Here is a 72,089-nt window from a genome sequence, read left to right on the forward strand (position 1 = left end):
ATCGTCTTTCTAACAATTAGCACCTTTATCTCCTGCGCCCTGGAGATTGTGACATCATCCGGTGCGCAGCTCCCCGTTACCGCCCCGGATGTGAAATTCACCCCTGCCCTCTGCAGCATCGCCGGGTGTCAACAACGGCAGTCACCTCGGCCAGCTGCTTGGGGAGTGCTAATTAAAGGCAACGGTGGGTCGGATAGGCCAAAATGTATTAATCTCCCCAGTGTGGTGCATTTTGCTTCTTTTGGACCCTGCGACTGCTCAGTCCTGCACTCTCTCTGAGTGCACGGGGCTGCTCTGCACGTATCGCAGGTGCCATCACCCAACAGACACAGCCTTATCATTCAATCAACGCAGCATTGGCCCTTCCCTTTAAGTGTAGGAAGGAGCCTCCAACCAGCAGTGCGGCCTTGGACATTGCTCAGCACCCTGCCACTACTGACCCTCGCACTCCCTTTAGCGCTCTATGGGAAGTGGCAGCACATGATTTAGCATGCCACTTCCCTCTTGCAGCACTAAAGCGGAGGTTCTTGGCAGAAGAAAATCTTTAGCACCCAGTGATACTTTTCCGCTCTCACAAAAGTTATCACCCCAAAGGCTGCGCTACGCAATTTCTAGCCCTGTGATTCTATTCTCTGATTCTAGGGGGCTGAAAGTCATCACCTCACCGCTGACGTCAGCGGACAGCCGAGTGACGCAACTGAGCTCCCGCCCACCGAGCTCCCAGATTGGCGGCATACGTCGTTCATTTACCGCCCGCCGACTTTCGAGGGACCTTGGCAATAAATATTCTGCCCAAAGTACTGTCCGATACCTCGGCGGCCATCAGCAGCACTTTGGGCGGCTCTTGGGCGGGCGGAGGCTTTGATGAAAATCGGCCCCTAAGTTTCTGATCAATGTAAAATGATGGCGTTAAGAAATCTCTCTGTTTCTGTCCAGGGTTATCTCCCATCTTCCCGTTCTGCAAAAGTTTTAATATTTCCACTTGCCACACAGCCGTGAAAAATGCCGCAGTTCTGGAGAAGATACGTGCAGCACTCAAACACACATGGCCAATTACAGCATCACTTGTTTTGCATCGAGTCATGACCTGATAGAGGTCTTTAAGCATATGAAGAGGTTTGATAGGGTAGATGTAGACAAGATGTTTGCACTTGTGGGGGGAGACCGGAACTGGGGGCCATATACAAGGCTCCCTCTAATTTTTCTTCTCGTGCGCGCTCCCTTTAACTTTCTGTGCGGTATCTTCCAGCGGTAAGAGTGGGCGAGTATCCTGCGCGGGACCGCCACGCACCCACACACCTTCGGGGGGAACGTTAGCCATACATAGAAACATAGAAACATTGAAACATAGAAAATAGGTTCAGGGTAGGCCATTCAGCCCTTCGAGCCTGCACTGCCATTCAATAAGATCATGGCTGATCATTCACCTCAGTATCCCTTTACAGCTTTCTCTCCATACCTCTCAATCCCTTTAGCCATAAGGGCCATATCTAACTTCCTCTTGAATGTATCTAACGAACTGGCATCAACAACTCTCTGCATTAGAGAATGCCACAGGTTAACAACTCTCTGAGTGAAGAAGTTTCTCCTCATCTCGGTCCTGAATGGCTTACCCCTTATCCTTAGACTGTGACCCCTGGTTCTGGACTTCCCCAACATCGGGAACATTCTTCCTGCATCTAACCTGTCCAGTCCCGTCAGAATTTTATATGTTTCTATGAGATCCCCTCTCATTCTTCAAAACTCTAGTGAATATAGGCCCAGTTGATCCAGGCTTTCCTCATATGTCAGTCCTGCCATCCCGAGAATCAGTCTGGTGAACCTTCGCTGCACTCCCTCAATAGCAAGAACATCCTTCCTCAGATTAGGAGACCAAAACTTAACACAATATTTCAGGTGAGGCCTCACCAAGGCCCTGTACAACTGCAGCAAGACCCCCCTGATCCTATACTCAAATCCCCAAGCTATGAAGGCCAACATACCATTTGCCTTCTTCACCACCTGCTGTACCTGCATGTCAACTTTCAATGACTGATCTACCATGACATCCAGGTCTCGTTGCAGCTCCCCTTTTCCTAATCTGCCGCCATTCAGATAATATTCTGTCTTCATGTTTTTGCCACCAAAGTGGATAAACTCACATTTATCCACATTATACTGCATCTGCCATGCATTTGCCCACTCACCTAACCTGTCCAAGTCACCCTGCAGCCTCTTAGCATCCTCCTCACAGCTCACACCAGCACGCAGCTTAGTGTCATCTGTAAACTTGGAGATATTACACTCATTTCCTTCATTTAAATCATTGATGTATATTGTAAATAGCTGGGGTCCCAGCACAGAGCCCTGCGGCACCCCACTAGTCACTGCCTGCCGTTCTGAAAAGGACCCGTTTATCCCGACTCTCTGCTTCCTGTCTGCCTACCAATTCTCTATCCACGTGCTTTAATTTTGCACACCAATCTCTTATGTGGGACCTTGTCAAAAGCCTTTTGAAAGTCCAAATACACCACATCCACTGGTTCTCCCTTGTCCACTCTACTAGTTACATCCTCAAAAAATTCTAGAAGATTTGTCAAGCATGATTTCCCTTTCATAAATTCATGCTGACTTGGACCGATCCTGTCACTGCTTTCCAAATGCGCTGCTATTTCATCTTTAATAATTGATTCCAACATTTTCCCCACTACTGACGTCAGGCTAACCGGTCTATAATTCCCCGTTTTCTCTCTCCCACCTTTTTTAAAAAGTGGGGTTACATTATATATAATAGTCACTAATAAATCCAATGGGGAATTCAGGAGAAACTTCCTTACCCAGAGAGTGGTGAGAATGTGGAACTCGCTACCTCAAGGAGTGGTTGAAGCGAACAGCATAGGTGCAGTTAAGGGGAAGCTAGATTGGTACATGAGGGAGAAGGGAATAGAAGGATATGCTGATAGGGTGAGAGGAAGGTGGGTGGTAGGAGGCATAAACTGTGGAGTATAAACACCAGTACAGACCTGTTGGGCTGAATGGCCTGTTTCTGAGCTGTACATTCTTTGTAATTCCATGTAATGTAATTCAGTTTGTAAATCACAATAGTGATTAGCTAACCTGAGTGTTTTTCTTTTTATGATACAAGAAACAGTCATTGATTCTGTAGTGCATGCGGAATGTGAAGCCAATTTTTTCCTCCTCTTGCCTGCTCAAAAATGTATTTTTACATCTCCTCACCTGCTCTCTCCATGGCTCCCTGGGCAACACATCCAATTTTGTCAAAATGATATTGAAAAGTAGCTAATATTTCAGAACAATGCTAATGAGAGTTTGCCGTGAATTCAAATCAATCTCGAGAACAGATGGTTGGATCAGTCTTGTGTATTCCACGAGCACAGTGTAACTATCACTCTCCATCAATGTCTCGCTGTTGCTACCCTTTCCATATGCCTCCAACCAGTCCTAGTGTCTCGCTTCATTCCCAGGATCATTCTTCTTGGCTTTCTCCATGGTCTGTCCTTATCTTCAGCTTCCACGCGCGTCACGCCATTCCAAACTTCTGTGTTCTGCAGCGACAGTTCCTCAGCTCCAAGCAACAGAACCAGAGGCGGTGTGAGGAAAAACATTTTTAACGCAGCAAGTTGTTGTGATCTGGAATGCGCTGCCTGAAACGGCGGTGGGAGCAGATTCAATAGTAACTTTCGAAAGAAAATTGGTTAACTACCAATGATGAGGAAAAATTTGCAGGGTTTAGGGTGTTTTGTTCACTCTATTCTGATTCTTAGATCTCGGAACTTATAGTGGGAAAGGACAACATGTGGCACAAAATTTAGGCTTAACCCAGTGTCAGTTTTATTACGGAACAAAAACCAACTAAAACTACAGGACTAGACTTCTGAGAGAAATTGACTGAAGACATACAATCACCATTCCTGGCTGTAGCTATTGTAGGTTCGTGGTCATTGGTTCCATGACCGGTTGGCTCTTCCTCTGTCCGTTCTCTGCAGTGCTGGTCCAGTTACTGTCTTTATGTCTCTCTGTTTGTCCTTCTTCGTTTTCTTCTTCCTCTCTTGTGTTTCTGTGTTCGTGTATTTATATCCATAGTATGAATAAATTTCCCGCTGGGCTGGGGTCCGATTAATGCGTTTGGATAGACCTGGTGATTTGTTTAACTGGCTGTGGTGATGAGTTTCAATGGCTACTAATTTGCACACTGAGTCGGCAGTGCAAAAGATAACTCCTTAACTTTAATGCCCTGTTATCCAAAAATGTGCATTTCGTAGGGTCCTTTCTAGTCATAAATATAACTGAAACGTAATACTAGCGTTTGTTCATTCACTCATGTGCACACCCTTTGTGTATGTAGGATTGTGAGGTTTTTCTTTTCCATGTGTTTCCACCAGGTACAACCCCCCCGTGACTTCAGCAGAGGTAGTTCCTCCTGCTCACTTCCCTGTGACACTTTTGGCGTACGTCCTCTGGGTTTTGGAGCCTGAGTGGGTCCCGCCTGCTCCTCCTGCAGGGGCAGACTCGGCCGTCAGTGTCCGAGAAAGCAGGTGGGACTCTGACTGAGGGCGGAGGCTTTGAGAAGAGCCCCCACTTCCATGTCCCCTCTCACCATCATCCCTCTCATGGGCCACCCGTACCTCCCTGCTCGAAAGGGGCTGGAGAGTACATTTGCTGCACAAGTCGACATTAATATCCCTCCTCAGGATGAGATCAATAAGCATCTGCCAACATTGTTCACAGCAAGCATATTAGAATCATAGCGTGGTTCCAGGACAGCAGGAGGCCATTCGGCCTGTCGAGCCCGTACTGGCTCTCTTGCAAGAACACTTCAGCTAGTCCCACTCCTCCGCCCTTTCCCCGTATCCCTGCAATTTTTTTCCTTCAGGTACTTATCCAATTCCCTGTTGAAAGCCATGATTGAATCTGCCTCCACCACCTTTCAAGCCGTGCATTCCAGACCCTAATCACTCGCTGCGTAAAAAGGTTTTTCTTCGTTACCTTTGGCTCTTTTGCCAATCACCTTAAATCTATGTCCCTGGTTCTCGACCCTGCCATCAGTTTCTCTTTATCTCTTCTGTCCAGACCCATCATGTTCTCATTGGACTGGAGCAAGTGGCCATTCTTTCCATGGAACAGCACATCGTCACTGTCACCTGAGAGATGGTGGTGCTCATTGTTATGTATGTAGCAATATATAGTTGCCACCAGAGGGCGTGAATGCAGGAGTCCTACGGGTCACCCACACTTCGTACTGTGCACATATAAAAGGACTTGCTAGCTTGTTGTTCAGGCACGCTGGTGTTATAATAAAGAGACCAAGTTCATACTAGTTTCAGCTTACAGTACTCGGACTCATAAGATTATTTCTTACTCATGTTGGAAATGGACTCCTCCGGGCCCTGTACATTTGCACACATCGCACCTGTAAAAGCTTCCAGAGCCTCATGCAATTGTTGCTGCCCCTCCAGGATCACCCTCGTTCTCGATGGCCGCTGAGGTTCAGTACCTGCATGCAGCCAAGCAGAGCTGGGAGCGTCCTGTGCCCTCCGGCGAGGAGTCTCCACTGCTGTCCCTGTCTACACCATCTGCTCTTGCTCACTTGTGATGTGTGATACACCAGGTAACGTGGATAGAGAACAGGTTGGCAGACAGGAAGCAGAGAGTCGGGATAAATGGGTCCTTTTCAGAATGGCAGGCAGTGACTAGTGGGGTGCCGCAGGGCTCAGTGCTGGGACCCCAGCTATTTACATTATGCATCAATGATTTGGATGAAGGAATTGAGTGTAATATCTCCAAGTTTGCAGATGACACTAAACTGGGTGGCGGTGTGAGCTGTGAGTAGGAAGCTAAGAGGCTGCAGGGTGATTTGGACAGGTTAGGTGAGTGAGCAAATACATGGCAGATGCAGTATAATGTGGATAAATGTGAGGTTATCCACTTTGGGGGCAAAAACAGGAAGGCAGAATATTATCTGAATGGTGACAGATTAGGAAAAGGGGAGGTGCAACGAGACCTGGGTGTCATGGTTGATCAGTCATTGAAAGGTGGCATGCAGGTACAGCAGGTGGTGAAGAAGGCAAATGGCATGTTGGCCTTCATAGCTAGAGGATTTGAGTATAGGAGCAGGAGGTCTTATTGCAGTTGTTCAGGGCCTTGATGAGGCCTCACCTGGAATATTGTGTTAAGTTTTGGCCTCCTAATCTGAGGAAGGACGTTCTTGCTATTGAGGGAGTGCAGCGAAGATTCCCGGGAAGGTTGGACTGACATATGAGGAGAGACTGGATCGACTCGGCCTGTATTCACTAGAGTTTAGAAGGATGAGAGGGGATCTCATAGAAACACATAAAATTCTGACGGGACTGGACAGGTTAGATGCAGGAAGAACATTCTCGATGTTGGGGAAGTCCAGAACCAGGAGACACAGTCTAAGGATAAGGGTAAGCCATTTCGGACTGAGATGAGGAGAAACTTCTTCACTCAGAGCGTTCTTAACCTGTGGAATTCCCTACGGCAGAGAGTTGTTGATGCCAGTTCATTGGATATATTCAAGAGGGAGTTAGATATGGCCCTTACGGCAAAAGGGATCAAGGGGTATGGAGAGAAAGCAGGAAAGGGATACTGAGGTGAATGATCAGCCATGATCTTATTGAATGGTGGTGTAGGCTCGAAGGGCCGAATGGCCTACTCCTGCACCTATTTTCTATGTTTCTATGTTTCTATGTGACAACACTACTCTATCTCACACAGGATCCATCGAGGAGTGCGTATCTTCGCTGGTTCTGGCTGCGCTCGGGTCTGCTGACGTTGCATAGAAAATAAAAACATAGAAAATAGGAGCAGTAGTAGGCCATTCTTCCCTTCGAGTCTGCACCGTCATTCAATATGATCATGGCTGATCCTCTATCTCAACACCATATTCCCACTTTCTCCCCATACCCCTTGATGTCTTTTGTGTCTAGAAATCTATCTATCGCCCTCTTAAATATATTCAGTGACTTGGCCTCTATAGCCTTCTGTGGTAGAGAATTCTAAAGGTTCACCACCCTCTGAGTGAAAAGATTTCTCCTCATCTCGGTCCTAAATTTGCTACCCCATATCCTGATACTGTGACCCCTTGTTCTAGACTTCCCAGCCAGGGGAAACATCCTCCCCGCATCCAGTCTGTCCAACCCCGTCAGAATTGTATACATTTCAATGAGATCCTCTCTCATTCTTCTAAACTCTAGTGAATACAGGCCTCAGAGAGTGGAGCTTTCTCTGAAGGGTTATCTTCCTCATCTGGCTGGAAAGTGGGGGGATGGGGGAGGAGGACACTTGATGGACCTGTGAGAGAGTAAAGAGATGAATTACAAGTCTTATGATAAGAATGGGTAATGTTACCATTCTGCATATGATGACATTTCACTGGCTGCTGACATCAGTCACCATATGAGTGACTGCTGTATGCCCTGTGGCTGTATGAGGTGTAATTCTGTCACCAGGTTGCTGTGATATCTCCCTCTCTCCGTCTGTCACTGCCACCAACTCCGGAGAGTTCGAGGGCGTGCTCCTCTGCTGGTGTCGAATCACTGAAGACTGGAGGGCCAGCCCCGGTTCTCCCCCTCTCCATATTGTTGTGCGCTCTCTACTCCTGCAAGGAGAGAAAGAAGAGAACTTTGAATGAAGGTGGTGGAATGAATGTCAAGTACATCGGTAGAGGGTGACTGTGAGGCAGTGGCGTGACATTGCCAAATGGCCTCCTTCTGTGGTGTCAGCTGTGGCTCAGTGGGTAGCTTCAGGAACTTGAGCCCATAAATCTAGGCTGACACCTCCAGTGCAGTGCTGAGGGAGCGCTGCGCTGTCGGAGGTGCCGTCTTTTGGATGAGACGTTAAACCGAGACCCCGTCTGCTCTCTCGCATGGATATAAAATATCCCACGGCACTATTTCGAAGAAGAGCAGGGGAGTTATCCCCGGTGTCCAGGCCAATAGTTATCCCTCAATCAACATAACAAAACAGATTATCTGGTCATTATCACATCGCTGTTTGTGGGAGCTTGCTGTGCATAAATTGGCTGCCGCGTTTCCTGCATTACAACAGTCACTACGCTCCAAAGGTACTTCATTGGCTCTAAAGTGCTTTGAGGCAGCCATTGGTCGTGAAATGCAAGTCTGTCTTTTTCTGTGTTGTTACTTGCTACGGTTGCATTGTGTCAGATGGTGGTTAGTCAGATGGGGATGTGCGTAGGTGGATATACAGAGAGGTCCTGCAAGGTAGGTGGGTGTGAGGAATGATGTGCAGGAGTGACAGGAAGGCAGAGGGATGGGACTATGGTGACAGGCACATCAGGATGTAGGTGAGCCTGACATTGCACTCACCATTCCTGACCTTGTCAGATCATTGAACCTCTTGCGGCACTGGGTCCACGCCCTCCTCACCACATTCCTGCTGCTGACCTCCTCTGCGATCTCCGGCCAGGTCCATCTTGTGTCTTTGGGTGGTTGCTTTAGTCCATTCCCAGGAAAGAGGACCTCCCTGCGTTGTCTTACTGCACTTCCGGGAAGGCATCTGTCAATCTTGGCACTGCCCTCTGTCTCTCACTCCAAGGCCCACAGATTTGTCAGCCTTATTCCAAGCTTAGAGCTCTTGAAATCACCTTCAAATGAGATGCACGCAAGTCTACTTTAAATATCCGCGCTGAAAATGAGTCATCCATGACAGACTCAGACCCGCTCTATTTAATTGGGCCGGGATATGCACATGAGGCTTTCAACTGGTGCCATTAAGTTCATCACCATCATAGGCAGTCCCTCGAAATCGAGGAAGACTTGCTTCCACTCTAAAAGTGAGTTCTCAGGTGACTGAAGAGCCCAATATGAGAATTACAGTCGCTGTCACAGGTGGGACAGACAGTGGTTGAGGGAAAGGGTGGGTGGGGAGTCTGGTTTGCCGCACGCTCCTTCCGCTGTCTGCGATTGCTTTCTGCATGCTCTCGGCGACGAGACTCGAGGTGTTCAGCGCCCTCCCGGATGCTCTTCCTCCACTTATGGCAGTCTTGGGCCAGGGACTCCCAGGTGTTGGTGGGGATGTTGCACTTTATCAAGGAGGATTTGAGGATGTCCTAGAAACGTTTCCTCTGCCCACCTGGGGCTTGTTTGCTGTGTTGGAGTTCCAAGTGGAGCGCTTGCTTTCAGAGTCTCGTGTCGGGCATGCGGACAATGTGGCCCGCTCAGCAGAGCTGGTCGAGTGTGGTCAGTGCTTCGATGCTGGGGATGTTGGCCTGATCGAGAACACTGATGTTGGTGCATCGTTGGTGGTATTTCTCCAGCAATTTGAGGTGTCTACTGTATATGGTTCATGTCTCTGAGCCATACAGCCCTGTAGACCATGAGCTTGGTGCCAGATTTGAGGGCCTGATCTCAGCAAAACCCCAGAGGTAGAAAAGGCCATCCATCAGCTCAAGAACAACAAGGCATCAGGAGTAGGATGGAATCCCCGCTGAGGCACTAAAGTATAGCAGAGCAGCACTATTTGCACGAATGCATGACCTCATCTCTCTCACCTGGAATGGGGAGAGCATGCCGGGAGATCTCAGCGATGCAGTAATCGTGACCATCTTTAAAAAAAGGGACAAGTCCGACCGCGGCAACCACAGAGGAATCTCCCTGTTGTCGGTCACTGGGAAAGTCATCGCCAGATTAAGTTAAAGGCACGGTGCAGAACGCGCTGTTCAAACCTTCGGGTACTGACCTGCTATGCGGCCCACATACACCCACCCCGACTCCAAGGCAAAGATTCCGGCCTCTTTCTTTCCGTGACCTGGGAGTGGCTGATGTTGACATTGGGTGCCGAAGCATTGCAAACCAAAGTTGAACTCCTGTGCGCTTTGTTGTATATGCAGACTATGGATGTACTCTCTGTGTAGTCACTGTGTGGTTGCATGAGATCGAGACGTGTTTGCCTGATGTACTATCAATAAGGTTTACACTGTGTATATACATGCTGGCACCACTAGAGGGTGCAACTGGTGGAGACCGGAGGTTTCCTGCCCTGGTGGCAGGGCCCAGTATAAAAGGCTGCTCACCATGCTTGTGCCTCACTCTGGATTTACAAATAAAGAACCAAGGTCACTCGAGTTTGAGTACAACATACTGCCTTGTGGAGTCATTCATAAGTACAGTACAGACATAATACGCTTGTTTCATGTAAACTCATACACCTCACTCTCCCACCAAAGTAAAAACTATAAAGACAACGCACATGGACTATTCGAATCTGGTTATTTGCAGAATAAAAAATTCTACTCACTTTATCTTCATTCTCTTGAGAAGCACTTTGAATTACTTTTAATATGCTAAATCGATCACTTTTATTATTTGATTGAACGCCAGACAAGTTGGGCCCATTGCAATAAAGCAGTCTAATTTCCCTTGAGTTCTCGTGAAGTCATCTGTCTCTTTGCTTCTGCAGTGGGTACGATGACGAGAGCCCTCTTCACGTCCGAGGAACCTGGTCGTGTCCGCATGTACAAATATGTGAGGTGTTGCCTCCACTTTGAGGCGACACAGTTTTAAACGGAAGCTTTATTTCCGTCCTAATATTCTGGACTTACACCATTATCTCAGACAGATAAGCGAACGTGTGTACAAGTCAATGTATATGGGCAACGGATGTGGGTGCGTGTATCTATTTGAAAGAAAGAACGACCTGGATTTATATAGTGCCGTCACAACCACTGGATGTCTCAAAACAATTTACATCCAATGAAGAGCTTTTTTATTTGAAGTAATGTAGGAAATTTGGTGGTGTGTATGTGCTGTGCATGTGTACATGGGTGTACGTGGTCTGTGTATATGTCAATGTGTTTGTATATGTGTGTAGTTGCATGTGTGTGCATGTGTGATTATTTATGTTTATTCGGTGGGGTATATGTGCATTAATATACATTTATGGGTGCTGTGTATGATGTGAATAGGTGTGTGTATGTGCGTGAGAATGTATGTGTGTGAGAGTGAATATGTATGTTTCTGTGAGTGTGTGCATATATGTGTGTGAGTATGTGTGCGTATGATTCTGGATATGTAAATGTGAATGTGAGTGTCATATTTCACCCCGAGCTGAGCTTCCAACCACATAGCCGCGCCATTTCCTGCATTATAACATTGACTGCACTCCAAAAGTACTTCATTGGCTGTAAAGCGCTTTGAGACATCCGGTGATCGTGAAAGGCGCTGTATAAATCCAAGCCTTTCTTTTTTCTTTCTTTATCACTAAGTCCGCCCATTTCCACCTCCAGAACATTGCTCGTCTCTGCCCCTATCTCAGCTCATCCGCTGCTGAAACCCTCACCCATGTCTTTGTTACCACTAGACTTGACTATTCAAATGCTCTCTTGGCTGGCCTCCCACATTCTGCCCTGCGTAAACTTGAGGTCTTCCAAAATTCTGCTGCCCGTGTCCTAACTCGCACCAAGTCCCGCTCACACATCACCCCTGTGCTCGTTGACCTACATTGGCTCCTCATTAAGTCATGCCTCAATTTTTAAATTCTCATCCTTGTTTGTAAATCGCTCCATGGCCTCCTCCCCCCTCCCAATCTCTGTAAACTCCTCCAGCCCCAGAAACCTCCAAGATATCTGAGCTTCTCTAATTCTGCCCTCTTGAGCATCCCTGATTTTTCATGCTCTCTCTTAGCATTCCTAATATCCTTTTTAATTTTACCTCTGAACTTTCTATATTCCTCCAGAGATTCTACAGTATTTAGCCGGCGCTAGGCCCTAAGTTCTGGAACTCCCTCCCTAAACCTCTCTATCTCTCTATCGCTCTTTCCCCCTTTAAGACGCTCTTTAAAACCTACCTCTTTTCACCTGCTCTAATATTCAAGGAGGAGATCCAGAAGGCTCAGGCCAAACATGTGCCCTTAAAGAATAAGGGTGGGAATAACAATTCTAGAGCCCCCTGGATGTCGAGGGACTTATAGGGGAGGATAAAGTAAAAAGGGGAAGCTTATGTCATATACCGACGGCTAAATACTGTAGAATCTCTGGAGGAATATGGAAAGGTCAGAGGTAAAATTAAAAAGGATATTAGGAATGCTAAGAGAGAGAGCATGAAAAATTCTTAACAAGTAAAATTCACGAAAACCCAAAGATGTTCTAGAAATATATTAAGAGCAAGAGGATAATGAAAGAAAGGGTAGGGCCTATTAGAGACCATGAGGGTAATCTGTGTGGAGGTGGAAGATGTTGGTATGGTTCTTAATGACTACTTTGCATCTGTTTTCTCAACTTAGCTGCCATATTTCCCACATTACAACAGTGACTACACTTTAAAAAATAAGTACTTCATAGGCTGTATAGTCTTTTGGAATGTTGTGAAAGGCGCTACAGAAATGTAATTTCTTTCTTTACTTACCTTTATTGGCCGAGGCATAGAATGCAACAGCAGGGAGGTTATGCTTAAATTGTATAATACTCTGGTTAGGCCACAGCTGGAGTACTGCGTGTAGTTCTGGTCGCCATATTATAGGAAGGACGTGATTGCACTGGAGAGTGTGCAGAGGAGATTTACTAGGATGCTGCCTGGAATGGAGAATCTTAGCTATGAGAACAGATTGGATAGGTTGGGTTTGTTCTCCTGAGAACAGAGGAGGGTGAGAGGAGACCTCATTGAGGTGTATAACATTTTCAGGGGCCTGGATATAGTGAATAGCAAGACCCTTGGTGGAGGGGTCAATTACAAGGGGGCATAGGTTTAAGGTGATTGGTAGAAGGTTTAGGGGGGATTTGAGGGGAAGCTTCTTCATGCAGAGGGTTGTGAGGGTCTGGAACTCGCTGCCTGGAAAGGTGGTAGAGGCAGAAACCCTCAGCACATTTAGAAGATGCTTGGATGGGCACTTGAAGTTCCGTAACCTACAGGGTTATGGACCGAGAGCTGGTAAGTGGGTTCAGACTGGACAACCTCTTGTTGGCTGGCACAGATACAATGGTAAGTACTTCAGGGAATCTAATATGGCCAGGGTGATCTCCTGGACTGGTTTCAATCACCTAGATGGGTCGGAGAGGAATTTTCACAGATTTTTTTGCCTGGGTTTTTATCTTTTTTTTGCCTCTCCCAGAAGATTGCACAGCTCCGGGAGGGTTGGAGTGTAAAATGTTGCGATACATGGGGTATCGCAGTTGTGGGGGGGTGGCGGACTGGTTGAGCCGGATGCTCTTTACCTGTCCGCCATTGTTCATAGGTTTATATGTAACCTTCAGGCTGCTGACCGAGGGCCTTGTGGCTCTTTGTCGGCCACACAATGGGCCGAAATGGCCACCTTCTGCGCTGTAAATTTCTATGTTTCTATGTTTCTACATCTCTTTATGTGGCTCAGTGTCAAATTTTGTTTTATAACTCACCTGTGAAGTGACTTGGGCCATTTTACTAGGTTAAATGTGCTACAGAAATACAAGTTGTTGTTGAGTATGTGAGTGTGATTGTGCACAGTTTTGGTCTCCTTACCGAAGGAAGGATATACTTGCTATAGAGGGAGTGCAACACAGGTTCACCAGACTGATTCCTGGGATGGGGGGATTGTCATAGGAGGAGAGATTGCGTAGACTCTGCCTATATTCTCTACGATTTAGAAGAATGAGAGGTGATCTCATTGAAACATACAAAATTCTTACAGGGCTTGACAGGGTAGATGCTGAGAGATTGTTTCCCCTGGCTGGGGAGTCTAGAACCAGGGTCACAGTCTTAGAATAAGGGGTCGGCCATTTAGGACTGAGATGAGGAGAAATTTCTTCACTCAGAGGGTGGTGAATCTTTGGAATTCTCTACCCCAGAGGGCTGTGGGGGCTGGGTCTTTGATTATATTCAAGACAGAGATCAATAGAGTTTTGGATATTAAGGGAATCAAGGGATATGGGGACAGTGCAGGAAAGTGGAGTTAAGGTAGAAGATCAGCCATGATCTCATTAAATGGCAGAGCAGGCTCGGGGGCCGAATGGCCTACTCCTGCTCCTAATTCTTACGTACCTATGTGTGTATGTGAGTATGCAATAGAATTTCAATGTCCACTTGCTTGCAATGTATTAACATATGGAGCCAACAGGCAAGCTTCCTACCAGCAGTGCATGCTTGTGGAATTATCTCCATAATATCCAGCATTCCCATATTGGAAAGGATCCCTGCCCTTTACAGGGAAAATGTCTCTCAGTTGCACACGCGAAGAAAAGTGACAAACCCATAGAAAGAAAGAATTTGCGTTTATTTGGCAGCTTTATGTCCTCAAAGCAATCCGCAGCAAAATAATTACCTTTGAATTGGAGTCATTGATGTTCTTTAGGGCAATTTACGCACAACAATGTCCCACATCAGTGAAATAAATGATTGCTTGTACGGTTTTTGGTAATGTTGAACGAGATAGATTTTGACAGGGCAACTCCCCTGTTTGTCAAATAGTGCTATGGCATCTCTTACATTCATCAGAACAGACAAACGGAGCCTGCTTCACATCACATCCAATGGTCAGCACTCCCTCAGTACTGCACTAAAGTATCAGCCTAGATTAAATGCTCATGTGTATGAAGTTAAACTTGAGCTCGTCCAAAACTCGGCAACCCAGGTCCAAACTCACTCAAGTCCCGCTCATCCATCACCCCTGTGCTCGCTGACCTACATTGGCTCCCGATCCGGCAACGCCTCGATTTCAAAATTCTCATCTTTGTTTTCAAATCCTTCCATGGCCTTGCCCCTCCCTATCTCTGTCACCTCCTCCAGCCCCTCAACCCTCCGAGATCTCTGCACTCCTCCAATTCTGCCCTCTTGCACATCCCCAATTCTCATCACTCCACTCTTGGCGGCCGTGCCTTCAGCTGCCTGGGCCCTAATCTCCATCCCTAAATCTCTCCTCATTTAACACACCCCTTAACACTTTAACCCAGCTTTTGGTCACCTATCCTGATATCTCCTTATGTGGCTAAGTGTCAAAATATGCCTGATAACGCTCCTGTGAAGCGGCTTGGGACGTTCCGCGACATTAAAGGTACTTTAAATGCAAGTTGTGGGTAAAAGGCTAAAACACCATGCTATGTGACAGATCGAGTCACTAATACAGACAGGCATGTGAGCCGTCAGAACATTTCTGAGCGAGTTAATGTAATGAGCAGCATGCACAATACATTTGAGTGGTGAAAGAAAGACAGAAAGAAAGAAAGAATGAAAGAAAGAAAGAAAGAAAGAATGAAAGACAGACAGACATACATACATACATACATGGACGTCCCAACATGCTTTACAGCCGTTTACTTTTGAAGTGTAGTCACTGTTGTAATGTAGGAAACGCAGAAGCCAATTTGCGCACAGCAAGCTCCCACAAGCAGCAATGTGATAATGACTAGATAGCCTGTTTTAGTGATGTTGATTGTGGTATAAATATTGTCCAGGATGTAGTGTCCCTGCACCTTACTACAAACTCACATGAGGCATGTATATATCAGACACGGTCACTCTGTGACCTTCACCTTTATTGCCAGGACCAAGGAGTGCTGACCCTGGGTGGGACCTCCCCTTTATACCTGGAAACCCAGGTGAGGAGTGTCTCCTGCAAGTTCACCCCCTGTGGTCAGGGTGTGCATTTCTAGGGTACAGGTACAGTGTACATGAATTACAGTTACATGACTATGTCATTGCAAGATGGTTAAATACATGACATCACCTCCCCTCTTAAGTCTTTTTGTTTCAGAGGTTAAATCTGTCAGGTGGTCGACGCTCTCCCGTGGAGCTCCGCAGTTGTGGCTCTGGCGGCACGTGTCTCTGTCACCTGAGGTGATTCCGGCCTGTCCGGACTGGCTGCAGGGACTGTGCATGCTGAGGGCTGTCTTTGTTGCTCGCCCGCTGGCAGTGGTGTGGATGCCATCTCATGCTCTTCTTCAGGTTCCTCCCTGTCTATGCTGAACCTTTTCTTTACTCGGTCCAAGTGTTTGCGGCATATCTGCCCATTGTTTAGTCGGACCACCATGACTCTATTTCCTTCTTTGCCAATTACAGTGCCCTCAAGCCATTTGGGTCCCAAAGCATGGTTCAGAACAAATACCGGGTCATCTATTTCTATACACCTCCCCCTTGAGCCTCGATCATGGAGCTCGGTTTGGGTCTGGCGCTTGCCCGCAACAATGTCTGCCAGATCTGGGTGAATGAGGGACAGGCACGTCTTGAGCGTGTGTTTCATGAGGAGTTCCGCTGGCGGGACTCCTGTGAGCGAGTGCGGCCGGGACCTGTAGGCCAGCAGGAGGCGTGATAGGCGGTACTGAAGGGAGGGTTCTTGGATGCATAGCATGCCCTGTTTTATGACTTGGACCGCCCGTTCCGCCCGGCCAATGGAAGCCGGCTTGAACGGCGCTGTCCGGACGTGCTTGATACCATTGCCTGACATAAACTCCTGGAATTTATGGCTGGTGAAACACGGGCCATTGTCGCTGACCAGGATGTCCGGCAAGCCGTGGGTCGTGTAAACCGTAAGCAGGCTCTCCACGGTGATGGATGTCGTACACGAGTTCAAAATGATGCACTCGATCCACTTCGAGTATGCATCGACAATGATCAGGAACATTTCCCCCATGAACGGGCCCGCATAGTCTACGTGAATACGTGACCATGGTCTGGTGGGCCAGGGCCATGGGCTGAGTGGGGCCTCCCTGGGGGCATTGCCCAGCTGGGCACACGTCGTGCACCTGCGAACCCAGTGTTCCAGGTCTGAGTCAATCCCCGGCCACCATACATGTGACCAGGCAATGGCTTTCATTAACACGATGCCAGGATGCTCGCTGTGGAGTTCCCTGATGAACGCTTCCCTTCCTTTCTGGGGCATGACTACCCGGCTGCCTCATAGCAGGCAGTCGGCTTGGATGGAGAGCTCATCCATCCGTCTCTGAAACGGCCTGACTTCCTCGGGGCACGCCCTGTGTGCGGGCGCCCAATCCCCAGTCAGGACACATTTCTTTATCATGGATAGGAGGGGGTCCCTGTTGGTCCAGAGTTTGATCTGTCGGGCTGTGATGGGGGAGCCCGCAGTGTCAAAAGCCTCAACGGCCATCACCATCTCAGCGCTCTGCTCCGATGCCCCCTCGGTGGTGGCCAGTGGGAGCCTGCTGAGCGCGTCAGCACAATTTTTTGTGCCTGGCCGATGCCACATGGTGTAGTCATACACAGCCAGCGTGAGAGCCCAGCGCTGTATGCGAGCTGACGCTTTGGTGTTGACAGCTTTGCTGTCGAACAACAAGGATGTTAACGGCTTGTGGTCCGTCTCTAGCTCGAACCGTCTACCAAAAAGGTACTGGTGCATCTTTTTCACACTGTACACACACGCGAGTGCCTCCTTCTCGACCATGCTGTATTCACGCTCTGCCTGGGAGAGCGACCTGGAGGCGTAAGCCACCGGTTGGAGTCGGCCGTCATCGTTACCCTGCTGCAACACACACCCAACCCCGTAGGATGACGCATCGCATGTTAAAACCAGTTTTTTACAAGGGTCATACAAAGTCAACAGTTTGTTGGAACACAGCAGGTTCCTCGCCTTATTGAAAGCACGTTCTTGACCCCCCAAAGTCCCCCCAAAACCATTCACAACCTTTACGGACGAGCATGTTTAACGGCTCCAACAATGTGCTCAAGTTCGGCATGAAAGTTCCCAAAATAGTTCAAAAGTCCCAGGAATGATCGCAACTCCGACGTGTTGCCGGGCCTGGGCGCCCAGCGGATAACCTCCGTTTTTGATTCAGTGGGCCGGATCCCGTCTGCGGCAATCCTCCAGCCCAAAAACTCGACCTCTGGGACCAAAAATACACACTTGGCCTTTTTCAGCCGCAAGCCTACCCGGTCCAATCGGCGTAGCACCTCCTCCAGGTTGTGGAGGTGTCCTTCAGTGTCTCAACCCGTTATGAGAATGTCGTTTTGGAATACGATCATTCCAGGAATGGATTTGAGCAAGCTTTCCATGTTTCTCTTAAAGATGGCTGCTGCCGAACGAATGCCAAACGGACACCTGTTGTAGATAAATAATCCCTTGTGTGTCATGATGGTGGTCAGAAGCTTGGATTCTTCAGCCAGTTCCTGAGTCATGTAGGCCGAAGTGAGGTCCAACTTCGTGAACAGCTTGCCACCTGCCAGCGTGGCAAAAAGGTCCTCCGCTCTCGGAAGCAGCTATTGGTCCTGCAGCGATACTCGGTTGAGGGCGGCTTTCTAGTCGCCACAAATCCTGACCAAGCCATCTGCTTTGAGGACATGAACAATGGGACTTGCCCAGTCGCTGAATTCAACGGCCGAAATTATGCCCTCTCTTAACAGCCTGTCCAGTTCACATTCAATTTTTTTATGCATCACATACGGCACCACTCTGGCTTTGTGGTCTGGCGTCCGGAGTGATGCGTATCACTACTTTAGTGCCCTTGAACATTCCGACACCAGGTTGAATCAGTGACCCGAATTTTGCAGGACCTGTGAGCATGAACTTCGCTCCATGGATGAAATGGCGTACACATCCCCCCATTTCCAATTCATCTCGGCTAGCCAACTCCTCCCCAAAAGCGCAGGGCCATTTCCCGGAACGATCCAGAGTGGCAGCCGGTTCTGTAATCCATTATGTGTTACCACCAAGTTTGCACTGCCCAGCACTGGGATCATCTCTTTGGTGTACGTCCGTAGCTGCGTCTCAATGCGTTCCAGTTTGGGCCTGCTAGCTCTGTGTGGCCATAGTCTCTCAAATTGTTGGGCACTCATGAGTGACTGGCTAGCTCCCGTATCCAGCTGCCATTCAGTAAGACCTGCATCATCATGGGTGGTGTTTTAGTGCATGAGCTGTGGACGTCAGCCACATGAACCCGCTGAACTTCAGCATCTATGGCTTTACCCCAGGCCTCATCCTGCATTGCAGACCCCTCGTCTGGTTCCTCTGACCCGCAGATTAGCCTTGCTACTGCCTTTTTGCACATCCTGGCCAAGTGTCCACTGACATTACAAATCCTATAGGTATATTGCTGGAACCTGCAGCTTCCCGCAGTGTGTCTACCCCCGCACCTTCAGGATGAGCTGAGATTGAGATTGCTGTTAACAAAAGGACTATTTCCAGGCATTCCTCGCTGATTGCCCATTTGGCTGTTTCTAAGCACTCTGATGGTGGGTGTTAATGGTCCCATCGCGGGACGCATTATTCCTCGAGTTGGCATGAATTGCCGATCCCCTTTCCATTGTCCTTGTTGCATGCCCACCCTGTTGCAGCCTGGGCGGTTTCGAAATGCCCTTGCCTGATTGCGGGGTCCCGAGCTGCATTCACCATGTTAACTCCCTGGTCCGTCGCCACGTTTGGACCAGGGCTGCGTGCGTAAATTAGCTTGGTCTCCTCTTCCCCTGCCATAAAGTTCTGAGCTATCAACGCCACCCCTTCTAAAGTCAGGTCCTTTGTCTTTATGAGCTTCCTGAAAATGCCGGCATGATTAATGCCCTCGATGAAAAAGCCCCCTAACATCTCCCCCCTGCAGGCATCAGAGAACTTACAGAGACTAGCCAAGCGCCGCAGTTTGGCCATGAAGTCCAAGACATTTTGTCCCTCCCGACGCCGGTGAGAGTAGAACTGGTGCCGGGCCATGTGTACGCTACTCGCTGGCTTGAGATGCTCACTGATCAGCTGGCTGAGCTCTTCAAAGGACTTGTCCGCCGGCTTTTGGGGTGCGAGCAGGTTTTTCATCAGCGCATTCGTCTGTGGTCCGCAGCTGGTCAGTAGATGCGCCCTCCGCTTGTCAGCCGCTGCCTCTTCCAGCCAGTCCTTTGTGACAAAGCTCTGCTGGAGTCTTTCCACAAAGTCGTCCCAGTTCTCACCCACACAATAACGTTCCTCTGTGCCACCGGTGGCCATCCTCGTGGTTCGGTGATTCCCGTTTCTCGTCGCCAAATGTAGTGTCCCTGCACCTTACTACAAACTCACACGAGGCATGGATATATCAGACACGGTCACTCTGTGACCTTCACCTTTATTGCCAGGACCAAGGAGTGCTGACCCTGGGTGGGTCCTCCCCTTTTATACCTGGAAACCCAGGTGAGGAGTGTCTCCAGCAAGTTCACCCCCTGTGGTCAGGGTGTGCATTTCTATGGTACAGGTACAGTGTACATGAGTTACAGTTACATGACTATGTCATTGCAAGATGGTTAAATACATGACACAGGATACCGAAGATAATTCATCTGCTCTTCTCTGAAATAGTGCCATGGGATCTTTTACATCCAGCCGAGAGAGTGGACAGGGCCTCGGTTTAACGTCTCATCCGAAAGACGGTACCTCCGACAGTGCAGCACTCCCTCAGTACTGCATTGGGAGTGTCAGCCTAAATTTTTATGCTCAAGTTCCTGGAGTGGGACTTGAATCCACGACCTTCTGACTCAGAGGTGCTGGTGCTGCACAGAGGTGAGATGAGTGCCCGGTATTCACTAATACAGCAGGTAAAGCTGTGTGGGCTGACTAAAGCTTCAGATCGAACTACACGAAGGAGAGTGCACACTGTTTACAGCGAATGCGTTGGTGTTGACGAGATACGCCCACATTGAGTGATGGGCAGTAACACAAGTAGCGGGGAGGTGGGTGGAGGCCCCGTGGCTTGGCGGAGCAGCGGCACTGATTCTTTATCCAACCGGACGAGAGAGTAGCGGAGAGGTAGAGTGAGATAGGAAAGCGGGAGAAGAATTTGGACGGAATCTCAAGCAGCGGGCGGTAGATGGGAGATAGATGAGTTGGCGATGGAACTGGCTGCCATCTCGTGCAGTGGATGCTGCTTGGCCGAGTTCCTTCAAGCGAGGTAGGTACTGTGGGGAATTCAGGGCCAGAGTGGTCTCCTGGGCTGGTTTCGATCGCCTAAAGGAGTGGGAGAGGAATCTTCAGATTGCATTTCCAACCAAATTGGCCTGGGTTTTTTGAAAAATCTGGTTTCTCGCCTTTCACGGGAGATAACATGGCTTTTGGGTGCGGGAGGGGAATGGACGTATTGTGAGGATTAAGACATCGCTGTTGGTGTAGGACAGTTTGATGGATCAGAGGCTTTTTTCCTACCCATCATTCTTCGTTTAAAAAACTGCAGTTATTAAGAACATAAAAAATAGAAGCAGGTGTAGGCCATTCGGCCCCTTGAGCCGGCTCCGCCATTCAATAAGATCATGGCTTATCTTCTACCTCAACTCCACTTTCCCACACTATCTCCATATCCCTTGATTCCCTTAACATTCAACAATCTATCGATCTCTGTCTTGAATATACTCAATGACTGAGCATCCACAGTCCTCTGGGGCAGAGAATTCCAAAGATTCACCGCCCCCTGAGTGAAGAAATTTCTTCTCATCTCAGTCCTAAATGGCCGACCCCTTATTCTGAGACTGTGACCCCTGGTTCTAGACTCCCTGCATCTACCCTGTCAAGCCCTGTAAGAATTTTGTATGTTTCAATGAGATCATCTCTCATTCTTCTAAACTCTAGAGAATATCGGCCTAGTCTACTCAATCTCTCCTCATAGGACAATGCCCCCATCCCAGGAATCAGTCTGGTGAACCTTCGTTGCACTCCCTCAATGGCAAGTATGTCCTTCCTTGGGTAAGGAGACCAAAGCTGTACACAATATTCCGGGTGTGGTCTCACCAGGCCCCTATATAATTGCAGTAAGACATCTTTACTCTTATACTCAAATCCTCTTGTAATAAAGGTCAATAAACCATTTGCTTTCTTATTTGCTTGCAGTTATTGAAGTAGGGAAGTCTGTTAGAAGGATCCCATGAGAAAGTATGCAAAAAATCTCTGGCGCACTAAATGCATTATAAGCGGGACCTTTGTTATTGATGCTTAAGGTAATGCCAAATGGTTTGCGTCACTTGCTCAATATAGGCAGCTGCCCGTGATCCCTGGGACAGTGTTAGTGCTGTGGCCGCGGTCTACTTAGCAAAATATCAACGGAATAATCTCACTCCTCACACCTTTCCTTCTGCGAATTTTCATCCAGGGGTTTGGATATTAAGAGAATCAAAAGATATGGGGATAGTGCAGGAAAGTGGAGTTGAGGTCGAAGATCAGCCGTGATCTCATTGAATGGTGGAGCAGGCTCATGGGGCCAAATGGCCTGCTCCTGCTCCTAATTCTTATGGTCTTGTGTTCTTTATGCAGGAAAATAATCAGAGAGTCACAAGAAAAGTTGAGAGAAGAGGGAGAGACAAGCAGTCGAGATAATTCCCAGCTAAGAAGTATTGAAATCATGTGCAAAGATTAAGGACATAAGAAATAGGAGCAGGAGCAGGCCATGTGGCCCCTCGAGCCTGCTCCGCCATTTAATAAGGTCATGGCCGATCTGATCTTGGCCTCAACTCCACTTCCCCACCCGCTCCCCATAACCCTTGACTCCCTTTTCCTTCAACAATCTCCACCTTAAATATACTCAAGGGCAGTTGGACTTGTTGGCCTTTGGAAAAGTCAAACTTTGAAGGCACTAAATGAATGTTTGCAAGAATATGGAGGGAATGGAGAAAGCTGATGTAGGACAGGTTCTTCACTGCAGTAAAGCATTCATAAGAACATAAGAAATAGGAACAGGAGTAGGCCATGTGGCCCCTCGAGCCTGCTCCACCATTCAATAAGATCATGGCTGATCTGATCATGGACTCAGCTTCACTTCCTCGCCTGCTCCCCATAACCCCTTATCACTCAAGAAACTGTCTATTTCTGTCTTAAATGTATTCAATGTCCCAGCTTCTACAGCTCTCTGAGGCAGCAAATTCCACAGATTTACAACCCTCTGAGAGAAGAAATTCCTCCTCATCTCTGTTTTAAATGGGTGCCCTCTTATTCTCAGATCATGCCCTCTAGTTCTAGTCTCCCCCATCAGTGGAAACATCCTCTCTGCATCTACCTTGTCAAGCCCCCTCATAATCTTATACGTTTCGATAAGATTACCTCTCATTTTTCTGAACTCCAATGAGTAGAGGCCCAATATACTCAACCTTACCTCATAAGTCAACCCCCTCATCCCCAGAATCAACCTAGTGAACCTTCTCTGAACTGCCTCCAAAGCAAATATATCCTTTCGTAAATATGGAAACCAAAATTGCACACAGTATTCCAGGTGTGGCCTCACCAATACCCTGTATAGCTGTAGCAAGACTTCCCCACTTTAATAGAAACATAGAAACATAGAATACTCCATCCCCTTTGCAATAAAGGCCAAGACATCATTGGCCTTCCTGATCACTTGCTGTACCTACATGCTATCCTTTTGTGTTTCATGCACAAGTACCCCCAGGTCCCGCTGTACTGCGGCACTTTGCAATCTTTCTCCATTTAAATAATAACTTGCTCTTTGATTTTTTTTCTGCCAAAGTGCATGACCTCACACTTTCCAACATTATACTCCATCTGCCAAATTTTTGCCCACTCACTTAGCCTGTCTATGTCCTTTTGCAGATTTTCTGTGTCCTCTTCCATTCAAATACTCAGCGACCCAAGTTACAAATTAGGAAAATAGGAATGGGAAAACAGGTCAGGCAGAACTTTTTAATAGCCGGATGGACAGAGAAGGTCAACGAACAAACTGCATGAGTGGGTTCAAAAGCAATTAGATATGTTTCAGTAGAGGGAAGGAATTGAATGGTGAGAGCTGAGAAATGGGTTTCAGTGATAATGATGGAAAAATGCAGAAAACTATTCTGGTTGTACTTTAGCTTTCGCTAAAATAGTGATGGAAATGTGATCTCTATACATGTCTTAGGGGTTATTTCCAATGACAGAGGATAGAATGGCCTTGGATCTAGCCTGGAGGCGGCAAAGCTTGAACAAGTTCCCACTGGTTCTATAGTTTAGTTCCACTCCAGCGGGGAGCTTGTTGAGAGTGAGATGGAGCGTTGCAGCGAGGAAGATCGAGAAGAGGGTTGGCGCGATGACTCAGCCCTGCTTGACCCCAGTCCGGACGTGGATTGGGCCTGTGGTGGATCCGTTGATCAGGATTACGGCCTGCATGTCATTGTGGAGCAGGCGGAGGATGGTGACAAACTTTTGGGGGGCAGTCGAAACAGAGGGGGACGCATCGAAGCACTGATCACGCTCGACCCGACCCATTCCGCTGGTCGGGCCACATAGTCCGCATGCCCGACACGAGACTCCCTAAGCAAGCGCTCTACTCGGAACTCCCACACGGCCAGGTGGGCAGAGGAATGTTTTAAGGACACCCTCAAAGCCTCCTTGATAAAGTCAACATCCCCACTGGCACCTGGGAATTCCTGGCCCAAGACCGGCCAAAATGGAGGAAGAGCATCCGGGAGGGCACTGAGCACTTCGAGTCTCGTCGCCAAGAGCATGCAGAAACCAAGACAACAAAAGGAGCGTGCGGCAAACCAGGCTCCCCACCCACCCTTTCCCTCAACCACTGTCTGCCCCACCTGTGACAGAGACTGTAATTCCCGTATTGGACTGTTCAGCCACCTGAGAACTCACTTTTAGAGTGGAAGCAAGGTGATTTCGAGGGACTGCCTATGATGATGATATTACCATATGGGTAGGAGGGTTGAGGTCAGTGCAAAATGCTTGTTGGGCCAAGTGGCCTCTCCCCTTCAAATAATATCTTGCATTCTTAAAACCTTTGACACCATAGCACAGAGGGAGAGCCTAACTATTTTGCAGATGATAATAAATTGGGAAATGTAGTAAATAGTGAGGTGGATAGTAACAGACTTCAGGAGGGTACAGACAGACTGGTTAAATGGGCGGACACGTGGCTGATGAAATTTAATGCAGAGAACTGTGAAGTGATACATTTTGGTGGGAAGAATGAGGAGAGACTGACTAGAATGGTACCAGGGCTGAAAGACTTCAGTTATGTGCAGAGACTGGAGAAGCTGGGGTTTTTCTCCTCAGAGCATTGAAGCTTGAGGAAATTTGAAAGAGGTGTTCAAAGTCATGAATGGTTTTAATAGAGTAAATAAGGAGGAACTGTTTAAAGTGGTAGAACGGTCAGTAACCAGAGGATACAGATTGAAGCGACATGAGGAATATTTTTTTTATGCAGCGAGTTGTGATCTGGAATGCGCTGCTTGAAAGGACAGTGGGAGCAAGTTCAACAATAACATTTAACAGAGAATTGGATAAATACTTGAAGGAAAAAAAAAATGACAGGGTTGTAGGGAAAGAGCAGGGGAGTGGAACTAATTGGAGAGCTCTACCAAAGAGCTGGCACAGGCACGATGGGCCGAATGGCCTCCTTCTGTGCTGTATCACCCTAGGATTCTATAATTATGATGTATGAGAGCTGGAACTCATCAGGAATTGACCTGTAAGCGTTTGCTTTCTACAGAGCTCCTCACCTTTCGGTAAGCTCACTGTTCCTGGCACATTATGATCGCTGCTTTGATTCTGCTCAATATGATTATGCGGAACACTTTGGAGTGGGCTGAGAGGGAGCCCTTTCTTGCTGTTGAAAAGGAATCATCAGCAAGTTCTTCGCTGAGGCAGTTGGATAATCTGATCGCCTCATGTGTCAACCAGCATCGGAAAATCCATTGGCTTCGTCAAAGTGAGTGATGCGGCGATAATTCATTCCACTGAATCAACAAGCCCTGTATTCACAGTAACCAACCGTCTAGCAGGTTTACAAGATTCTCAGAGTCTCAGTGTCAGTCTCACTGTCAGAATCTCTTCAACAGAGAGAGTCCTTTTATACAGAATCTCCCCATCAGGGACCCCTTTTATAGAGAGTCTCCCCATCAGGGACCCCTTTTATAGAGGGAGTCTCACCATCAGGGACCCCTTTTATAAAGGGAGTCTCACCATCAGGGACCCCTTTTATAGAGAGAGTCTCACCATCAGGGACCCCCTTTATAGAGAGTCTCCCCATCAAGGACCCCTTTTATAGAGAGTCTCCCCATCAGGGACCCCTTTTATAGAGAGAGTCTCACCATCAGGGACCCCCTTTATAGAGGGAGTCTCACCATCAGGGACCCTTTTTATAGAGGGACTCTCACCATCAGCGACCCCTTTTATAGAGAGTCTCCCATCAGGGACCCCCTTTATAGAGGGAGTCTCACCATCAGCGACCCCTTTTATAGAGAGTCTCCCATCAGGGACCCCCTTTTTATAGAGGGAGTCTCACCATCAGTGACCCCCTTTATAGAGGGAGTCTCACCATCAGGGACCCCTTTTATAGAGGGAGTCTCACCATCAGGGACCCCTCGTCACCGTCTGGGGAAATCGCAGACATGCTACCTGCGGTAACCCAGGGCCGGGGTGTGGCGGGTGAGGTGAGCGTACCCTTTGCCAGGGTATGCTCAAAGAATTGGCTCAAATGGGATGCCAGAATTTGATCGGGAGCGCAACAATTGGGCCTAGGCTCTCCTGCAGTCCAGCACCAGGTCCTGGAGCAAAGTGCCAAGAAAGAGGGTCTCCGCTGTACATGTGCCTGAGCTGAAATTTCCCGGCCGAGAACATTGGGGGGGGGGGGGGCGGGGGGAAGGGGGGAGCGAGATTGAACTCACGTGCGCCTGCCGTTAGCGCCCTCGAGGGGAAACCTTGCAGGAGTTAACGGAGGCGCAAGGCTGAAGCGCCCAATACTGCAGCGCTGGTGGTAATGATGTCATCGCCGTGCGCAGCGAGCCGTTTTCACCCCACGCGGGGAAATTGAGCTTCGCCGCCCCTTGAGGCGGCCGCGGGCGATGTCGACGCCAGCCTCGCGGGTCGCCAACCGGGCCGCACTCCGCTCGCGGGGCGAGAGCGAAAGGGGGGGGAGGTGCGTGGCCGCAATTTTTCCTCCCGACCGACTTACCGGGTCCGGCCTGCCGTTCTGCGTTCCGCGGAGTCCGTGCCGCGAAGGTGCGTCCCGGCGTTCCGCCTCTGTGCCGGGCTCCCGCCTCGGCACCCCGCATCCCCGGCGGTGTAACGGTGGAGGCCCCTTGCCCCATTGTAGAGCTTGCGGCGTGCCCTCCGCTTTAACGGAACGGGGAGGGCCCTGTTCTCCCAGAGTAGTGCTGGAAAAATCTGCGCGCTTACCCCCCCCCCCCCCCAGTCCCAACCTCCCCCCCCCCCCCCCCCCCACCAACATTGCGCTCCACTTCCTCTTGGGGGCCGTAACCCCAATTTCCCGGCCAGGGCGAGACTCGTGGGCCGGGTGTCCCGCCTCAGTTACCGCCCAATTTCCACCCCGAGGCATCGATCGGCACAGGCTGGCCGCCAACCCGTTTTGTGGACTTGAGTACCCTCGAGTGGCATTTAACGGTAACCTCCCAGAGGCAGTATCGGGAGCAAAAGGATTGAATGATAAGGGTAAGTGGCTGCCTTGCTGCTAAACCAACTATCGCGCTGCTCTTTGTGGGAGCTTGCTGTGCGCAAATTGGCTGCCGCGTTTGTCTGCGTTGCAACAGTGACTACACTTTAAAAAGTACAGGCAACTCTCGATTATCCGGATCCCTCGGGGATCGGGCTATTCCGGGTAAACAATTTTGCCGCTAGTGCGAGTGCACGTCTCAGAGCCGAAATTTGACAGTGATATAACCAACCACAAAGGCGTTATCATAGCGTGAAGGCAATAAAATACATGACAATGGATTCACATCGTCTGTGTTAGTTCTGTTTTGTTTTTAAATGCCCCTGTAATTTAAATGCCCCTGTAAGTAACCAGAACCGACTGCAGTCGAGGTTTTGTTTTTCATCTGTTCCTGACTGGGGTCCGCTGCTCGTCACATGTGCAACAGTTTTTTTAAAGTGCCGTTGCAGTGGGTTCTCCGTTCGATCCGTGTACGGATAATCAAGAGTTGCCTGTAGTTCGTTGGTTGTAAAGCGCTTTGGGACGTCCGGAGGCCATGAAAGTCAAGTTCTCACTCAAATTCAAACAAGCTACTGCACTGGCGAGCTATTTACCTGTCACTGCCCCCAGGCAATCTGACACGCAGCAAAATCTATCATGTAGTGTGAAATGAGAGAGTGGTCACTGTTTACTGGTCCGTAGCAAGTCTAGTGCAAGAATCTGCAAGATAGAAAGAAGAATTTATCGAGCGCTATTCACGACCTCAGGATGTCCGAAAGAAAGAAAGAAAGATTTGCATTTATATAGCACCTTTCACGATGTCAGGACGTCCCAAAGCGCTTTACAGCCAATGAAGTCATTTTTGAAGTGTGATCACTGTTGTGATGTGGGAAACGCGGCAGACAATTTGCGCACAGCAAGCTCCCACAAACAGCAATATGATAACGACCAGATAATCTGTTGTTAGTGACGTTGATTGAGAGATAAATATTGGCCCAGGACATTCACCATTGACTTGGTGACTCACCGTTCCATGCCCATGAATACGCCTTCATACACATCATAGCTCTGCACCGGTTGCACTGCGCTTGGGACATACATGGACCTGCGCATTGCAGTAAAATAAAAGATGGCACCAATTAACAGTTGCCTGTTTTGTGAACGCCAAGAGGCATCAGAGCAAGGTTAATGGGTAATTGAAAGGAAGCGAGCACAACAATGCCCGAGAAGAATGCAGCCAACAGAGGGGAAGGATCCAACAATAAATAGCTGGCACTGTTACTGTGCTGCCAGTGACCCTGTCTCTCTCCTGGAGCAGGTGCAAGTGCCCCTCTTTGTCCTCCGTTGGTCCTGATCATCAGTGAACATGAAGGCTGATGCCTCTATCAATGACAATACTGCGCTGCTTGCTGCACCATGGCTCATTTTGCGCAGTGTTTTGACAGCAATACGCCGGGCAACCATCCAAGCACCTGAAGCAAACCAAAGGCTGGTGTGATCAGCGATCTATGCACGGACCATATTGTACATGTAGGGCTGGAAATTCGTTATAGCCTGGGTTAAGGAGGTGACACCGCCTGGGCGCTAATTTTAGCACCGGGCGATATTTACATAAGAACATAAGAAATAGGAGCAGGAGTAGGCCATTTGGCCCCTCGAGCCTGCTCTGCCATTCAATAAGATCATGGCTGATCTGATCATGGACTCAGCTCCACTTCCCTGCCCGTTCCCCATAACCCTTTATTCCCTTATCACTCAAAAATCTGTCTATCTCAGCCTTAAATTTATTCAATGACCCAGCCTCCACAGCTCTCTGGGGCAGAGAATTCCACAGATTTACACCATCTGAGAGAAGAAATTTCTCCTCATCTTAGTTTTAAATGGGCGGCCCCTTATTCTATGTCCTCTAATTTTAGTTTCCCCTACGTGGAAATATCCTCTCTGCATCCACCTTGTCGAGCCCCCTCATTACCTTATAAGTTTCAATAAGATCACCTCTCATTCTCCTGTACTCCAATGTGTATAGGCCCAACCTACTCAACCTATCTTCATAAGTCAACCCCCTCATCTCCGGAATCAACCTAGTGAGCCTTCTCTGAACTGCCTCCAATGCAAGTATATCCTTCCGCTGCAAGGTACAGCAAAAGTTGGTGCAGGAGGATGACGGCAGCGAAGAGGGCAACTGGATTGGATGTCATCAAGGTCCAGGTCACTGATTGGAGCATGGGCAGGTACAGCAGGAGCGGTGAGAGATTGTAGAGCGATGTGATCGGGGCCCAGAAGAGGCGAGGGCCCAGGGGCAGAACGGCCCAGCCTACACTGCGATATGTGCGCACTAAGTCCGTGCAACAGAGCTGTTCTTCAATTGTCTTGGTTAAATCAAAGCACATGGTATTGGGGGTAATATACTGACGTGGATCGGGAACTGGTTGGCAGACAGGAAGCAGAGAGTCAGGATAAACGGGTCCTTTTCAGAATGGCAGGCAGTGACTAGTGGGGTGCCGCAGGGCTCAGTGCTGGGACTCCAGCTCTTTACAATATACATCAATGATTTAGATGAAGGAATAGAGTGTAATATCTCCAAGTTTGCGGATGACACTAAACTGGGTGGCGGTGTGAGCTGTGAGGAGGACGCTAAGAGGCTGCAGGGTGACTTGGACAGGTTAGGTGAGTGAGCAAATACATGGCAGATGCAGTATAATGTGAGGTTATCCATTTTGGGGGCAAAAACATGAAGGCAGAATATTATCTGAATGGCGGCAGACTAGGAAAAGGGGAGGTGCAATGAGACCTGGGTGTCATTGTACATGAGTCATTGAAGGTTGGCATGCAGGTACAGCAGGCGGTAAAGAAGGCAAATGGTATGTTGGCCTTCATAGCTAGGGGATTTGAATATAGAAGCAGGGAGGTCTTAATGCAGCTGTACAGGGCCTTAGTGAGGTCTCACCTGGAATATTGTGTTCAGTTTTGGTCTCCTAGTCTGAGGAAGGACGTTCTTGCTATTGAGGGAGTGCAGCAAAGGTTCACCAGACTGATTCCAGGGATGGCTGGGCTGTCATATGAGGAGAGACTGGATCAACTGGGCCTTTATTCACTAGAGTTTAGAAGGATGAGAGGGGATCTCATAGAAATGTATAAGATTCTGACGGGACTGGACAGGTTAGATGCAGGAAGATTGTTCCCGATGTTGGGGAAGTCCAGAACCAGGGGACATAGTCTTAGGATAAGGGATAGGCCATTTAGAACTGAGATGAGGAGAAACTTCTTGAGAGTTGTTAACCTGTGGAATTCCCTGCCGCAGAGAGTTGTTGATGCCAGTTCATTGGATATATTCAAGAGGGAGTTAGATATGGCCTTTACGGTTAAGGGGATTAACGGGTATGGAGAGAAAGCAGGAAAGGGGTACTGAAGGAATGATCAGCCATGATCTTATTGAATGGTGGTGCAGGTTCGAAGGGCCGAATGGCCGACTCCTGCACCTATTTTCGATGTTTCTATGTTTCTAATCCTTGCCACTGGACCAAGACCTAGCTCTGTCAAGCCCGTGTGGTGGCTGGTGTGCAACGGTCACCACACGTTAAAAAAATCCACGCACAGGCATCTTCCAGCCTTCAATATGTAGTTCGGGATATCTGGAATATTAGGTCCTTCATTGAAACACCTGTGAACTCATCCTTTTTTGGCGTGGAAGCAAGTCATCCTCGCTCCGAGGGACCGCCTATGATGATGATGATGATGATGATCCTTCCTTAAATACGGAGACCAAAACTGTACGCAGTACTCCGAGTGTGGCCTCACCAATACCCTGTACCGTTGTAGCAGGACTTCCCTGCTTTTATACCGCCTCCAACCGGGATATTCACCATTAGCGCCCCACGAGGGAAGGGGAGCACGAAGGGAAGCGTTGCATGCTCCTCTTTGGGCGCTAACAGGGCAGGAGCGCGGGAGGCCTGCTGAAGTCGTGACACTCGCGTATCGGCATCCTAAAGTGGAGGGGAGGTCGACCAGCTCAAATCCTGCAGAGAAAGCAGGGCAGGTACGTCACACAGTACAAACAGGTAAGTAATGTCATTTAAAATTGAGGAAGTTGATTGCAGACACTTACCTTCTCCTCTGCAGCCACTCCGCCCCGATGCTCAGTGGGACCGGCTGCATTACCTGTCGGGGAACAGTGCCCGCCGGTAAAGTGGGCGAACCGATTCAATTCTGCCGCCGCGCCAAGGGGGCGTTGCACGCTCGATGATGTCACCACGTGGGTGGTGCTAGAGTGTACAGCGCTCTCGCTTAGCGCCGCCCCCATCCCTGCATTGTAGTTTTCAGGATGCGAGGACAGAGCGCTGTTGCGTCGGCAGGTGCTTAGCGGCTTGTTAGTGCCCCATTAGCGCCCTGTTAGCGGCCCTCTGTGGCGTTAACGGGTGGCGCTAACCACCGGATTTCGGCCCCATAATCTTTTCAGTAACGCTGGTTGAGGGATAAATATTGCAGTGGGAAGCCCATATCAGTCCGCAGTCAGCCACCAGTCTCTTGTTCTCTGATACAAGTGCAGTAATATTGGTTTGGTGAAGGTGGATCACTCCAGCGGGAGCGAGCAGCCATGAACATGTAAAACCCCAAGTCAGGCTCTGGAATGCATTGTGGGTGGGTGCAGTGGGTGCTGACTCTCCGTGTCGCCCACAAGAGGGAGCTGGACCGGTTCCTGACTGGAACAGAGATTGCATCATACAGAAGCTAAGGGGGAGAAATTGATTATTGCCCCGTTCGGGGCGCTAACTCTTGGAAGGCGGGAAACTAAGCAGCAGGTGCTAAAGTTTCGCTGCTCTCAAAAAATTGGCTTCAGGGCTCCCGGAAGGAAGCGCTCCATTCCCCCAGCTCGGAGCGCTAACTGAACGCACACTTCAGCTGTGCTGCAGACTGGGCCATGAGACACTGCCGTGGACAAAGGGTCCCCCCCTCCCGTGAAGGAATGGGCCATCCTTGCAGGCTCTGCAATTAAAGAATCACGTACCCGGACCACCTAAGGAGAGGGGAGACCTGTTCGATCAGCCCGGCACTCTAGCTAAAAGAAAGATAAGTTTCATTTTTACTTACCTGGGCCACCTCGCCTTTAATCATCGCCCCGATAGCGGCCGGCCGCCCAATCCATGCCAACTGCAACGGCCGGTGTTTTCGCCTGGCGTTGCTGCAGGGTGGAGGAAGTGGATTTCGGGTCGGGGGGGCGATGCGCGCGGCGATGACATCACGATCTCTGGCCGCAGGAGGTCGGGGTGCGAGGCCGTTAAACTCACGCCCAATATGGCAGAAGACGCTGTCAGCACCGCACCCGATCAGTAACGCCTGTCCCCGTTAACGCTCCCGGGGTGGGCGCAAATGCACCGAATTTCCCGGCCAACGTCTCTTTATAGATAACGCTAGGTCCGCGAGATCTCCTTGACTGGTTTAGGTCACCTGACGGTGGGGGGGGGGGGTGGTGGCAGAGAGGAATTGATCAGTATTTAACTGCTCGTTTCAGCCTTGGCTCAGGAGCCCACTCAACTCTGGTATCTGAAAACTCCGGGTTGAAGTCCCACTCCAAACAGCCGCGCATATCACTCAGGGCTGACACTCGCAGTGCAGTGCTGCGGGAGTGCCGCACTGTTGGAGGTGTCATCATTCGGATGAGACGTTAAACCGAGGCCCCGTCTGCCCCCTCAGAGATGAATTAAAAGATTCTAGGGCACTATTTTGAAGAAGAGCGGGGGAGGGGGGTAGTCACAGATTCTCCCTGGTGTCCTGGGCCAATATTTATCCCTCAACCAACATCACTAAAAACAGATTATCTGGTCAGTTACTGTCTGCAGGACCTTGTTATGTCCAAACTATTTGCTGTGTTTGCCTAAATAATAACAAGTGACAACATTTAAAAGTCATTAATTGGCTGTAACGCGCTTTGGGAAGTCCTGGCATCATGAAAGGTGTGATATAAATGGAAAATCTTTCATTCTTCCCCGACCTTCCTCCCTGCCACGCGTTCCCACTTGATGCCGATTGGTATTTTGTGTGTTCAGAATTGTGCAATATAATGCATATTGACCCGTGTTATTTGAGTTCCTTCTTAGACTCTGATCCATGAGTAATATCACAAGTCTTTCTGACTGATTTCCAATTTTTGAGAATATCCTCAGAAGCTGGGCTCATTGCCAATCTCCGTTTTCACAGCCAAGAGTCAAAGGTTTACAAGCATGGATATCAACAACAGGATAAGCAATGCTCAATCCCTGCAGCCTCCTGTTTTCTGTGCACATCCTCCTCAATGTAATATGCACATATGATACGCCCCCCCCCCCCCCCCCACAATCTCTGTAAACTCCTCCAGCCCCACAACCCTCCAAGATCACTGCACTCTTCCAATTCTGCCCTCTTGCACATCTCTGATTATAATCGCTCCACCATCGGTGGCCGTGCCTTCAACTGCCTGGGCCCCAAGCTCTGGAATCCTCTCCCTAAACCTCTCTGCCTTTCTATCTCTCACTCTTCTCCATTAAGACTCTCCTTAAAACCCACCTCTTCAGCTGCCCTAATATCTCCTTATGTGACTCGATGTCAAATTTTCTTTCGTAAGTGAAGCGGCTTGGGATGTTTTACTACTTTAAAGATGTTATACACATGTAGTTTGTTGTTGATGTATGTAGCTCTGAAGAATATTGGAACTCTGTTGGAATTTAAACCCAAGATCATCTGACCTCAGTGGACCACAGCACGTATCCTCACTCAGAGGGTGGTTTATTGTTGGAATTCTCAACCCCAGAGGGCTGTGGTGCCTCATCAGGGCTTGACTTTCCACTTCACATCACCCATCTGTGGCCCATATATCGCCCAAAACGGACCTCTGTCACCCATTTTGAGGAAAAAGTGGAAACTAGGCCAGAAACATCGCCAGAAAACTAAGCCCCCAAGTTTCAGCTCACTCCGCCGAACTGATCGCTGATCTAATCGCCCACACAAGGCCCATCCCAACTTTCGGCACATCGCCATCACAAGGCGTGAAATAGTTGCTTTTCCAGAGCTTTACAGAAAGAAATGGGCACTATGGACGCCATTTTGAAGATCGGAGGAAGGGGCGAGACAACCCAATAATCGTGCTAAGATGGTTGTGAGTGATTTATGGGTCCTGTATAGATAGATCTACTCAGATTTTTAATTATATTTAATTTTACTAATGGATTAGCCATTTTTTAGTGAAAAGTTCATTTATACCAAGTGAAAATAATTATTTAAGGTGACGGGGGCCTAGTGTTAGACTGGGGCTGGAATAGATAGAGTAGTTTAATAGATTCACATTCTTTAGTGAAAAGTTCATTTATAGCAATTGAAAATAATTATTGATAGTGATGGGGCCTATGCTTTCTGTGCCATTACTCATAACTGCTCACAAGCTGGTTTCTGAAAGGATCAATCGAAGAGATGGCGGAAAAATGCATAGACAGAGACAGAGGAGACGAGCGTACAACCAACAAAGGTACAAAGAAATGCAATCTTACCTCAACTTGTCTGAAAACGCGTGTCTAAAGAGGCTGCACTTCCGGAAGGAGGTCATCGATGAGATTTGCCAGCTCATCAAGGGGGATCTGCAGCCTTCCAGCACCATCAGAACCGCACTGTCCATTCAGGTGAAGGTTACTGCAGCGCTAGCCTTCTACGCTTCAGGATCTTTTCAGGCTTCAACTGGCGACATATCTCTCAGCACGCCACACACTGCTGTATTCGGCAGGTGACTGAAGCCCTTTACGCTCGCAGGATGGATTTCATAAACTTCTCAATGACCAGGGAAGCACAGACCGGGAGGGCTTTGGGTTTCTCGAGAATAGCAGACTTCCCCAAGGTGTAGGGAGCAATAGACTGCACGCACATTGTCCTGAAAGCCCCTTTAAAGAATGCAGAGGTGCTTCGTAACAGAAAGGGATTCCACTCCCTGAATGTGCAGCTTGTTGTCGACCACAAGCAAATAATCATGACAGTAAATGCTACATTTCCTGGCAGCATCCATGATGCGCACATCTTACGTGAGAGTGCTATCCCTGATCTGTTTGTCAATCAGCCAGAAGGTCACGGTTGGATGCTGGGGGGTAAAGGATATGGCCTTGCCAGTTGGCTGATGACCCCACTGCGCAATCCTGTCAATGAAGCGGAGAAACGTTACATTAGAAAGCCACATAGCGATATGCAACATCGTCGAAAAGACAATTGGAGTTCTTAAAGCAACGCTTCAGATGCCTGGATCATTCTGGTGGCAGCCTACAGTAGCACCCTGACCAGGTAGCTGGGTTTATTGTCGTGTGTTGCATGCTGCATAACCTGGCTATAAGGAGAGCACAACTAATGCCAGACGGAGCTGCAGGTCCAACTCCAGAAGGAGGGGAGATGGAAGAATCAGCCGGCGAGGATGAAGAGGAGGAAGAGGCGGAAGAGGCGGCTGGTGAGGACTGAGGACTTACGGGATGCCAATCAGCCTGGCGATCTAGCCATGGTCCCACCCACCTCCCCGAAGGCCAGTACCCAGTGGTAGTTACGTAGCTGCTAAGCTGTTGGGTCAGCAGCTCATTTATGAATGCTTTTCCTGAACTTACACCGGGGATAGTCACATTTACATTTACAGTTAAGGTTCACCAAAAGTTGCATTTGCGTTGAATTACTTTTTTGCCTTGCCTGCAGAGGCCTGGCATTTGCATTAATGCTTAACTTAATTAAACTTTTGTTAAAGTAATAGAATACAAAACAAATGCAGAACAATTATTAAATGTTATGCTTGATGTAACTATACTAGAATGCACAACAATTGTTAAACTCAATAAAAATGTTTATTTAACACAACAAATTTTTCTTTCTATGCCCTCTCCCCTCCCACACACCACCCCCCCGCCCCTCCCATCCCCCCGCCCACCCCCCAAACAGCAATGAACAATTCAACTTTAAAAAATGTAACATTGGTTTAGAAAACAATTAGAAAGCAACCCCCTCCTTACCTGCGGCAACGTTTCCCTCCAGGTCCTTTCCCACCCCGTGTTTTAACACCACCCGCCCGTTTTGGTCTCCGCAGACTGGGATGAAGCTGGCGTGCAGCGGGCAACGACAAGACTTCCTGCCGTGGTGGTGGTGTGGGAGTGGTGGACAAGGCATGACAATGTTCGTCTGCCGAGTCAGGAGGAACTGTACCCTCCGTACTCACTTGAGTGCTAGAGGTTGCACTTGGGCTCGACACGACACCTTGGGGTGCAGTGCCGTGTCCAACCAGCAACGCATGCCGAAGGGCATTGGTTGCGGCGGCCTGCTCTCTGATCCCCTCCAAGGTCTGTCGTGCTAACTCAGTTTGCACGACAGACCAGTTGGAGAAGTTCGTGGAGAACTGGTGGAACCCCTGGATTAGCTCGTGACCCATCGCAACCGTCTCCCGGCACATGGAGATTCAAGCAGTCCGTCTGCCCTTCCGAGGGAGGTGAGCAATCTTTTTAATAGAGTACGACAAATTACAAATTACTCACGGGACGCATGGCTGGATTCGGAAAGACCACGGGTGGTGGCCGAACGGCTTTCACGGCCAACCAGCCGGGCCGCACGCTCCTCAATTGCGGTTAATGGTTGGAGCTGAGCAATGCCGTCCACCGTTGCTCGGCGTGGTTGATTAATATATCTTCTGCAAACGAGAAAAGAGCATGGCATGGCATGGCATAAGCTAATGAACTCGGCAATATCTTGAGGTCACAACAGTTTAAAATGTTTAAAATGTTACATGCTGCTGGTTCACGTAACAAATTTAAGAATGACAAACTCAAACTCAATGAAGTGTAATATTAAGAATTTGCATGCATGCGTGCATCAGTAGCATATTACATATACAATTTGAAATAGAAAACGCAACTTACTGTTAACATTGGTTACATTCAAGAATTAGATTCAATGCAGGACATTCATTGCTCTAATAAAAATCAGTAAAATATAATTGGTAAAATATAAAATATAAAATGCAACTTACTCTTGCTGCAGCCACCAAACTATTGCAGTGTTTTCTGCACTGGTCAGCCCCGCTCGCCTCAAAGGATACAAGCTGTACCTAGATTTTACAGTAGACACGGGGTGGCGGTTTGCCATGCACATCCTGTGTTAATTCGGCCCACCTTACCTACACCTCATTGACCAGGGCCTCGTTTGCCTCGTCATTAAAGGGTTTGGCTCTTTTCCTCTCGTTTTCAGTCTCCATACTCATTTTTAATTAGATTAAAATTTATGTTTTCAATACGAATCACTTCAAATTATGTCCATTCAAACCACTCAAACCTTCCAGCTTCTCTCCTCTCTCCTCTCTCTCTCTCTCTAGCTAATCCCACCCTGTACCTTCTGAGCATGTGTGATGACCCCTGACCTCCCGAAACGTGGTAAAACCAGTCGGCCGGAAAAAAAAAAATCTTACACATGTGCACAAGGCCGTTGCTAAGGAAGCTTTTTGACTTCCTCTTTCGGTGGGCGAACGCGACTTCGCCCAAAATGAGATCGCCCATTCCACATCGCTGGCCTAAGGCCGAGTGGAAAATCGCAACAAAAAAAATGGGCCATGTAGCAGTGATCAGTAAGGCTGAGACGTCCTACATCGCTGGAACAAGGCCCATTTTTTGGAGCCTTGGCCACCTAGTGGAACGTCTAGCCCTCAGTCTTTGAGAATATTCAAGACAGAGATAGCTAGATTTTTGAATATTAAGGAAATCAAGGGATATGGGGATAGTGCAGGGCAGTGGAGTTGAGGTAGAAGATCAGCCATGATCACACTGAATGGCAGAGTAGGCGCGAGGGGCCGAATGGCTTACTCCTGCTCCTAATTGTTATGCTCTTATGTTCTTATGACCTCGATGTGGACATGCCTTTGACCCCTGGAACATCCTTCTGGTTGCAAAACCTCCTAAAAGCTCTTTCTCGAGAAACATGTCTTCAACACATTTCCCCAGACTTCTCTTCAAACTATCCCACAATGCACTTCAACAGTACTTCATTTTCTGAGAAATGCTTTGGGGCATCCTGCAGTCGTGAAAGGCGCTATTGAAATGCAAGACATTCTTTAAGATATGCTGGGGTCAGTGGAAGGCCTGTAATGGAAACTGCACCAGCAACGAGCAAGCGTGGGCCCCACTGAAAAGTGTCAGATGAGATAGCAGATGGAGCATCCCAGGGTAACCCAGGAACTCCCCCAGACATCTCTGCTCGATGTGGGGGCCAGGCTAGCAGTCGATCGGCCCTCTTGCCCCCTCTAATCAGAACATACACTGGCCTTCTCCCCAGGGGGCAGAATCCTGGTGGAACTGCGTTCAGCCCCACCTTTCAACCCCACTTACGTTGGAGGTGTGGCCAGGGCCCGAAGGGGAATTGCAGGCCCAAGTCTTATTTGCTGTAAATCTTAGAATAAGGGGCCGCCCATTTAAAACTGAGATGAGGAGGAATTTCTTCTCTCAGAGGGTTGTAAATCTGTGGAATTCACTGCCTCAGAGAGCTGTGGAAGCTGGGACATTGAATATATTTAAGACAGAGACAGACAGTTTCTTAAACGATAAGGGACTAAGGGGTTATGGGGAGCGGGCAGGGAAATGGAGCTGAGTCCATGATCAGATCAGCCATGATCTTATTGAATGGCGGAGCAGGCTCGAGAGGCCGTATGGCCTACACATGCTCCTATGTTATGTTCTTATGTTCTTATCTTATGTATCATGTTATATCTTGAAAGACTGTTGTTATTTGGGAATGAAAATATTGTACATGGATCATCCACGTAACAACAGCGCCACACAGTGGCCTTCTACTTTACAACACACACCCAACTCCTAAGCTATTAATTTGCTGCTTTAAGTACATGTGCCGTATATCCTATGTAAGCCTATATAAGTATCTATCTTTAACTCCGCAGCGCATTCACACCTGATTGGGAATCGTGGTCTTTCACACAACTTCCCATTCCTTCCCCTGGGATTCTTACAGTCAAAATGGCTGCTATTACATGTAGCTACCTTGTGTTTAAAGTTTCTCTTTCGAATGAGACGTTAAACCGAGACCCCATCTTGGATGGACATAAAAAAAAATCCCACGGCACTATTTCAAAGAAGAGCAGGAGAGTTCTCCCCCCACAGCCCTGGCCAATATTAATCGATCACCAAAAACAGATTATCGGGTCATTATCACTTTGCTGTTTGTGGGAGCGTGCTGTGCACAAATTAGCTGCTGCGTTTCCCACATTACATAACAACATAAGAAATAGGAGCAGGAGTAGGCCATACTGCCCCTCGAACCTGTTCCGCCATTTAATACAATCATGGCTGATCCGATCATGGACTCAGGTCTACTTCCCTGCCCGCTCCCCATAACCCCTTATTCCCTTATTGGGAATGCACTTCAGAAAAGCGCGTCGGGACGTCCTGGGGTTGTGAAAGGCACTATATAAATGTAATTTCTTTCATTCTTCTTTCTATTGAGTGCTGCTAGAATTTGGTGCACGTGTTCATTGCTGATTCTCGGAGCATGGGGTTTGGTTTCTGTTTGCTGGTGTTTGAGCTGAGCTTAGCCACACTGCTGACTCGTATCATCCCAGTGGGAGACTCGAACCTCCAGTGTGCTTTTTATTTTTACCTATTCCATGTCAGCACAGTTCCAAAGTATTGTTAGCAGTCTTCCCCACACCATCCGCAAATGGTAAAGAAAGACTTGCATTTCTATCGCGCCTTTCACGGCCACCGGACGTCTCAAAGCGTTTTACAGCCAATGAAGTACTTTTGGAGTGCAGTCACTGTTGCAATGTGGGAAACGCAGCAGCCAATTTGCGCACAGCAAGCTCCCACACCCAGCAACGTGATAATGAGCAGATAACCTGTTGATTGAGGGATAAATATTGGCTCGGACATCGGGGATAACTCCCCTGCTCCTCTTCAAAATAGTGCCATGGGATCTTGTACATCCACCTGAGAGAGCTCATGGGGCCTCGGTTCAACATCTCATCCGAAAGGCGGCACATCCGACAGAACGGCACTCCCTCAGCACCGTACTGGGAGCATTAGCCTAGATTTTATTGCTCCAGGCCCTGGAGCAATCCACAACGTTCTAACGAGGAGACGAGTGTGCTACTCACTGAGCCACAAGTGCTGGATCCGAAATAGTAGCATATGAAAATAATATGAGGGAAATCTGGTGGGACTCCGACTCCATAAAGGTCGGGGTCCTGATATCCCAGCGGCTGACCTAAAATTGGAATCTCTCACTTGAGCCTCTGCTCACCTCTTACAAGGTTATTGGTATGAAGGGGATGGGGGTCCGGGGGGGGGGGCAAGGACTCCCCACATTGGGAATTTCTACTTCCCTGGCCCGAATGGGACCAGTGTATGTCTGGAGACCTGTTGGCAAAGTGGGATGAGGTATACCCGTCTCCCGATAGACACGGGAAGGATGTGGAGTGGTCCGCACCCCAAAAATGAGAACGATTCTGGTATTGAGCCCCGTAATGTATTTGCTTCATGGGGGTCTTTGCTTAAGAATTCATAGCAACACATTGCTATTAAGAACCAATTGGTTTATTAACAAAGGTTTAACAATCACACTACACATTACAGTTCATCCGCTAGGCTCACAACTGCATACCTCATCGTGGATGACCTGGACCCAACTGGCTGGGGTTTTATTGAGTCTTATGAACATCACGTGACTGGCTCAGCCACTCACAATGCAACGGCTCGACAGTTATATATAAGGTATTGGTGAGGCCACACCTGGAAAACTGCCTACACTTTTGGTTTCCATATTTAAGAAAGGATATACTTGCTTTGGAATCAGTTCAGAGTCGGTTCACGAGGTTGATTCCTGAGATGAGGGGGTTGACTTAAGTTGAGGAGGTTGGGCCAAACTCATTGGAGTTCAGAAGAATGAGAGCTGATCTAATCGAAAGGTATAAGATTATGAGGGGGCTTGTTGTAGGCATTAGGCACCTGCTGAATATATCAAAACTCATATAAGTTTAAAGTGGCCACATATAAAATGGCTGCCCAAGCATGATGGGTACTCAGTTAGTCAAGTAATGAACTGGGGCTGACCGAGCGATGACCGAGCAATGACCCCTTGAGGCCCACTACCAGGAATGCCTTGGATACAAGATAATTATAACGAACCATTATAGTACACTGGTATAATCAGTGCCTTCACACAGCCGAGCCCCGAGGAACAGAGATAAGGGGGGAATCTGCCTCACATAACAAGGTCATTAATCAGCCCGAGCTGACAAAAACTGAACATACAGCCCCTGAGATATCAGGAGAATTCTATTGGGTTAAAGAAACCCATATGTAATCTATAATCAGTATGATTGAATTGTGTCCAGCCGAAGTGGGCTGAGTAACTGTAAAGAACTATTGTAAAACATATAAATATCGATGAGTTTCTTTGTTCATCGGAGAGAAGTGCCTGGATCCAGTCCTGAGGCTTCCTCCCCGCTACGAAAATAAAGGCCGCATTGGCGTTGGAACCGACTCTGAGTGTTGAGTGATTCTTCCAAGAAAACATTCACGCGAACAGGGCTTGACAAGGTGGATGCAGACAGGAGGTTTACACTGATAGGAGAGACTAGAACTAGGGTTTATAATCTTAGAATAAGGGGCCGCCCATTTAAAACTGAGATGAGGAGGAATTTCTTCTCTCAGAGAGTTGTAAATCTGTGGAATTCGCTGCCTCGGAGAACTGTGGAAGCCGGGTCATTGAATGAACTTAAGACAGAGACAGAGAGTTTCTAAACCGATAAGGGGATAAGGGGTTATGGGGAGCGGGCGGGGAAATGGAGCTGAGTCCATGATCGGATCAGCCATGATCGTATTAAATGGCGGAGCAGGTTCGAGAGGCCGTATGGTCTACTCCTGCTCCTATTTCTTATGTTCTTATTATTGTGTTCCTAACACAGAGGAGACTGCACACAGGGAGGTTAAAGTAACAGTGACTTCAGTCTTTAATAAGACACTCCAGAGTGAGTAACAGGCCTTTGGGGCCGGCTTATATACAGTGCTCCCAAGGGATGCATGGGCTCCCTTGGGAATTCAGGGGATATGAGCTTCCTGGTGGCGGAACATGGGAGTGCATGCTTTACAGATACACAACATTACTCCCCCCCCCCCCCCCCCCGCAAAGTCAAAGTGGAAACTATTTACAAGATGAGGTGGTCGGGAGCCTTTCTTTCCCTGGTGAACCACCTCGGTACAAATGTCTGTTCTGGTGTGTTGGCTGTGCCCTCGCTGGGCTGGCGTGTTGTTGGCCCTGCAGGGCTGCAAGGTGAGCGAGGCCTTGCTGGGCTGTTGGGCATGATGGGTTCGATTTCCTGGTCCTGGGTGGTGTCGTTGATCCTTTGGGTGTGTGTTGTGGGCTCAAAAAAGGTGGTGTCTGCTGTGGGTTGTTCAGGGCAGTCTGTGAACTGCAGCCTCGTTTGGTCCAGGTGCTTTCTGCAAATTTGTCCATTGACTAGTTTGACTATAAACACCCTACTCCCTTTTTTAGCTATCACCGTACCTGAGATCCACTTGGGACCATGTCCATAGTTTAGCACATACACAGGGTCATTCAGATCAATTTCCCGTGACTCAGTAGCGCGACCATCGTTTACATTTTGTTGTTGCCGCCTGCTCTCTACCTGATCATGCAGGTTGGGGTGAACCAGCGAGAGTCTGGTTTTAAGTGTCCTTTTCATGAGTAGCTCAGCTGGGGGCACCCCTGTGAGCGAGTGGGGTCCCGTGCGGTAGCTGAGCAGTACTCGGGACAGGCGGGTTTGGAGTGAGCCTTCTGTGACTCGTTTAAGGCTCTGTTTGATGGTTTGTACTGCCCGCTCTGCCTACTCATTGGAGGCTGGTTTAAACGGGGCCGAGGTGACATGTTTGATCCCATTGCGGGTCATGAATTCTTTGTCACTGACCAGTTTGTCAGGCAGGCCGTGGACGGCAAACATGGCCCTCAGGCTTTCAATGGTGGCGGTGGCAGTGCTTCCCGACATTATTTCACATTCAATCCATTTTGAAAATGCATCCACCACCACCAGGAACATTTGACCGAGAAACGGGCCCGCAGAGTCGACATGGATCCTCGACCATGGTCTGGAGGGCCAGGACCACAAACTTAGTGGTGCCTCTCTGGGCGCGTTGCTCAACTGAGCACATATGCTGCATTGCCGTACACAGGACTCTAAGTCAGAATCGATTCCGGGCCACCACACATGGGATCTGGCTATCGCTTTCATCATTACTATACCCGGGTGTGTGCTGTGGAGATCCGAGATGAACGTCTCCCTGTCCTTTTTTGGTAGCACTACGCGGTTACCCCACAACAGGCAGTCTGCCTGAATGGACAGCTCGTCCTTTTGCCGCTGGAACGGCTTGAATGGCTCTTGCATTTCAACAGGGATGCTGGCCCAGCTCCCATGCAGTACACAGTTTTTTACTAGGGACAGCAGAGGACCTTGGCTGGTCCAAGTCCTAATCTGGCAGGCCGTGACAAGTGATTTATCATTTTCAAATGCTTCCATGACCATCAACAAGAATGCGGGCTGCGCCATTTCTACCCCCGTGGTGGGCAATGGTAGCCGACTGAGAGCATCCACACAGTTCTCGGTGCCTGGCCTGTGGCGGATGGTATAGTTATATGCTGATAGCGCGAGTGCCCACCTTTGTATGCGGGCTGAGGCATTAGTATTTATCCCCTTGTTTTCAGCGAACAGGGATGTGAGAGGCTTGTGATCGGTTTCCAGCTCAAATTTGACGCCAAAGAGGTACTGATGCATTTGCTTTACCCCAAACACACATGCTAATGCCTCTTTCTCAATCATGCTGTCGGCTCTCTCGGCCTTAGACAAGCTCCTGGAAGCATAGGCGACAGGTTGCAACTGCCCCACAACGTTAGCTTGTTGTAATACACACCCGACTCCGTACGACGACGCATCACATGCTAGCACAAGTCTTTTGCACGGGTTTTACAATTCAAGCAGCTTGTTGGAGCATAAAATGTTTCTGACTTTCTCAAAAGCAATTACTTGTTTTTTTCCAGTTCTCACCTTTGCGCAATAACACATGTGTGGGCTCTAAAAGGGTGCTTAACCCGGGTAGGAAGTTACCAAAATAGTTGAGGAGTCCCAGGAACGACCGCAGCTCCGTGACGTTCTGTGGCCTGGGTGCATTCCTGATAGCCTCTGTCTTGGCGTCTGTGAGCCGAATGCCATCTGCCACGATCTTTCTCCCCAAAAACTCCACTTCTGTTGCCATGAAGACACATTTCGACCTCTCAACCGCAGCCCAACGCGATCCAGTCACTGGAGGACCTCCTCCAGGTTTTGTAGGTGCTCAGCGGTGTCCCGACCCGTGACCAATATGTCGTCCTGAAAGACCACCATGTGTGGTACCGACTTGAGTAGGCTCTCCATGTTTCACTGGAAGATCGCTGCAGCCGACCGAATTCCAAACGGGCATCTGTTGTAGATGAACAGTTCCTTGTGCGTGTTGATGCAGGTGAGGCCCTTCGAAGACTCCTCCAGCTCCTGCGTCATGTAGGCCGAAGTCAGGTCGAGCTTGGTGAACGTCTTGCCTCCTGTCAGTGTCTCAAATAGGTCGTCTGCCTTAGCTAGCGGATATTGGTCCTTTAGCGAGAAACGATTAATAGTTACCTTATAATTGTCGCAAATCCTGACCGTGCCATCACTTTTGAGTACTGGAACAATCGGGCTGGCCCACTCGTTGAATTCCACTGTGGAGATGATGCCCTCACGTTGTAGCCTGTCCAGCTCAATTTCCACTCTCTCCCTCAACATGTGAGGTACCGCTCGCGCCTTGTGGTGAATGGGTCGTGCCTCTGGGACCAAGTGGATCCGTACCTTCGCCCCGGAAAAGTTTCCAATGCTTGGCTCAAAAAGGGAAGTAAATTTGTTCAGAACCTGGGTACATGAGACCTCATCGACATGCGATAGCGCTCGGATGTCATCCCAGTTCCAGCAGATTTTTCCCAGCCAGCTCCTTCCAAGCAGTGTGGGGCCATTGCCCGGGACAATGCAGAGTGGCAGTATGTGCACCATGCCTTCGTAGGTGACCTTGACCATGGCGCTGCCCAGGACAGTGATGAGCTCTTTGGTGTACGTTCTCAGTTTCGTGTGGATGGGGCTCAGGGCTGGTCTGAGTGCCTTGTTGCACTACAGTCTCTCAAACATCTTTTTACTCATGATGGATTGGCAAGCGCCAGTGTCCAGTTCCATGGCTACGGGTAAGCCATTCAATTTTACGTTTAGCATTATAGGTGGACATTTCGTCGAAAATGTGTCACCCCGTGTACTTCAGCATCTGCCTCCTCTCTCTGAGGCTTGAAATTGCTTTGATCCACCATGGACCAATCTTCCTCTGCCATGTGGTGGTTAGCAGGTGTTGCAGAGCTTGCAGCTCGTCTGCAAGCTCGTTGGAGGTGCCCCATTGTTCCACAGCTCTTGCAAACATACCCTTTGAAGCGGCATGAATCAGCTGAATGGAAGCCTCCACAACACCAACAAGGTGTGAATTGCCTTGCTTTCATCCTTTGTTGGGGGCTCTGAGTCATCTGGGTCACCTGAGGCCTGCTGGCAGTTGCAGACTCATGGGTTCTGCCCTGTACATTTCTGCTCACAAACACAGTTCCAGTTAATTTATGAACATTGCTAGCACTTGTGTGCTGAAAGATTTGTTTGGTGTTATCACTGGTGGACTTAAACGTCTATGCTATCGCAATGGCCTTACTGAGGGTCAGTGTCTCTACAGTCAAAGGTTTTCGTAGGATGATCTCGTGGCCAATGCCCAGTACAAAAAAGTCTCTGAGCATTTTCTCCAGGTCGCCATTAAACTCACGTTGTCCTGCAAGTCACCTTAGCTCGGCGACATAGCTCGCCACTTCCTGACCTTCAGATCGCTGGCACGTGTAGAAGCGATACCTCGCCATCAGCATGCTCTCCCTCAGGTTAAGATACTCCCGAACCAGTGTACGCAGCTCGTCATATGACTCCGGTTTCACCGGAGCCAGAAGACTCTTCATGAGGCTGTAGGTTGGTGCCCCGCAGACCGTGAGGAGGATCACTCTCCTTTTTGCAGCGCTTCCTTCTCTGTCCAGCTCGTTGGCTACAAAGTAATGGTCTAGCCGTTCGACATAGGCTTCCCAGTCCTCACCCTCCGAGAACTTCTCCAGGATGCCCACAGTTTGCTGCATCTTTGCGTTGGATTCGTATTCTCGTCGCCAGTTACTGTGTTCCTAACACAGATGAGGCTGCACACAGGGAGGTTAAAGTAACAGTGACCTCAGTCTTTATTAAGTGAGGAACAGGCCTTAGGGGCCGGCTTATATACAGTGTTCCCAAGGGATGCTGGGATCCATTGGGACTTCAGGGGATGAGCTCCCTGGTGGCGGAACATGGGAGTGCATGCTTTACAGATACACAACAGTTATGTTCAACCGGTGAGTATACTCACAGGTGCACACATTACAGCCCCCTTTTTGAAGCCAGCTTGGGGTAGGGTGAGCCAGGCCGTCCCCCCAGATGCCAGAATCTGCGGCCACAAGGGGCTAGAGACTAGTGCCAATCGAGTGCCCTCCCACTGACTTCGCACACTCCAGCGGGGTCAGAGCTAGCGGGCGCTGGCAGGCGGGATCCGGGAATAACTGCCACGTGACGCAGCCCATGGTGCCAATGAATGTTGACCATCGATAGGCTACTAATCTACCAGCAGCATGACAACGCACTCTCCCAGCACGCATTCTTTTATTTTTAGCCATTAGCGATTACACAAGACCCGATGATTATCAGAAATATGTACGGCTAATTCTCACTGAATAATCACATCTCACCAGTTCAACATAGGTTTTATTGGGGTTTATTTCACCTGGGCGTCACCCTTGAATCAATAACAACGTGATTTATCGCAACACCGGACATTAAAAGTGACTTAAAAACTAGATTGATGTTTATGACCTTTAACTCACAGAAGAATCGAAGGATCATCGAAATTTACAGCACAGAAGGAGGCCATTCAGCCCATCATGTCCCCGCCGGCCGACCAAGAGCTATCCAGCCTAATCTCACTTTCCAGCTCTTGGTTCGTGGTCCTGTAGATTACAGCACTTCAGGTGCACATCCAAGTACTTTGTAAATGTGGTGAGGGTCCCTGCCTCTACCACCTTTTCAGGCAGTGAGTTCCAGACCCCCACCACCCTCTGGGTGAAAACACTTTTCCTCATCTCCCCTCGAATCCTTCTACCAATGACTTTAAATCTATGGCCCCTCTGCTAAGGGAAATAGGTCATTTCTATCCACTCTATGTCGGCCTCTCACAATTTCATACACAACTCTCCAAGATCTGGGAGTAATTTTAACTTCACCCCAGTTGGGGTCAGGTCCATTTTACAAACTGCTTCATCTTATTTTCTTGAAGTTAGTGTGAAGTAAATTGGGCAGTGTATCAAACCGTGAACAGATTTCTAGCGTAGACAGAGAGAAACTGTTCCCATTGGCAGAAGGGTGGAGAATCAGAGGGCACAGATTTAAGGCGATTGGCAGAAGAACCAAAGGCGACATGAGGGAAAACAGTTTTACGCAGCGAGTGGTTATGATCTGGAATGCAAGGCCTGAAAGGGTGGTGGAGGCAGATTTAATTGTGGTTTTCAAAAAGGAATTGGATAAATACCTGAAGGAAAAACATTTGCGGAGCTGCGGGGAAAGGGCAGGGGAGTGGGACTGGCTGAAGTGCTCTTGCAGAGAGCCGGCACAGGCTCAACGGGCCGAATGGCCTCCTTCTGTGCTGTAACCGTTCTCTGATTCTAGGATTCAACAAACTGAGACACAAGGAATAGGGGACGGTTGTCAGGCACGGATAGAAAACTGCTAGGGAGTGAGCAGGCAGAAAGTGGACATAAAATGAGACATTGTTGCTTGGCGGGAGAAGTCATCAGTGATGTCTTCCCAGGGATTGATACTGGGGCCTGGGGATTGATACTGGGGCCCGGGGATTGATACTGGGGCCCAGGGATTGATACTGGGGCCCAGGGATTGATACTGAGGCCCATGGATGAATACTGGGGGCCAGGGATTGATACTGAGGCCCAAGGATTGATACTGGGGCCCAGGGATTGATACTGGGGCCCAGGGATTGACACTGAGGCCCATGGATTAACACTAGGGGCCAGGGATTGATACTGGGGGCCAGGGATTGATACTGGGGACCAGGGATTGATACTGGGGGCCAGGGATTGATACTGGGGACCAGGGATTGATGCTGGGGGCCAGGGATTGATACTGGGGTCAGGGATTGATGCTGTGGGCCAGGGATTTATACTGGGGGCCAGGGATTGATACTGGGGTGGGATTGATACTGGGGGCCAGGGATTGATACTGGGGCCCAGGGATTGATACTGAGGCCCATGGATTAATACTAGGGGCCAGGGATTGATACTGAGGGCCAGGGATTGATACTGAGGCCCAGCGATTAATACTGGGGCCCGGGGTTTGATACTGGGGCCCAGGGATTGATGCTGTGGGCTAGGGATTGATACTGGGGGGCAGGGATTGATACTGGGGCCCAGGGATTGATACTGAGGTCCAGGGATTGATACTGGGGCCCAGGGATAGATACTGGGGTCCAGGGATTGATGCTGTGGTCCAGGGATTGATACTGGGGCCCAGGGATTGATACTGGGGCCCGGGGTTTGATACTGGGGGCCAGGGATTGATGCTGTGGGCCAGGGATTGATACTGTGGGCCAGGGATTGATACTGGGGCCCAGGGATTGATACTGGGGCCCGGGGTTTGATACTGGGGGCCAGGGATTGATGCTGTGGGCCAGGGATTGATACTGGGGCCCAGGGATTGATGCTGCGGGCTAGGGATTGATACTGGGGTCAGGGATTGATACTGAGGCCCAGGGATTGATACTGGGGGCCAGGGATTGATACTGGGGGCCAGGGATTGATACTTGGGGCCAGGGATTGATACTGAGGCCCAGGGATTGATACTGGGGGCCAGGGATTGATACTTGGGGCCAGGGATTGATACTGAGGCCCAGGGATTGATACTGGGGCCCAGGGATTGATACTGGGGGCCTGGGATTGATACTTGGGGCCAGGGATTGATACTGAGGCCCAGGGATTGATACTGGGGGCCAGGGATTGATACTAGGGGCCTAGGGATTGATACTGTGGCCCAGGGATTGATACTGAGGCCCAGGGATTGATACTGGGGTCAGCGATTGATACTGGGGGCCATGGATTGATACTGGGAGCCAGGGATTGATACTGGGGTCAGGGATTGACACTGGGGGCCATGGATTGATACTGAGGCCCAGGGATTGATACTGGGGGCCATGGATTGATACTGGGAGCCAGGGATTGATACTGGGGTAAGGGATTGATACTGAGGCCCAGGGATTGATACTGCACCAGGGATTGATACTGGGGCCCAGGTATTGATACTGGGGCCCAGAGATTGATACTGAGGCCCAGGGATTGATACTGGGGGCCTGGGATTGATACTTGGGGCCAGGGATTGATACTGAGGCCCAGGGATTGATACTGGGGCCCAGGGATTGATACTGAGGCCCAGGGATTGATGCTGGGACACAGGGATTGATATTGGGACCCAGGGATTGATACTGGGGCCAGGGATTGATACTGAGGCCCAGGGATTGATACTGAGGCCCAGGGATTGATACTGAGGGCCAGCGATTGATGCTGCGGGGCAGGGAGTAATGCTGGGACACAGGGATTAATGCTGAGACCAAGTACTTTCAGTCTGGATAGAAATAAGCTGGATTGGAAAAGAAGGGAAAGCATTACCACATTTGCAGTTTCATATTCGTGCCGCAAAACACCGTAAAACAAGTGTTTAAAAGAAAGATAAGCGTGTAGAGAAAGGACAGCACATTGGGATTAGTGAGGCAGAGCTGCCCTTGCTTACAATATCGCAGAGCTAGCTCAATGATCTCATCGTCTGCTCGCTCTGTGACAGCTGCAAGGCTACTAAATTACATAAAACATCTGGGAACAGGCGATCACAGAATCATAGAAAATTTACGGCGCGGAAGGAGGCCATTCAGCCCTTTGTATCTGCATCGGTCGACAAAGAGCTCCCCAGTCCAATCAAATTTCCCAGCTCTTGGTCCGCAGCCCTGTAGGTTACGGCACTTCAAGTGCACATCCAAGTACTTTTTAAATGTGGTGAGGGTTTCTGCCTCTACCACCCTTTCAGGCAGTGAGTTCCAGACCCCCACCACTCTCTGGGTGGAAACAATTCCTCATCTCCCCTCTAACACTTCTACCAATTACTTTACATCGATGCCCCTTGGTTATTGACCTCTCTGCTCAGGGAAACAGGTCTGTCCTCTCCACTATCCAGGCCCCTCATCATTTTATACTCCTCAATTAAATCCACCCTCAGCCTGCTCTGTTCCAAAGAGAACAAACCCCAGCCCCAGCCTCACGTATAGGAAACCGATTGGTCAGTGAGCTGTACGTGGAGACCAAACTAAAAGAGTGGCGAGCAAGGCAAGAAAAGTCTGAGGACGACAGAACCGTTCAAAAAAATTCCACACCCAACTCAATGGGGCTCTTCATATCTTCAACTCCGGCCCTTGGCCATCCCGTGTGACGCTCTGAATCCCGCAGACAATCCCTGCAGTCGATCAGGCCAAAGTCTAGCCGTGTGCAGAAGTCCAAAGCAGCAGATTTTCCGACTGTTCCGTTGTTATAAACATTTTTTCTTCAAAGGGTTTTCAAAGGCATCGGTGAGAGCATTTGCTGAAACTATTAGTGCGGCCATGACATTGCCAATTTAGACAGAATCTTGAATTGCGATAGTTCATTTGAAAGTTGGTGTGTTTGCAGAGTCTTGAACTATCGAGGCAGATAAGGGCAGCGATTATTGCTCATACTAGCGGATATCACCTGATCAAAGTTCCATCGCAGATTTTTTTCTTAAGTGGTTGAAAGTTCAAGCCATTAAAGGAAATTAAAGATTCTTCCTTGCTGAATTGCTGCTTTTAAAAATTCCTTTCCTTTCCAAATCAATCTTCTCTCTTGAAGGTGCTGGCTCTCTACTGGGGTGGGCATCACACAGATGGCAACCCTCAGGCAAGGGGACGTTCTTCCCGATTCATCCTCCGATAGTGAATGCGGGTACGCTATTTGACTGTGGCGGTCTTCACCCTCTCTTGGCCTCCAAAGTCCACGCAGCTTCCAGCCGGGGTCCCCAGTGAGGAAGCAGAATCAGAACTCCCAACTGATTCCCGCCTCCCCCCCCCACTCCCCGCCCCGCCAGCCCCCCCATTCCTGAGTGCAGGGAGGGGGTTCATATTGGTCAACTGTTGTGCCAGCTCGGGTCAGCAAACCCAGGTGAAAAAAGAAAGAAGGACCCTGTATTTCTATAGCGCCTTTCATGAACTCAAGACGCCCCAAAGCGCGTTACAGCCAATGAAGTACTTTTTGGAGTGTAGTCACTGTTGTAATGTAGGAAACACCACAGCCAATTTGCGCACAGCAAGCTCCCACACACAGCAATGTGATAATGATCAGATAATCTGTTTTAGTGACATTGGTTAAGGGTTAAATATTGAATCGTAGGATCATAGAATTATAAAAAACAGAAGGAGGCCATTTGGCCCATTGAGTCAGCCCCGCCTCTTTCGAAGACCAATCCAGTTAGTCCCACTCCCCGACTCTGTTCCCATACCCCGGTAATTTTTTCCTTTTCAAGTATTTATACAAGTCCCTTTTGAAAGCGACTGTCAAGCGGTGCATTCCAAATCCTAACCACTCGTCGCGTAAAATCGTTTTTCCTCATGTCGCCTCTGGTTCTTTTGCCAATCACCTTAAACCTGTTCCCGTTGGTTATCGATCCTTGGAAACAAAGCCAAAAAAACAAAATATAAAAATCCATTGGCCCAGGACACCAGGGAGACCTCCCCGGCTCTTCTTCAAACAGCGCCATGGGGCCTTTTGCATCCAACTGAGAGGGCAGATGGGGTGTCAGTTTAACGTCTCATCTGAAAGATGACAGTGCAATGCAGCACTCCCTCAGTACTGGCACTGGAGTGTCAGCCTGGATTATGTGCTCAAGTCTCATGGAGTGGAGACTTGAACCTACAATTGTCTGACCCTTGAGGCGAGATTGCGAGCCACTGGCCCACGGTTGACACCTAAGACCCGAGATCATAGAATTTGTTCAATAGAATATACTTCCAAACTTGTGGCAATAAAATTGCACTGGTCACTTCGTTGGTCATGGCTGTAATGTATGCCCCTGTGAGTATGCTCACAGATTGGTAGAGCTGTTGCACTGTGAGTGGCTTAGCCAGTCACGTGATGTTCACAAGACTCAATAAAACCCCGGCCAGTTGGGTCTAGGTCATCCATGATGAGGTATGCAGTTGTGAGCCTAGTGGATGAACTGGTAATGTGTAGTGTGATTGTTAAACCTTTGTTAATAACCCAACTGGTTCTTAATAGCAATGTGTCGCTTTGAATTCTTAAGCAAAGAACCCATGAAGCAAATACATTACGGTGGCCAATGTCTCTAATGGAGGCTGGGGGGGGAGAAAGAAATGACATTTTTCATCGGGTGGGGTCCATTAAGCTGAGATGTTGTCTCTGAGATTCAATACTCTGCAGTACAATCTGCCACTCAGCTAATGTCTCCGAAACGAGCAGCATAATGATGGAAATGCACATATACGGAAGACATTTCGAGGACATGTAAATAGAAAATCCCAACTGATTGAAAATCTGAAAATAAGCCAGTGAATGCTTTGTATCTAATTGTTAAAATACTGTTGAAAATGTTGGAGGCTGACAAGAACATTCATGTAAAGAGAGTTCAGGGAACAGCAATTAGGACAATTTTGGGGGACTTTGAAATGAGAGTTATGAATAGAAAAATGACAGAAATGAATGTGCTTTTATTATAGAAAGACAGATTATGAGGGGATATGATCCATGCTCTAAGCGGCATGTAATTCAATTGATTGGTGTAATGAATAACGCAGTGTTTAGATTGGGGGATCCATATTCTGGCGTTTGAAGTGTCTTTGGGGTCATTGATAATTTCACAGGATCCCTATCTTGGAGATTTACCTCTTGTTTCTTCAGAAAATTGATTGAATTGGATAATGCTCATGATACCACAAATTGTTTTTGGTCTGGGAGGGGAACAATACGAAGTACATGAACTTGATGGGCAAAAAGGCTTTTTTTTCTCAATCCATGGGCTAGAACCTCCACTTTTGTGCTTGTTGCCCAAAAATGGGTGTTATTTCCGGCGTGGGCGGTAAAAAAGGGTTTTCAGATCGCCAGCTTCTTTTGCCCATTCTCAAAGCGCCTAGTCTCCATTTTTGAAACTTGGCGTTACCGCGAGCGATATGAAATGGGCGGTAGTGTTACATTTTTTTGACCTTCTGCCGTAAAGTGTCGCCATCCTTAGCAACGGCATGCCAACGCTCGATTCCTGCGATTCAGGAGATCAAGGGTCATCATGACATGCGCAGAAGAGGGGACAGATTGGGCCCAAGTTTCAGATGTTGATTAGAATGGCGCGCCTCCGTCAGTTACGTCGGCTGTTTAGGAAAAAAAGCACGCCGAAATCCTACCTCGGAATTCTCGTCTCCTTCGAGACCGTGGCATGGAGCATCGGAGGCTGAGGTGGACGGAGCAAGTATCCTCGCAGCTAGCGGGGGGGCGGGGCTAGGGCCCAGCGTGGTTTTCAATGTCGGCAGCCTTGCGCATGCGCGTTACAGCGTGCGCGCATGGGTAATGGGTCTTCCACCTTGGCAGTCGGCCATTTAAAGGGAGAACGTGGCACTCTGTTAAAGTGAGCTGTGACTTTTGGGTGCAGGTAGGGAAGGAGTGAAAAGTCTTTAAGTGATTCTTGGAGTGCAAAGGAGTGCTGCATAGGTGCATGCAAGGTAAGGACTGTGTTTTTCAAAATCACTGAGTGTAAATCCAGTACAGTAGTGCAAGAACGTGCAGTGAGAACAAAGAACTGCTTGCATGAAAAAGTGGAGACACTAGTTAATGTCATTGAGGGGAGATGACAGGAGCTGGACAACAGCAACAGAGGCCGCACAAAGGTGGCACCCAACGAAATCAAGAAATACTGGGACCTAGTTGCAGACGCATACTGCGGAGTGGTGAATACCAGGAGATCTGGGAGCCAGTGTAAAAAGAAATGGCAGGACCTTGGTCAAGTCGTTCGTGTAAGTAATATCTTCCTTTTCTCAATGGAATTGCAATTGTAAATGTGACCAGCTGTGTATGTCCCACCCAGCAGAAAGGGACCCTCCCTAAAAAGTTATATTTTCAGCTTTGCAGAAGAAATTGGCTGACAACAAAAGGGAAAGAACACAAACAGGAAGAGGCCCGCCAAATCTGCGCCCACTGACACCCTTGGAACAGAGGGTCGCTGCCCTGATGAGTCGCGCCTGGAGAAAAGCAATCAGTACAGCACAAGCTGGGCCCACACGCGTGGGAGAGGCTAAGTCCTGAAAATGCAATATGACCCTTCAAATCAACCTGCTGCCTAGCCTGCTATGTGTGAGACTACTCATGTCACCCATCCTGCCCACTCCTGTGCTGCTAACCATTTGACTGTTTGATTATATTTTGCAGAACATGATGCCAATCCAGAAGATTCAGAAGAAGATTCAGATGCGTGCGATCAGGACCAAGGCCGTGAGCGGGGTGGGGTTGGTGGGGGGGAGGTGTAGGAGGGGGGCATGGATATGTGTTCAGGGGAGAATGTTGATCGTAATATGGATCAGTCCATAGTGCAGGGCCTCACTCTCCCAGACAATACCATGAGTTCTCGTCCAACATTCCATTCTTTCATCCACCCCCCCAACCTTGCGTAGTGCTTTAAGTTCTGATGCGGCATGCCATCGTTTCCTCACGTACCCATCCGCGTTTAGTGATGTAAGTTCTAGACCGACGTTCCATGCTTTCACATCTTCCGAGATTGAGGTTCCCAGTGGCGGTGGTGGAATTCAGCGTGGAGCACCTAGGGCCCCACTGTCAGAGGTAGAGGGTCCCAGTGGTGGAGGTGGAATGCAGCTTGTAGCAACCAGGGCCCCACTGTCAGAGGAAGCGGGTACCAGTGGTGGTGCTGGTGGAATGCAGCGTGGAACACCCAGGGCCCCACTGTCAGAGGAAGCGGGTACCAGTGGTGGTGCTGGTGGAATGCAGCGTGGAACACCCAGGGCCCCACTGTCAGAGGAAGCGGGTACCAGTGGTGGTGCTGGTGGAATGCAGCGTGGAACACCCAGGGCCCCACTGTCAGAGGAAGCGGGTACCAGTGGTGGTGCTGGTGGAATGCAGCGTGGAACACCCAGGGCCCCACTGTTAGAGGAAGCGGGTACCAGTGGTGGTGCTGGTGGAATGCAGCGTGGAACACCCAGGGCCCCACTGTCAGAGGAAGCGGGTACCAGTGGTGGTGCTGGTGGAATGCAGCGTGAAACCCCCAGGGCCCCACCGTCCCACCCTGCGCCTCGCACTGGAGGAGTGCCGTGAGGCTGAGCTGGAGCGAGAGGAAGGAGACTCCGAATAGACTCTCCTGAGGTGCAGTGTTCAACAGATGCGCTTGAGGTTATTGCATTGGGTGTGGAGGGCAATGGCCTTACCCGTTCACTCCAGGTCACCATCAGAGGGGTTGGTGATGAGTTAACAGCACTGTCTGGACAAATAGCAGTTATGCCACGTGAACTGAGTGCGGGAATCTCTGGAGAAGCGCAAACGCTGGCAGAGGCCATCAGGGAGTTAACTGCTGCAATAAGGGCACATATCCCGGCCAATCAAATGTCACCATCATTGCAATCCCAGTATCAGCCTCTGTAGAGACCCAAGCTGGGACCGCCCTCTCTCCCCTCCACCCTCTCTCTTCCCCCATCCCCCCCCCATGAAGCAGTGCACATTCACCGAGATGTGGATGAGAGCTGGGTGCAGCCTTTCTTTGTTGCTGTTGTTGATGGAGTAGTTGTTGATGCCACTGTTGTAGCTGTTTTCAAATTGAAATTGTTTACTAAGTTTTGTAACTTAGAGTTTTTAAGTGATCCTAAAGTGTAAATGTTCTCACAGTTAATAAGTTGTTTAAATTTACTGCGTTAAAAGTTATCTTAAGGTTTTTCAATGATCTTGTTCACAAATTGAAATTGTTTACTAAGTTTTGTAACTTTAAAACTTTATAAGTATTTGGAGTTTTTAAGTGATCTGAAAGAGCCATATCAAATTAAGTTTTGATACAAGAATGATTTTATTGCACTAAAGTAAAGTCCATTGTAAAGATTTCAATGAAATATATTATACATTGAATCTGAATCATGACAGGAATGCTTTTATTATTGCACTAAAGTAAAGTACATTGCAAACGTTTCAATAAAGTTTATTACTGAACATTAAAATTGAATCATGGTCCATTATCATATCACCACACAATATTTAGGAACACCTGCAAAAGATATACATCCCTCACCCCTTCAGTCATGCCTGTCTCCCGCACCTAGCCATGACCGAGGGGCGTGCTGGTGTGGTGTGTCGCGGCTCGGAGATCTCTCCTGCTGCAGTGGAATGGGTGTCCGTGGGCCGAGGAAGCCAGTGACTGATTGCCTTTGAAGGGTGCAAAATTTGTGGGAAACCCCCCCAGTGCTTGGACTCATTGGAAAGGAAATTTAATTTGGAACTATCCACCAGATAGTTTGAAATCCTAAAGTACACATGGAAGAAACTACGAACTTTAATCGAATTTGGGATTTTACGAGACAAATTTAGTCTGTGTGGGCAGGGCTCGAGAACTAAAGGATGACTATCCTACAAAGAAGCCGGTTTGAGTATTGAAGCTGTCTGGGGTATTGAAGCTAAAGCAAATTGTCTGGAGAATTATGGATACTCAAAAATCCCAACAAATTAACATAGCAACAATTAACCAAGAGATAGCTAACCATCATCAGGCATATGCATAACAACAAAGGCCCATCCAGCCCGCATGAAAAAAACCCAAGCACAGACAGACATTGCTAATATTTCCATCAAGAAACAGATTTGGAAGATCGACACACCCGAGGCAGGTTAACATTTAATGGGCCCGCCAAAATATGACAAAGAAATATCAAGCCCGCCAAAATTAAACAAAGATTAAACAAAAATTAAACCAAAAAAAATGCTGATTTGGCACGAAGATTAGAACAGCTCAAAACGTATAACAGGGTCCTGTTTTCACAAAGGATATGCCTTATGCATGCTACTGCCTCAGGAGACACTGCTAGGGATGCTTAGCAGAAATTTTGCACACAGCAACCTAGCATCATAGAGCATCAAGAAGGGAGAGAGACCACCGCAGCAGTTGTAACTAACTTCTCCAGCCCCGACATCCATGAAATTGAAAAGCAAGGAGGAGCATCACCATCGCGGCAGCAACCGACCACGGCCAACGTGGTACCACCAAAAACACCGCGATCGACCAACTTCGAAACAAAACTCCACAATGAAGAAACCGAAGAATCGAAAGTTTCCACTCTACAACCGAGGCCTGACCACCAACAGGTGAAAACATTACCTAAAAAGACTTTGAAACCTACTTCTAACGAAAGAAAATGGGTACTTACCCCATAAGTCCAAAACGTGCCCTACCGCATCAGCGGACACCACCCAACTGAAGATTGCGCAGCAAGAAGTCTTCTCCGACGTTTGGGGTACGGCAAGCAGAACCTACAGAATCCAGCGAACCCGAAATCGCGAACCACCGCCAACTGACCATAAAGGATTGATAAGCATAGTCCCTGTTTGCCTTGTAGTCTAATCTAGTCAGTATTGGGTATTGGGAGGTGGGAGGTGTATTATTCACTGTAACCCCTTTGAATGTGTAATGTACTGTTCTTTATTGGAGTGATTATAAGTTTGACATTGTATTTTCTTGCCTTTAATAAAATCGAAGTTCTTTTGCACCAAACCAGTTGTCTCTTGCACTTTATCACATCCCCCAAATAAATCCAGAGTCTAGAACCCAGGGAGTGGGAGCGATTTGAACCGCTCAGAAGGTCAGAGGTGAACCTGACCCCCGAGACCAACCCCTTATATCCTACAGTATCTGAGACACACAGATCGGTCCTGCCGCTGACTGCGAGGGGTTGGGTTGGGGGCGGGGGGGTGGGGGGAAGAAGAGTGGTGTTGGGGGTGTAGGAGTGAGGAGGGACACACGGAGCGAAGGGTTGGGTGGTGGGGGAGCGGGCGGGGGGGGCGTGGGGAGAATGCTGCTGGGGGTGTGGGAGACAGTGCTGGGTTAGGGTGAGTTACACCACGTTACTCGAACAGTCAGTCCCTGACAGAGGCACGTTAATGCCAAACAGTTAGTTTTTACAAATGAGAGATAATCTAGTCTGAGGTGAGTTATCCAAGTAATAGGTTGGACTAATGGGGTATGATGATTTCCAAAGGATCAACTTAGCCACAATTAGTTGTTGATGTGTCTGCCTCAGCCAGGAGCCTAAACTTGTTTATTCATAAAAAGGGAAACAACTGTCCTCACTCAGCAAATATAAGGCAAACTATCATCGCAAGACGTTTTAGGCCATTTTAAGTGATGTGTTTAATGCTTTAGTCCTTTGTGTTTAATGCTTCCCACCCTCTATCTCTGGCTATGCCTGCACTGAACTTAACTCTAGGTAAGGTTTTTCAGAACTTACAAAAGTGAACTTACTCCGTTCTAAGTTAGTTTGGAGTAACTTTTATCAGCGCAAACTTGCAAAACAGGCCTAAGTGGCTGGACACGCCCCCTTTTGGAAAAAAACTGAACTAAACAAAACTAAACTACTCACTAGAACTGGAGCAAACTATATGTCGAGAATTGCGATTTCTAAGATACTCCAAACTAAACTACTTGCTCCAAAAAAATAGGAGCAACTCCACCCGAAACTTGGGCCTGGAGCTCAGAGGCACTGAAGGCGTGTGTGGCTGTGGTGTGTGCTTGTTTGGTTGTTGTGGGAGGCATGAGGGAGATTCACCAGCAGCAAAAAGTCTACGAGGCACCAAGAACATAGTTGTCACCGAGTTTTTGCCCAACAAATAAGATATAACATGGAAGGGATGGAGGAGGTCCTAGAGCTGGTAGCCAGGAACACTGGTGGCAGAGGGCTCCCAGTGGCCCCGGAGCGCAGCACTGCACCCCAAGGTGCCGCATCCCCATTGCCAACCACACATGAGAGCTAGCAGCAACATCTTGCTTCTGGCTCGAAGCACGTTCCCACCTCGGGACCGTACTCTCCCGTATCCATCCAAGCAGCGGTTCGACTGTCACCCCCCCCTCCAATGAAGCATCACCTGAGGACCTCCTCGGCCAGACAGCTTGGAGTCAGGAGGGGAAAGGGAAGGGGTAGAGGTGAGGAGAACCAGGGTGGGTGGGGGTGTGATTGTGGGGGGAGGGTTGGTTTGTACAAGAATGCTGATGATTTCAGACTAATGTTCGGTTTAAATGTTTTTTATTTAACAAAACCTTGTAGCGCTTTAACTCAGATAGCTGCACCATTACGCACTGGTGATTCCTTAACATCAAAGGGTATAATTACACTTAACTTCAATCAACTTAAACTTTAACTGTCACCAAGGTGATGGCCACCATTGATGTATGACCTGCACACCCAGCAGTGTGTCAGCCTTGTAAATAACACCAACATTCTTTCAGGCAAAGCGATCATTGATGAGCTCCTGACGTAAAGCTCTTGCAGCTATCATGCCACATGGACCCTTTCATGTAGTCTACAGTGGGGCGGGGGCATGTCTTCAGCATCAGCCTGGTTGTCTGGGCCGATTCAGCGTCCGCCTCCTCGTCCTCCTCTTCCTCTCTCTGGTGAGGTGGACTGTCAGACTCATCAGGCAATTCTTGTCCCCTCCTGATAGCCAAGTTGTGCAGCATGGAGCACACCACCACGAATTGAGTTACCTGCTTAGGGTGGTATTGGAGCTCGCCTCCTGAGTGGTCCAGGCATCTAAAGCGCTGCTTCAGCACTCCAATGGTTTTCTCCACAATATTGCGAGTGGCTCTGTGGCTCTCATTGTATCGCTTCTCAGCTTCAGTGTGGGTGTCACGCTGGGTGGTCATCAGCCAGGTGGTGAGGCCATATCCTTTGTCACCAAGCATCCAGCATTGACCTTGTGGCTGATTGTTAAGCAAGTCAGATACAGTGCTCTCACGCAAGATATGAGCATCATGGGTGCTGCCCGGAAATTGAGCATTCACTGCCAGTATAATTTGCTGGTGGTCGACAACCAGTTGGACATTCAGGGAGTGGAATCCCTTGCAGTTCCTGAAAACCTCTGCATCTGGAAAAGGTGCCTGCATCGCGATGTGCGTACAGTCTATTGCTCCCTGCACCTTGGGGAAGTTTGCAATTCTGGAGAATCCTAGAGCTCTCTCACTCTGTGCCTCCCTGGTCATAGGGAAGCTGATCAAGTCCCTCCTGCATGCATACAGGGCTTCAGTGATCTGTCTAATGCAGCGATGTGTGGCATGCTGAGAAAGTCTGCAAATGTCTCTAGCTGTGGCCTGAAAAGAACCCGAGGCGTAGAACGACAATGCCACAGTGACTTTGACCTTGATGGACAGTGCAGTTCTGATGGTGCTGGCAGGCTGCAGATCTGCCCGTATCAGCTGGCATACCTCAGTGATAACCTCTTTGTGGAAGCGCAGTCTCCGAAGGCAGGTGGTGTCGGGCAAGTTGAGGTAAGACTGCTTCTCCCTGTACTTGCGGGGGGTGTAACGTCTGGTCCTCCTCATCTGTCTGGCACGTCTTACATTGGGCACATAATTACAGTGGGGCATACCTTCGGCGATCTCTAGTCTACTGCATGTAATTGGTCACCAAGAGAAGGTGAGAAAGGACAGGCCCCATTGCAGGAGCTCTCTGTTTTCCACCAATTGGTCACAAACAAGGAATGTCCCGACGAAGACACATATTCAATTCCAATCGGTCACAGTATGGTCAAGATATTTGTAGAGATGTTCACATCAACTATCAGCGACCTGCAGAGTATATCCAAACTCCGCTGAGGTTGAAGCACAGCAGCCTTTTAAAGGACGCGACATGCGATCTAGAACATGGCGTCCATAACGCTGTGATTAGTTCCAGTTAGTTCCACTTTTTCTGGGCGTTTTTTTGGGCGAGCGATGTTGTGGACGATATGTGTGCGAGGTGGTGAAATTGATGCTGGGCGACCTCATGGCCGCTAGTTTCGGTAAATATGCTCTTTACGACAAAAAAAAAGTGGTCGGGCGTTAATATTGAATCTCGGCGTTAGATCCGTGTGGAAATTAACGCTGGGCGATATTATGGGCATTGATTTCGCCTATTCTGATTATTCCGCCCAAAAAAAGTGGGCGGGCAGTAATATTTTTTCCCGTCGTTAAGCACATGGGAAAGTTTCCTAAAAATGCTCGTCAGTTTCTATTTTGTGCCAAAATGGGCGATATATGGGCATTATACGTCATTTCAGCGGTAAAATGAGCGTTAAATGGGCGTTAAGCAGGCAAAAAAAGTGGAGGTTCTAGCCCCATAACATTCTCATGTTCTTGAGGAAACAAAACAGAAGATCTAGGGGTGTGAATCTGGATCTTTTCATAGCATGGACATCAAGCGAAGCCAAATAGAACGATCAACATTCAATTACCAATGAAACACATATTAAATGTTTAATGATCTATGGCTTTTTCCACCAGTCATGTCTCTTAAAGTTGGTGCTTCACTTTTCTTTAATAATGTATTTACTATTATCTTACATTGAATCATACAGCACAGCAGGAGATTTGGAAAAGCATAATTCGGTCAGGCATAGTCAGCATGGATTTATGAAGGGGAAGTCATGTTTGACAAATTTACTGGAATTCTTTAAGGATGTAACAAACAGGATGGATAAAGGGGAACCAGTGGATGTGGTGCATTTGGACTTCCAGAAGGCATTTGACAAGGTGCCACATAAAAGGTTACTGCAAAGATAAAAGTTCACGGGGTTGGGAGTAATATATTAGCATGGATAGAGGATTGGCTAACTAACATAAAAAATAGAGAGTCGGGATAAATGGTTTATTCTCGGGTTGGCCATCAGTAACCAGTGGGGCACCACAGGGATCAGTGCTGGGACCCCAACTATTTACAATCTATATTAATGACTTGGGTGAAGGGACCGAGTGTAACGTAGCCAAGTTTGCTGCTTCTGCCTCTACCGTCCTTTCAGGCAGCGCATTCCAGATCACAACAACTCGTCAAGTAAAAAAATTCTCCTCATCTCTCCCCCAGGCATTCTTGCCACTTAGCTTAAATGCGAACATACAGAACATACAGAAAGAAAAACATCCTTTGGTTCATCCAGACTGTCCCACATAATTCTGACACCTTCTGCATCACGAAATATACACTCCCCAACCCACCCAAAACCATGGCCCTGATTTTCCCTCCTGGGTCAGGAGAGGGGCAAGCAACTTCGGGTGCAGATTGGAACCCGCTGATGGTTCCATCCCACTCCCAGAAGTGATTTTACCTTGATTGAGATTGTTAAGTCCACCTTGCGAGGTTCCCGGCCAATTTAAAGGAAGCGATTCTGTGGACATCATTTGGTGATGCATCATCAGCCGGTTTCCTTAAAGGGGCCATGGCTACATTCATTGTGACAGTTGTGCTGTCAGTGTTCTACAGCATTGAGGTGCTGCAAACACTGAGAAGCACTGCACAGAGGCACAGGGCTGCACCCAGTCTCTCCCATCACTCCCTCCATCTGCTTATGGAGGGAGTCACAGCTCGCAGAGAGGTTCTCTTCCCTTCCCATGGGCGGAAGAGATTTCACCAGGACACCAGCGCAGTCTGGTTGCACATTGCACAGGAGGGCACAAGCAGGGATGTGGTCAGGAGGACCAGGCTGCAGTGGCACAAACCTTTCAATGATCTCAGTAGATCACAAAATGTTACAGCAAAGCCACACTCAACCTCATCCTGCTGTGCCTCTCATCACATCCCCATCACTCTGCCTTCCCTACCCTACTCCTGCACATCCTTCCTCACACCAACTTACCTTGCACCTCCACCCATCCCTCTCTATCTATATTATCACATCCCCATCTCACTAGCCACGCCTCACACTCACCATCATCCTAGTACAACCATGCCAAGCACCAACACACAAGAATAGGCTCTTGTGTTTCAGCCAAGTTTCTGTCAATGTGTTGTCAAAGATTGAAATCTTTATTTGCAACACTTTTCCTTCTTGGACAGATTTGTGTGCTCCTTTGGAAGTGGTGTAGTGAGCTGTATTGAATGGCCAGACATAATGGTAACCCCGCAATGGCAATGAGTGTGAAGGACAGGCTTGGACATTGTAGGGAAGATTTATGGAGCTGATTTGGGTGGTGTCAATCTGGCACATCATGTGGCAGTCAAGTGAAGTAAATCTGGCCATGGTGAGGCCAGCCCTGGCCTCCCGGGCAGCAACGTGGTCGGGTGCTGATGCCCTGTGTCCTGTGCAGCATCAGGTGATTGCAGAGAAGGTTGGTGCTGTTGTTGGTGTTGCTAGTGTGCCTGGGGCTGATCGTGGTGGGATTCTGAGGAGCAAGGTGAGATTTTGTCAAGCTTCTAACATTGGAAAGTGAACAGCTGTGAAATGGTGGCTTTTATACTAGTTTTTCAGTTGTCCCCTATTCTGAGGAATGGAGAGTGACTGAAAATCCGATGTACTTACCTGATGTGATCCCCGAGTGACGGGAACCTCCTGAAAAAGTTGGACAAATGGTTAGTAGCTTGTAAAATGCTGCTCAAATACTTTCAAACAGCTTCCTGGGATCCATATTAAATGCTAGCCACTGCTCTCGCTGCATCCTGGGATCCACACTCAATGCTATGCACCGTCACATGCACACTCTCGACCTCTCTCTTCAGCAGCACCGACTCACTCTATCTCTCATCATCATCATAGGCAGTCCCTCGAGATCGAGGAAGTCTTGCTTCCACTCCAAAAGTGAGTTCTCAGGTGACTGTACAGTCCAATACAGGAATTACAGTCTCTGTCACAGGTGGGACAGACAGTGGTTGAAGGAAAGGGTGGGTGGGGAGTCTGGTTTACCGCACGCTCCTTCCGCTGCCTGCGCTTGCTTTCTGCATGCTCTCGGCAACGAGACTCGAGGTGCTCAGTGCCCTCCCGGATGCTCTTCCTCCACTTGGACAGTCTTGGGCCAGGGACTCCCGGGTGACGGTGATGATGTTGCGCTTTATCAGGGAGGCTTTGAGGGTATCCTTGAAACGTTTCCTCTGCCCACCTGGGGCTCGCTTGCCGTGTAGGAGTTCCGAGTAGAGCGCTTGTTTTGGGAGTCTTGAATCGGGCATGCGGATAATGTGGCCCGGGGCCCAATGGAGCTAGTCGAGTGTGGTCAGTCGATGCTGGGGTGTTGGCCTGATCGAGAACACTAACATTGGTGCATCCGTCCTCCATGGGGAATTGCAGACTCTATCTCTAAGCTGTCCTGGTCCGCAGTTCCATTTCCTTCGCCTCATCCGGCGCTTTAACCAAGAACTTTTTTCCTTCCTTTCAGGTGTCAAGGATCGTAAACTTCAACAACTCTTGGACTCCAACACACCTCCAGAACCTTCTTCCCCGAAACATCCCTCTGATCTCATCCCTTCTTCCAATCTCACCCACTGCTGTGTTTTCACTATCCGCTCTGACCTTCCCCTCTCTGACCCCGAGGGATCAGTCCTCAGCAAAGACCTGAGCTTCAACCCCTTACACCCCCACCTCCATGAATCAGTGGAGGATGCTCCATAATCCCTCACGGTTGAGTGTCAAAGGCCTTTGTGAGGTCAAAGAAGGGCCATGTAGAAGGGTTGGTGCTGTCCCCTGCATTTCTCTTGTAGTTGTCGCGCGGTGAAGATCATGTCCGTTGTACCCCTTAGTGGACGTAATCTGCATTGCGACTCTGGGAGGAGCTCTTCAGCCACAGGGAGAAGATGATTGTTGAGGATTCTTGCAATGATTTTCCCTGCGGCTGATAGCAGGGAGATTCCTCTGTAGTTACCGCAGTCGGACTTGTCCCTTTTTGATTACGGCATCCCTGAGATCTCCCGGGTGTGGTGAGGGGGTCAGGTTCACCTCTGACCTTCTGAGCGGTTCGAATTGCTCCCACTCCCTGGGTTCTAGACTTTGGATTTATTTGGGGATGTGACAAAGTGCAGCAGACAACTGGTTTTGGTGCAAGAAACTTTGATTTTATTTAGGAAAGAAAATACAATGTCAAAACTTACAATCTCTAGAATAATGAACACTTTATGACGCATACAAAACGGGTTACAGAAGATAATACACCTCCCGCCTCCCAATGCCTAAATCTGACTAGGTTAAACTCTAGGGCAATAGGGATAAAGCTCACCAATCCTCTTATTCACAGTCAGCGGTGGTTCGCAATTTCGGGGTTCGCTGGACTCTGTAGGTTCTGCTTGCCATACCTCGAACGTCGAGAAAGACTTCTTGCTGCGTAGTCTTCAGTTGGGTAGTGTCCGCTGATGTGGTGGGGTGCGTATTGGATTTATGGGGTGAGTACCCACTTTCTTCTCGTCGGAGTAGGTTTTAAAGTTCTTTCAGGTAATGTTTTACCTGTTAGTAGCTCAGGGATAGCTTGCGAATCTTCAGGTTTTCGTCAGATTGACTTCGGTTTGGAAATTTTTGGTCGCGGTGGCTCAATATTACAAATTTGGTTGCTGGTAATATCTTGGTGGTTGTTTCATGAGCCTCTTGCTGCCGCGACGTGCTTGGTGCCCTGGTCGTTTGCGATGCTGTCTTGGTCGATGTTCTTAAGGACCAGGTTAACGAAAGCTGGTGTGCTGATCTTGAAGTCTGCCAGGGTCTGAAGCATACGAAGCTGGTATGGAAGCAAAGTGACTTGTTGGCTGTAAAACAGGGCCTCAATTATACCTTGAGAGCCTTTCTTAATCTGCACGGCAAATCAAACCCGATTCTTTGTCTTCGTTTTGGTGGGCTTGGTAATTCTTTGTTGGATTTTGGCGGGCTCATTTACGGTAACTTGTTTGGGATGTGTCGATCGGTTGAATTCGAGTTGCGATTGTACAAATTATTCTTGGTGTTTACGTTGTCTGCCTAAGCCTGTGTTTTTCCATGCAGGCCGGATAGGCGATTAGCATTATGCATGTGCTGGATGGGTGTCATGCTTAGAGCTATGGCTGGCTATCTCTGGGTCAATTGTTGCTATGTTAATGTCTCCTGGGGAGCAGAGTTTTGGAGTTTACACAATTCCCCAGACAATTTGTTTTCGTTCGAATATTCCAGACAGCTCCAATACCCAAAACTGGCCTTTTCATAGGTTAACGTTCCCCTGGTTTTTGCAGTCCTTTTCCCCTGCAGACCCATGCATCTTTTAACAATCCCAAAGTTTATTTTAAGCGAGTCCAAAATGATCCTTCCTTAGGGTTTCTTCACACAGAGGGGGAATCTTTGAATTTTGAGAAAACTCGAATTTTACAGGCATGCTCTCCTCCTTCCCGATAACAGAAATGAGGTCATGTATTCGCACCAAAAGTGCTTCTCCGCCATACTGGGGTATGGCGAGAAAGCAGGAATGGGGTACTGAAGTTGAATGTTCAGCCATGAACTCATTGAATGGCGGTGCAGGCTAGAAGGGCCGAATGGCCTGCTCCTGCACCTATTTTCTATGTTTCTATGTTTCTAGTGTTTCGGAGGGAATTCCATCTGCTCCTGTTGCCTTGTTGTTTGAGCTGATGGATGGCCTTTTTTACCTCGTGCCGGGCTGGGGTTGTGCTGAGATGGTGGCGGGTAGCATGCTGTGGGATGGAGTCGAGGACACTGGCGTCGAAGACAGAGTCTCGCTTAAGGAGATCTTCTAAATGCTCCTTCCAGCGGACACCGACTGCCTCTCTGTCAAGAAGCACAAACCATGAAATCACTGTCTGTGCCCAAACGCAATGTAACAAAAGAACAGCGGGATACCAATTTAACACAGCTTTGAAAAAAAAACTTGAGAAAGCGATAATCTGCCTTCCCATTTTCAATTTGTTTCTTTCAATCCTTACTTCAGCGATCATCAGTCTTGTGTGGCTTTCACTGTTCATAAATGCTTGATTAGCGGTTTCTGTTGAAATTTGCATTTTATGTTTCTCTTTACCTTTTTATTTAGAGGCCCTTGTCTTTTTCTTCGAGAAAAAAGTATATTTAATTTCCAATCTTCGCATGGAGCCGTCCAAAAATGCCATTATTCAGCTCTCATTACATTTACCAAGTGCTTCCTCTCATTTAAACTTTATAACCCAAAGTTTGTTCTTATAAAGTCCTTATTGATACCCTGGGCTCTAAAAGAAGTGGCTGCAGAGATAGTGGATGCATTGGTTGTAATTTACCAAAATTCCCTGGATTCTGGGGCAGTTCCAGCGGATTGGAAAGCCGCAAATGTAACACCCCGTATTTAAAAAAGGAGGCAGACAAAAAGCAGGAAACTACAGACCAGTTAGCCTAACATCTATCGTTGGGAAAATGCTGGAGTCCATTATTAAGGAAGCAGCAGCAGAATATTTGGAAAAACATAATTCAATCAAGCAGAGTCAGCATGGTTTTATGAAAGGGAAATCATGTTTGACAAATTTGCTGGAGTTCTTGAGAATGTAACGAGCAGGGTGGATAAGGGGAAACCAGTGGATGTGGTGTATTTGGATTTCCAGAAGGCATTCGATAAGGTGCCACATAAAAGATACAAGTTCACGGGGTAGGGGGTAATATAATTAGCATGGATAGAGGATTGACTAACTAACAGAAAACAGAGAGTCGGGATAAATGGGTCATTTTCCGGTTGGCAACCAGTAACTAGTGGGGTGCCGCAGGGATCGGTGCTGGGTCCTCAACTATTTACAATCTATATTAATGACTTGAATGAAGGGACCGAATGTAATGTAACTAAGTTTGCTGATGATACAAAGATGGGTGGGAAAGCAAATTGTGAGGAGAGCACAAAAAATTTGCAAAGGGATATAGGCAGGCTGAGTGAGTGGGCAAATATTTTGAAGATGGAGTATAATGTGAGAAAATGTGAGGTTATCCACTTTGGCAGAAAAAATAGAAAAGCAAATTATAATTTAAATGGAGAAAAATTGCACAAAGTGCTGCAGTAGAGCGGGACCTGGGGGTCCTTGTGCATGAAACACAAAAGGTTAGTATGCAGGTACAGCAGATAATCAGGAAGGCCAATGGAATGTTGTCCTTTATTACAAGGGGGATAGAGTATAAAAGCAGAGATGTCCTGCTACAACTGTACAGGGTATTGGTGAGGCCACACCTGGAGTACTGCGTAAAGTTTTGATCTCCGTATTAAAGGAAGGATCTCCTTACATTGGAGCCTGTTCAGAGAAGGTTCACTAGATTGATTCCGGAGCCGAGAGCGTTGAGTTATGAAGATAGGTTGAGTAGGTTGGGACTATACTCATTGGAGTTCAGAAGAATGAGAGGTGATCTTTTCGAAACATATAAGATAATGAGGGGGCTCGACAAGGTGGATGCAGAGAGGATGTTTCCACTCATGGGGGTAACTAAAACTAGGGGGCATAGTCTCAGAATAAGGGGCCACCCATTTAAAACTGAGATGAGGAGGAATTTCTTCTCTCAGACAGTTGTAAATCTGTGGAATTCTCTGGGACAGAGAGATGTGGAGGCTGGATCATTGAATATATTTAAAGTGGAGATAGACAGATTTTTGGGCGATGAGGGAATAAATGGTTATGGTGTAATGACTCAAGAGTCTGGTTACTGTAAACTCACTCAGGTCCATCTTTATTCCAGCCTAAGAGTGCCAGCTTGACAAAGACACCCAGCTTATATACAGGGGACCAAGCACACATGCCACATGCGTATAGCCCGATGACCTCCGCCCACGACGCCCTCTGGTGTCTTGTTAATACTTAACAACATCCCCCTTTCAAAATCTTAACAACAGTCTTTTTACAAATTAAGACGATCTGGGGCTTTCCTCTCAGGAGTTGATCGTCTCAGTTCAACTTTGGCTCTGGACGAGCGTTCTGAGTCCGTTGAGACTGAGGGCTGAGTAGCCAATCTGATGGGAGTGGTAATGACCACATCAGAGACTGAAGGTTCAGAGTCAGCAATGTCAGCAGAGTCCTCTGATGAGTGATTGGTTGGTTGGTCACTGACTGCATCTTCCTCACTCGGTTCCAATTCATCCGTGTGCCGCAGTTTAACCTGGTCAAGGTGTTTCCTGCATGTTTGCCTATTCTTGAGCACGACAATAAACACTCTGTTACCCTCCTTGGCTGTAACAGTGCCAGCAATCCACTTTGGACCTTGATCATAGTTCAGTACATAAACCGGATCGTTGACCAAGATGTCACGTGACACGGCAACATGATCATGACACCATTGCTGACTTTGATGTGTGTTTTCAACACGATCATTCAAATCAGGATGAACAAGAGAAAGCCTGGTCTTGAGATTTCTCTTCATCAGTAGTTCAGCAGGAGGAACCCCAATAAGCAGATGGGGTCTTGACCTGTAACTGAGCAATATACGTTACAACCGTCTCTGCAGTGAACCTTGAGTTACACATTTTATACTTTGCTTGTTGGAGTACGCAACCAATCCCATATGATGAAGCATCACCGGCCAATACAAGGCGCTTACACAGATCATAATGAACAAACAACTTGTTTGAACATAGCAGATTCTTGGCTTTCTCAAAGGCTCTATCTTGAGATGCACCCCAGACCCAGTTGTCGCCTTTTCTTAGTAACACATGCAGTGGCTCTAGTAAAGTGCTCAATCTGGGTAAGAAATTACCAAAGTAGTTGAGTAGCCCACTGAACAAACGCAGCTCCTTCACATTGTGAGGCGTGGGTGCATTTTTGATGGCCTCGGTTTTTGAATCAGTGGGTCTGATGCCATCAGCAGCAATCTTCCTCCCGAGGAATTCGACTTCAGGTGCCATGAATACACACTTGGAGCATTTCAGCCTGAGTCTCACTTTATCCAGACACTGTAGGACTTCAAGATTGTTCAAATGTTCAGCAGTGTCGTGACCTGTGACCAGAATATCATCTTGAAACATGACAGCTCTAGGAACGGACTTCAATAAACTCTCCATTTTCCTCTGAAATATGGCTGCATCCGAACAAATCCCAAAAGGACACCTGTTGTGGATGAACAGTCCTTTATGAGTTTCTTCGAAGAGTTGACAAGCTCCTGTGTCATATAGGCCAACGTCAAATCCAGTTTCGTGAACGACTTTCCACCAGCTAGCATGGTGAACAGGTCATCAGCCTTCAGTAGCAGGTACTGATCCTGTTTCAAAAATCGGTTAATCATAACCTTGTAGTCTCCACAAATCCTGACAGGGCCATCACTCTTCAACACAGGAACTGGCCCACTCGTTAAACTCGACCTTGATCCCTTCACGCTGGAGTCTGTCAAGCTCAATTTCAACCTTCTCTCTCATCATGTACGGAAGGACCGAGCTTTGTGATAGACAGGCCTTGCATTGGAGTCCAGGTGAATCTGCACCTTGGCTCCCATAAAATTCCGAAAGCCCGGTTCAAACAAAGAAGGGAACTTTTTCAATACTTGAGCACACGAAGTATCATCCACCGAGAACAACATCTTGACATCATTCCAGTTCAGCTTGATTTTCTCGAGCCAATTCCTACCGAACAGCATTGGATCATTATTTGGGACAATCCATAATGGTAGCTCGTGAACCACGCCGTCATATGACACCTCGATTGCTGCACTGCCAAGCACCGGTATGAGTTCCTTAGTGTAAGTACGCAATCTGGCATTGACTGGACTCAGCTTTGGTTTTGCAGCCCTAGTGTCCCACAGCTTGTCGAATGTCCTTTGGCTCATTATCGACTGGCTCGCACCCCTGTCCAGCTCCATTGATACAGGCACACCATTCAGCTTCACATTAATGACTATCGGCTGGCTCTAGCTCAGGAACGAATACAGTCCATTCACTTCCTCCTCGTTTTGCGTATCCGGGCCATCACTGAACTGATCCTCATCAACCATGTGGTGAGCCACACATCCTGGACACATCCTGTGAAGATACTCCACTTTCGAACATCCATTGCATGAGTATTGTCTAAACCGACACTGATGAGGCCGATGATTGCCCCCACTACGCCAACAGGGTGAAATCTGGATCGAACCAGTTGGCGGACTCTGAGCAGTGGCAGGTTTTGCGTAAGCAGATCTGCCCGAAGACGACGCCATCTTGTTTACAGTACTTGCCGTGGAACTCAGACTCATCGATGATATCTGCCTCAAATTATCATCCGTCGTCATGCATGCCTGGGCAGTCGCGATGACCTTTTTCAAATCCAGCGTCTCGGCAGTCAATAACTTCCTGAGGATCGCATCATGGCAGATGCCTATCACGCAGGCATCACGCAGCATGTCTCCCAGCATGTTCCAGAACTTACGCGGCTCAGCAAGATGTCGCAGGTCGGCGACAAATCCCGACATGACCTGGCCCTCAGCACGAACATGTGTGTAGAAATGGTAGCGTGATATGATGATCTCCTCTTTTGGCTTCAGATGGTTACCCACCGACGTACACAATTCCTCGTACCCTTTTTCCACCGGACGTACAGGTGAGGGAAGGTTCTTCATGAGGCCGTAAATTTTCGGACCACAAACGGTGAGGAGAACTGCCCTGCGCTTAACTGCGTAGGCCTCTGCCTCCATGCCGTTGTCCACAAAATACTGATCCAGGCGGTCGACAAAA

This window comes from Pristiophorus japonicus, chromosome 11, assembly GCF_044704955.1.
Source record: "Pristiophorus japonicus isolate sPriJap1 chromosome 11, sPriJap1.hap1, whole genome shotgun sequence".
NCBI classification, from domain to species: domain Eukaryota; kingdom Metazoa; phylum Chordata; class Chondrichthyes; family Pristiophoridae; genus Pristiophorus; species Pristiophorus japonicus.